Source organism: Anopheles ziemanni, chromosome X, assembly GCF_943734765.1.
Source record: "Anopheles ziemanni chromosome X, idAnoZiCoDA_A2_x.2, whole genome shotgun sequence".
Taxonomy (NCBI): Eukaryota; Metazoa; Arthropoda; class Insecta; order Diptera; family Culicidae; genus Anopheles; species Anopheles ziemanni.
The window spans coordinates 11,502,622-11,574,710 of record NC_080707.1 but is presented as its reverse complement, the minus strand read 5'-3'; the positions used below and the strand labels follow the sequence as shown (position 1 = coordinate 11,574,710).

Genomic DNA, 72,089 nt, shown 5'->3' with positions numbered 1-72,089 from the left:
TCTACGATGTCTTGTAAACATGCATCCACCTTGCGTAAACATACACGCTTACCACCGCCCTCGCGCAAACACCCCCCGTGTTCTGTCTTCCGCTTCCGCTCCCGGGCTGGATCGTGAACGTGGATTCAACCGGTCGTAAGTGCGTTGCGAATGTTGATGGTGCGTTCCACATCATCTCCCCCCTTGGTCCCCACCAAAAACCCACGGATGATGTACTCGTTTCCCTCCGGCTTTGGTGACGACAATGGAGACGATCGTGTTATTATGCCGATCGTGTTTGCCCGTATCCGATGCATTTTCGGTCGAATCTGTGATTGAAACGCTTCGCCAGCACGTCTTGTTTCTTGCCCGACACGTCCACCAGTCCGATGTTCAGTTATTTACAGGGTGCGAAAGTGGGCGAAAAGCGAAATGCAAAAATGGCTAAACTTCAACGTTGGGTTTTGATTTATTTTTGATGAACATTTATTTGATCATTAGAATTGTTTTATTCGTTAACATTTGAAGCAAGGAAGGAAACACACCAAGGAAGCGATTAATTATTAAGAAATCGATCAAAGAAGACTTGTTTACATCTTTTAGCCATAAGAATATTAACATTCAAAACAATGTTAAACATTGATTATCAAACACAAATGATCCTTTTCGCTCGGAATTACATTTTTTGAAGATTAATAACTTTGAAACAACCGAGAAAGCTCGGGATAAGGCCTACTTGTAGGGAATGCCCTAAGAATCAAAATGGCAGCTAGAGCATGTTAGCTCTAACAATACGGCAACGTCCGTCAAATGATAATAAATAAAGAATAAGAATTTTGAAACCTTGCCCAGCAAACGAGAGAAGGTAATAATAGTGAAAAAAGATGATTTATTTATTATTGAGTAATTCTAACTTGCCTATAAAAGTGTAATTTTAGTAAAAAACGATTATGATTGAATGACAAACGCCCGTTGAGGGAAAAGTAAACCGTAAACTGATATAAGTCCGAGAAATTTTGGCTCGAATCGTTCGAAAAACGTTATGTTTTTATGACTAATAACTTTGAAACAACCGAAAAAGCCAGGAGTAAGACTTAATTATAGGGAGGAAATGTCCTAAGAAGTAAATAATAAATAAAAAATAATAATTTTTGAACCTTGCCCAGCAACTTAAAAAACGAGAGAAGATAATAATAGTTAAAAAAGATGATTTTTTAACTGCTTGAGCAATTCTAACATGCCTAATGTGTAGTTTTAGTAAAAAATAATTATAATAGAATGACAAACGCTCGTTGGGAGGGAAAAGTAAACTGTTAACCAATGTAAGTCCGAGAAACTTTGGCTCGAATCGTTCGAAAAACGTTATGTTTTTAAGATTAGTAATTTTGAAACAACCGAGAAAGTCCGGAATAAGGCCAAATTGTAGGGAGAAAATGTCTCAAGAACGAATTAATAAATATAAAATTATAATTTTGAAACCTTTCCGAGCGAAACAACAAACAAGAGAAGATAATAATATTGAAAAAGATGGTTTATTTGTTCTTGAGCAATTCTAACATGCCTATACACGTCTAATTTTAGTAAAAAATAATTATGATTGAATGACAAACGCTCTTTGGGGGGAAAAGTAAAGGAAGTCTGATTTGAGACCGAGAAACTCTGGCTTCGAAAATCGTTATGCTTTGCGCCGTGCGTCACACTTCTTTATGATGTCTCATGGAGAAATAAATTAAAATTAAGTTCACGCCTCACCTCGTCCGTCCGAATTTTCGATAATGATCTCATTTAGTGCCGCTCAATTGCCTGCCAGCATAGGGTTCGGCGCGTTCGAACACTCGCCGGAGGTTTGCGCGGTGATGGAGATGGGGAGAAAAGAAAGAAAAAAATAAACCACTCCACCCCATATCCACCGTGACGGGAATTATTTTTCATCACCCCATCAGCGACGCGATCGGCGGGGGGATGGAAAACTCCAATCGAAAAAGTGCATTTAAGTGCGTTCGCGCCGGGCTTTTGATGTTGCACCGAGTCCCTGGTTCAGGAGCTCGGATCGATCTAGCACCGATACACCCTCCCTCCGCACTTTGCCATTTTCTCGTCCACTCGAGAGTGCAAACGGTCGCCGACCCTCGCGCGTACATTCGGATGCACCAGGGTGGATGCATCGGCACTGCATTTGGCTGCACCAGGGTTCTGTTTATCTTCCGATCGCCGATCGCCGATGGGCAAGGGAGTGGAGAACCCCATGGGGTGGCACGGGGGGGAGGAGCATTTTCTTCGGTGGCGGTGATGGAAGTGATCGTTTAAAAACCGGCCCTCAAAATGCCAATCGAACATCAAACGCACGACGGTGCGATGTTATTGCAATACTTTTGGCTTTGTCTCTCCGCGATCTCTGGCTTTTTTTTTCGGGCGTCCGTTGGCGAAAGGGAAGTCATTTTTTTGGCCATGTTTTTTTTAATAACTCGAACCGTTCGAATAAACAGAAATCATCTCAAGATTTTTTTTATCGTCTGAGCACATGCCATCCTTTAGCGGTTGAGCTTTTCATCAACATCTCATTTTTCAAGCACATGAGACTTGAGTTACTAGAACAGAGTTTTTGTTGATTTCGTTCATTAGTAAATTAAAATGTCCACATTTTTAATTTGTTGTTTGATTGGTTCATGTTTTGTGTTAATTTTGTCCATAAAAACATCAAAACTGTCCACATCATTAACTTTTTATCTGATTGGTACGTTTCTTTTCTTCAGGAGCTTTTTTTGAGATTATTTGCATGCCTCCAAGATTTTCAAAATGTGAATATTTGACTCCATCGATAACGAAAATTGCAAGACAATTCGCGCTGTGCATTTTGTATTTAACTTATATTGATTTCTCCATAAAAACTTAATCGTCAGTATTTATCTGATTGGTAAGCTTTTTAAATTTAGAAACATTCTTTTGAGATCATATCCATGAATCAAAAATCTCAAAACATATAGTCAAACGTGAATAGAAGACTTAAAAAATACTCAAAAAGCATTTTAAGTTGAACTTGTGTTGATTTCGTCCATAAACAAATTAAAATCTGTCCACATGCTTAACTTGTTGTTTGATTGGTATGGTATTTTTTTCATTTAGGAGTATTTTTTCGAACACATTTACATGAATCCAAGATCCTCAAAATATCAAATTCAAGAAAATTCGCGTAGTGCGTTTGGTGTTGTGTTCAAAACAACTTATATTCATTTCCTCCATAAATACAATTTAACCATTCACATTTTTATCTTTTTCTCTTATTGGTACGTTTTTTTCATTTAGGAGCATTCTTTTGAGACTATTTTCATGTATCTTCCATCTGTAACACAATTCCGACTTTTTTTGTTAAACTTGTGTTGATTTCATCCATAAATAAATTAAACTGATTTTTCCATTTTGGAACACACGAGATTAGAGAAAATGTTTTGGAAAGTTCAACTTTATAAATGCGGTAAATTACAAAATATTCCGAATCGTAAAATTGCTATGTTTTACAAACCACGATGTTATTGCCTACTTTGTCTTATCTTCCTCGTATGAACCCATCAAAAAAGGGGTCGCAATTGATCGTTGAATCATCAATCGTAATGCACACAAAGGCTGGTGAAATTCCACCTAATCTTTCAATTTGTCCTTCGGTGCGTTGCAATTTACGTCTTGCGAGTCTACTTGAGCTTCTTCGAGACTTTCTCACACCATGTGAGGATCATCCAACGATTGAGGGTGGATCTGTCGGTAATGACAGCCGGAATGGGGCAGCAACGGAAGGGGGCGAAGCAAAGTAGGTTCCAAAGATTCCACCAAAACCCATCAATCCGCACGAAATCTCGGGCCCATCTTCGACCGAACGCCGAACGTCGTCGCTGGTGACGCCGGTCGTTAGAGGGGCTAATTAAGGCAAATCATGCTTGCTCCGCAAATGCGCCCCGGTGTCAAAGGTGTCGGAGAGGGTGGCCCACCCCTCCCCGATCGAGGCTGCCTGGAGCCATTTTTGGGAAGTTAATTGGCGGCCGACGCGCGCGCCTCCTCGCGGCTTTCGGCGCGGACTTTTGTTCGGTTTTCTTTTCTTCTGCCTTCTACCGTGCCTGTTAATTCAATCTTTCTTTCGACCCTTCCACTGGGTGGCCAATTACCACGCGACAACCTGTGGATGGATGTGTGGGTGGCGAGAAAAAAAGCATAAATTAAGCGTTCCCATGCAACCCAATGGTGAATTCAGGGCGGGATTCTGCAACATTGTCGTGTGAAAATGGAATGCGTCGGGGTGCGATTTCTTGGGAGACGTGTTTCAAAAAAGAGGACCGATCCTTAAATGCTTGCCCGATCAGTAGCAATCCCTCATGATGAAAGTATCCTAATTCTTAATCAAATAACATACCGTATCAGCATGAAATATGATAAATTTCGTTTTATAATTACTAAACAAAACGAGAATAATATAATATACAAAGTAAAGGCACAAATTCAATCCCAAAAGCTACAGTCATAACTGTGAAATAGTTCTGGCAAGTTTAAAAACATGTATAAGAAAGTAGCATGGTGTATTTAACCATAACATATCGACTTTGAAAACCTTTTTTGAAAGAAATCAGAGTAGAAAAAATTATCCCGTAAATTGTGTAGCATTCAGTTCAATTTTGCATTACCGAAGCGATTGAAACTGTTGAAGAGTGAAACTAAACAAGTATCGAAAAATAGGCTTTAACTGGAATCGACTAACCATCATTAAAAAGCCAAGGATGCGCAATGAATACTAAACAAACAAACATAAATAAAGTATAAGCTCTTAAAAGCTTTTTGTTGCCATGTTAAGCAGATACGTTGTTTTAACACACAATGTTTCCTAGTACTAGAGTTAATGTAAAAGAGTTGGTTTGAAAAGCATTAGATCGATCCATAATATTTTCTTTAAACTTCTAGCACTAGATTTAATTGGAAGAAATGTTGGTTTTTTGTAGAATTTAATCAATCTATAATATTCTTCTATTATTGATTTTCATCGCAAGACATTTATTAACAAAATTAGAATCTTACTACCTTAATGGACTTCAAAGTTGTTTTTCTTTAGAATTAATTCAAACTAAAATATGTTTTTAATCTTCTATTTTTGTTGCTGCGTTAAAAGTTGCTTGCTTATTTTTATAGAAATTGTCATTACCTACATAGTACTTTCTGTAATTTAAAATGAGTATTTCTCTGTTCCTTATTTTAAATTTATTAAATAATCTTCATGGAATTTATAAATGAATAAATTCATCCAAAGGCATTAAAAATCGGTTGGACAACATCAATAAAAATGAAATTTTCTAATTGAAATTCCTTTGTCGATTTCAAAGACGCCCCGAGGCGCGTGAATGCAGCTCCGAATTCGCAATTGCTTCGATCGCCACCGATTGTTCGAATCGATGTAGACTTAACGTTTGCAATTGATCGATTGACAAGTAAATTACCGGGTTTACAGAGCATTTGAATTTCATGTCTCGTGGTGTGTTGCGTTTGCATGCAGATAGCAGCAAAAGGGGAAGGAGGGGGGGGGGGGGGGGTGTTGGCCCACCCGAGCTGTACACGCACATTCAAATTAACCTTTTTCCACCAGGCGGAAGCGTGACGCACCCAACCCGCAAAAGCCTACCTCGTCCTCAGGCAAACGAAGCAAACGGAAGGATTCTGCCGGTTTGCTACAAGGAGGAGGGAAAAGGAGCAGCATGGAGGGACGGAGGAAGTGCCTTCGTTTCCCCGGTGGCGATTTTGGGGAAAATCACTTTTTAATCGCTCCCAGAACTCCTGCCCCCCGCCCCGAATTGAGTTCCGACCTCTTCCGTCCGGCCAAGTGACCGCTTGAGCCGTTTGCCCTTAAAAGGGTTTGGCCACCGAAGGCAAAAAAAAAACCCCCGGCGACTTCTTCTGCGGTGACCAAAGACATTCACCCCGAACCATTAGCGTCGTGGCCCCCCCCCTGATGGCGAGCTCATCATTCGGAGCAAAAGTCAAACCACAAATCACAACCCCAAAAACGGTGGCGAAACGACGGTGGCCCGGTACGCAAATCGGTGCTGGCTAGGCTCCATCCATGTATGACGTTGGTCACTTCCCCGCAAACACCGTTTGCTGCTCCACTCGATCACTCGATTTCCCTCCGCTTTCCCGGAATGCAAGATGTGAATCGGTTTGGTTGCGTTGTTTTGATATTGTTGTTTGATGATTTGCTTGATGATTTCGCCCCTTGTTGTGTGTAATTAACCTTGGGTGTTTGTGTGTGGAAGGGGGATGGAGGGGGGGGGGGGGGAGGGATCAATTTGGTGGCGAACAAATGATAAATCGGTTTGAAGTCGAGCACACATTGACAACCGGCTTATTTGTGAGCTTTTCAACACTCGATCGCGATCACGAACTGATTGGGGGTTTTTTTTTCAATTTTCCACCACTAAGTTTCCTCGCTAAGAACACTTAAGGAAGGTAGGTAGGTCCAGCAACTTCCGGTCAAAGCTCCACCAAATAGCTCGCAAGCTCACGCGGCCGGAAAACGACACTCTGTGCACTCGAATGAACGAACAATTTCCGTTTGTTTTCATCTCAATGTTCCTGCTTCCTGTTTCCACTTCTTGTAGACCAGCAGCACGCAAGAAAAACGCACCACCCACATGAAGTTGATTTGCGTACGACTTTACCCCACTTGTTTTTCCCTCCCTCCGCGGAAGGAACCGGCGCTACCGGAAGCGCCGACCGAATGCAACCGAACTCCCGGCAATAACAAACACACGCTGGGAAAATAGGGTGGAAAGAGGGGGGGGGGAGGCAATGGTGGGGGTGTGAAGGCAAGGAAAGGACGCGTGCGAGGCGATGGAACCCGGTGTGGGGCGAGAATCACTCTGGCTCTCCCGGGTAAGATGTGAACTCTAACGCGGATGATAATCAACTGAATTTTCGCCGACCGACCAGCTGCCCGTCAACCCGACGACCATTCACACAGCTCCGGGTTGATGTTATTTCACGTCGTGTGTTTTTTTTTTCTTCTTTCTTTCTTCTCACCCCCCCCTCGCGTTGCTTGTTGTTCCTTCTCTCCGCTTCCCGATACGGGGTGGTTGTTGGAGGGATGCGTTAGTGTTGGAAGAGGGTACCTTTTTCGGTAAGGCTCGCGCTGGGCCCCAAACCGAGCAAACGTTAAAACCGCGCCTGATTGTAGGCAAGTAAGGTGCCATCGCAAGTTGGAGAGAGTGAGAGCAAGCGAGAGGGAAGAAGCGAGCGAGCGCCAACTACGGCCCAAGAGAAAGAGATAGTGTGTGCGAGAGGGAGAGAGAGAGTGAAACGAGAAGGTAAGAGCATACTCTGGTCCAACTCTGACCGAGAATATGTGCCAAAAGGGATATAGGGGATAGTAGGGCACGATTCATCGGTGGGGCAAAATGGCACCGGTATGATTATCGATTAAAAATCGATGAAGTATTAGAATATGTTTACTAACGTGTCTCATACATCCTAAATAAATTTCATGACCTTAAAAAATACCAAGAAATCAAACAGAATAAGTCAAATTAAGCCTTGAATCATGTATGATTTTCCTATGATAGCTTAAGCTAGGGGTCTGACTTTGCAGGCCCGCCAACTGATTTTATCCGGCCGCTAAGACAATTTTTGTGCTTCATACAAAAATCCCATATCCATTAAAAAGTCTAATATTTTATCATTTACCACTTTTATATAACTTCACTATTTAGAGTTTATTTCATTAAAAAGAGTACTACTTTGAAAACATTAAACCATCATTTAAGGTATCCGGATGACGCTTTCCGTTTCCTTTTAAGCTTCTCGTCCTGTTACAAGTGTTGGCATGAAATATTGCAATCAAGCAGACATTCATCTATTACCTCAATATGTTAGCAAATTAATGCTGAAAAGAATTGGATTACTCATGTTTGCATTCTGGTTGGAGCAGACAAACATTAAAACATCGCCATCAACGTCGTATTAAACGCCGGCTTCTTTGAGGCAGAATGCGCCGCTGTAAAGGTTAGGAAACATTCTCAAATTATCCAAAAAAATTCAATATGGAACTCGTCCAATCGAATCCACTCAAGGTTGCACGTGTTTTGGGTCCGCAAATTAATTAAAAGGAAACCCCCTGATTGGTTTCTAAAATTTCATGTTGACGTGATGACAAATTTTTGAACCAAAACCAATTTTGTTTTGGAGTTGCAAGTACAATGATCTACATTTCTTGACAAAGTCTACCTTCCTGTAGAAATAACCAATCGTCCCGAATTATCCAATCTCATAAAATAACTACGGTTAAATAGTAAATAAAGGAGTGTGTGCCGCCATTTTGTCACACAATTTGAAATGACGTGTAGAAACAAATTAAAATCTACCATATCTTTTTGTTTTTAGTAGCAGAGAGGGTAGAGAATTGATAAGAGGCAATAAGAGGTATTTTTCTTGCACAGTGCCGTGGGAAATTATAACTTTTGTGCGCTACAGAGGGGCATCTTGCTTCACCTTACCCTATTCCAGCACGCGTTCCCAGCAGCGCCGGCACGGTTTTGGCTTCGTGGCGAAAGAGTATAACTCTGTGCAGGCTGAAACAGGAAGGAAGGCTCGGATATGTGTCTGGCTACGAATTTATGGCTGAGTGACGGAGCCAGAGCGTACCGGGAGCGAGCGAGCGAGAGCGAAGGTCGAGCAGAACGAGTGGGGAATACAGACATTTTGGGGGAAAGCAAAAACAAACGCGTAATCTGCAGAAGATTCCTCGGTGCCGGAAAGAGAAACGGCAACTGAGAGCAGGAGAGCAATGAAAGGAGAAAGGGAAGGAAGATGTGTAAGGGCGAGTTACAGCGCGAAGGTATGCTCTAAATAGTGGAACAGATCTAGACAACGAGAGCCCTTTGGGGACCATGGTGGCGTGGATAGAAATGAATGAATGTTGAAGTGGTAGGGAGATGGAGGACTAGGTGTAAGGATAGCGTAGTTCGTAGTGTACAATGGTGCACTACACGCACAGTCCTCGCCATCGGGGGATGATGGAGATACCGAAAAGCCAGAATCTTCGTAACCATTTGGAAGAGAAGCGTGCCCCAATCAAGTGAACAAGGACGGGACGGCCACGAGGGACCGGCAAGGGAGGGACGTGAGCGTACGTGTGTGTCTGAACGTGTGCATATGTCCGCTGATCCCGCCAGCATGCAGCAGAATGTCGTATCGTTCGCAGCTCATTACATTAACGAATCCTTGCTCTGTCGGAATGTTTATGGCTTTCGAATCAAGCCGCAAGGATCAACCGAACTTTTGGGTTTCGCTGGTGCCTTCATGCCTGTTGTGCCGCGTGAAGGTCCTTGGACATTTCTCCCCACCCTGACGGATGGACTTTGTAGTGGTTGCGCTGGAGTTATCAGGCAATAGATCCTCCGTTCCGAGCCGCCAGACGTAACAATGGAGTCGCAATCTCGACTCCAGGGGTTCCTTGTGGCGAACGGGGATTAGGCGTTAGGCGGACAGGGTGCCTTAAGTGGGTTCAGGAGCGATTTTCTTAAGCGTCGGCGACACGCGAGGGATCCGACTGGAAACTGCGGCGAGTGAAAAGATTTCAACTTCCCCCCCGCGGGTGAACATCCTTTCACCTTCACTAGAACTTGCCCTGTCTGCAGCGTCAGAGCCGCAGAACCTCCCGACCGAGGTGTTGTAGGAGTCGGCGTGAGTAATGGCGTCATCCAAATCGAAACAGAGGACCCTCAGTTTTGTTAGTTTGTGGCCTCCCCGAGGGAGCGGAGTTGGGATTTCACAAAAGGCTTAACTTCCCGCACTCGGTGTTCTAGCTTATTGATAAATTAATGCCGGTCCATTCCGCCGGGCCCCTTCCCCTTTTCCTGCCACGAACGAACATTGTTAGGCTATAGGCAGCAGCGCTATTTCCAGCTCTCGGGCTTCAAAAACCATCGCCAAAAACAGTTCTGCTGGCTTTGGAACGTATTTTGACGTGAATTACCGTTCCCATTCTTCCTTTTGTGGACAATACCCCCCGCCCGGGGCTCCCGGTCCACCGGTTTGATAGCTCGGAGCCCCGGGTGTTAGCCCGTGGCTTAGAGCCGTTGGCTGACGGTTGACGCGAAAGTTCTAACAGATCGCTTCACGCTTCCCAGCGTTCAAACTAGAACATCGAATATATCACTGCCGACCATGGACGCCCTGCGAGGATCGATGACCTCACCTGTCGTGGTGGGTGCGTAGGAAACGGTCGGAAAGGAGACCCTATCTGTGTGGGTGCATTCGTTAGATAACAGGCTAGCTCATCCAGGGTGGCGACATCCAGGGAATGTTGTTCCAGCGAAGGATGCAATTTAATAACCACCATCCGGAGCTGGCTTCGCTGGTCACATCCCTGTGTGTGGACAGCTATAACAAAACATGGATGCCCGGAGGGTGGGTCTGGTCAAGGCAGAGGGACAAAACAATCAGCCGGAAACTAGGCTAAACTTTATCGGGGTACGATTATTGAAAATAATCCACGCTTCGACGAAGGCTCCACGGCTCGTTGTTTATTTTTTACCCCGGTTTTGCTCGCTTGTCAACCTAACCAACGAGGTGGATGGAGGTTGTTCGGAGTTGTTTCATATGTCTGTGGGTCGGCGTGTGTGTGTGCCGGGCGTTTGTTCGCCTTTTTGAGGTCACCCATTGCAGCGATGTGTTGTCGTGTGCCCGTGATTAAGTTTGGTGACAACTATCCGTCCAACGGTGGTGACTACGCCGACTCCGGGTGGAATGGGTACAGTAGATGGCGGAGGATAGCAAACGATGGCGAATAACAATATCAGCAATAATCGTGGTGCTAGAACGAAATGGTGAAGGTGAAAGGTACACCACGCAGGAACAACAACATGGCGGTGAGGTTTGATTATTGTCGGATATAGCCGGTTATAGCCCAGCGGGTGGTAGGTACCTCCGTCGGGGCTGTACCTTGTGGGTAGATTTCAAGATATGTAATCTCTTCAGTTCCTACCATACCTATACCAAAGGTACAGTCGGAACTATCGGAACGACAACACCCCCGTATTAAAACTAAACATGATAAACATGCCCTACCCGCTCTCATTACAAGCTCTTCTGACCCTGATCCCCTCTTTCCTCCAATCGATGCTCTCCTATACAACCCCCAGCCCCTCCTCTATCCCTCTTATCCCTCATCAGGCCTCTCTCGACAAACACTGAGGCATGTTCGCGGCCGAAATGAATCGAAGCGAATGAAGCGTAACGACCCGGAACGACATCCCCGGCAACTCTATCGGCTGGTGACACACTTCCGGCTCCCCACTACCATCACCACTCCATTGGCAAACTCCCACGCCCTGGTCAACCCACTCCCTCCCCAATCCCCACTCTCCCGCTCCAGTGTATGTGCGTTTGTTTATGTTTTGTTGCGTACGCGCACTAAAACTGCTATCTCATACTTTCAATTATTCCAGTGCTGTCATTCCCAACCCCTCCACTCGCATCGCTTCTCTATATCTCCCACTCCAAGGAGCATATCGCAAGGACTTCAGGATAAGATGAGAACAACCATGAATGTCTTCATCTAGCCGTATTCATTAATCCGCTTTCCGAACCTGCTGATCTTAGAATTCTCTGCCCACGCCAGGCCTCGAGGGATGGGGTTAGGTTCTTTCTCGATCGATCGGAAGGCGCCTACAAATTCGCCCTCGGAGCGGATGGAATTGATAAAAATAAAATGATTTGCCAGAATCGAACCGAGAAGTGGGATCACCGCTCACCCTCTTACTACAACAGGACTTACTTCCGCCATCAGAATCGCCAGGCTCAATCGCCCTCCTCGATGGAGCCGGAAGTGGCTGGCTTGCGTGATTTCATCAACATACCAGCCCGCGGCCATTTTTCTTCCCTTTTCCGCCCCTTTTGTCTTTTTTTCCCAGCCACCCTCCCAGCCGTTCCGATGATAATGGCCGATAGATGTAGGTCAGCGGAAAACACATAAAAGAAGTCATCCGTTCCCAATCTCCTACCCTATTTCTTGTTGTGCCGCTCGCTGTTGCCTTCGTTCAGTGGTATCTAAGTAAGGATTTCCTTGTCGAGGATCGTAAAAATGCGGGTTCAAAGTTGGGTCCGAAGGGACACGACCCCAAGGAATGCTCTTCCTCGAGCGCGTCAGATAGGTGATCGTCGTCCGATGGGGGGAAAACGATAGGTTTACAGCCGGCACCCTTTGGCTGGGCTTCACCTCTAGGGCCACCAGGTTCGCTGAGTGGCGAGGGGGCGGCTTCGACGTTCCTGTTCCTACGCGACGATTCGTTTTACAACGTTTGCCCACATCGGATAATTATTGGCCCGAATCGAAGTTTAATCGTTTTCGGTGATATTGTCTACTGCTTCTGCATCTTCTTCTGGTTCCACTGCCTCATGCTCCTTTTACCTACTTTCCCGACCACATCCCCACTCATTACCCCTTTTTTGCGAGCGGGGAGGGGGGACGAACTTTAAAAGGAAAATAAAATGTCCAATTTCGTGGCTCACGAGTTGTCGGACGTTCTTATCGTCCAGCGAACGCCTCCTTCCCTCGTCGTTCGGAAGGCGGCGTTTTATAGCCGAGTCGGTTGCCTCGGTCGCTACCAATTAGTCGCTTTTTTCCCCCCCGCAGTACCAGCCTCAACGAGAAGTTTGAGCCCTGGGCCTTTCCACCACACTATCCCGTAAGTACCCGGTTCCGTCATTAAAGCCCAAACATTAAAACTAAACCGGCGGCGGAAGCCTTTTTCGCTGCCGTCAATTCGGGCGTAGCGGCTGAGAGGGAGAGGATCAATCAGCGCACGGGTCCGATATCGGATGCCATCTCACAAAATACTCTCCGAAACTTCTGTGCTTACGCAAGCTCCGTAACGCAGCGGGTAACGAGGTTGGATCGTACGCTGAACGACGCTGGTTCAAATCTCTGGCATGCGCTTTCTCGTTAAAGCGGCTCATTAAAAAAGAAATCCCAATCGGAAGGAAAAAGATGAACGAGAAAGAGGGATGTTCTGGTACTTAATGGTGAGTATTAAGAGAAGAACTTATCGCGCTTTTCTCATTGGCAGCAGCAACATTATCGCAAAAAAGTAAAGGAAGCCCTTCAATATCGCCTATCAATAAAAAGTTGAAAGTAACGAAAAACAAAAAAAAACAAAGAGTAAAAAAAAGGAGTGAAAACATATTAACGAAGGAGGAGAAGACTGCCAAATCGTCAACAGTCGAAGGAACGTATAAAAAATGACGCTCCATTTAAGGTGACAAGCGATATATTTGTATCGATTGTAAAAGTCTCTTCTTCATCACACTTACGGCAAAAATGGTTCCCCCTTCTTCCGCCGTTCTTTTCCCCCCACACTCAAACACAGCATCCCTTTAACCTCCCAAAGTGATTATGAACACCTTAAAAAATATACACCCAAAAAAAGAGACTGCCGAAATTGTCTCCAAAAACGACGCATACTCGTGTGTGTAGTGTCGTTTTGTGAGTGTTTTTTTTTGTTTGGGTCCTTCTCAACTCACCCGCTCCAACACTTACCTCGTCGGACATCTCCGCCTGGTGTCGCCCGGGAAACGCAGCGGCCATTTGGCGCCATTAGGGGAACCTCGCGACGTCGGGTGTAAAATGTACACATGAAGCTTTAATTTAATTTATTGAAATTACCCCTCGAACACTCACTTACAAGTGATTTAAGGCTCGTCGGACGGTGAACTTGTTCCGTTTGGGGTCGGTACTCCATTTTGTTTTTCCCTTTTTTTTTTGCGTGGTTGTTGTTTTCTTTTGCTGGTTGTCCCGGTGTTCGGCGTTTTTTTCTCTCCTTGCCATCATTTACTGCGAGAACCCGCCACCCCGAATTCCATCTTCCAGGTGCCGGTAAATTGTTTATGATTATTGTTATTGTTATTACAAATATTCCAGTGGCGTTCCTTTCCGCCATTCCATTTGTCCAGGCTGTTTCCCTGGATGCGTTATTCGATTTCGCTTCTTTCGTTCGATTTGACTTGTTTGCTGCTTCCTCAAAACGTTTACTTAGCGGAGAGCTTTTTGTATGCAATTTGTTGCCAACCATATTTTCACTTTGAGTGTTTTTATTCCTGGAGTTCCTGAATGTGAACTTCCACCCTGTCTACACTCCACGTGGTGTTTTAGTAAGGTTATGTTTGGTTGATCGACTCATCATCGTGTGCAGGAAACGCTTTCCTAGACTTTCCCTTTTTTCCCAGGCGTCAACTAACCCAACACACGGAAAAAAAGCGATTTCATAGAATGGTTGTTAAAAAAAAGGTGTTAAAAACGGTGATAGACAAAACGTGACGCTGCAGAAAAAATAGGTTGTCACCAGGACGGCAGGAAAATGTTGATTAAATAACGTTTCGCCTGGTGGGCATTTTTACGGTTTTGATAAAATAAAATGCTTTCGCGGAAAGGATTGCATGTCAACGCCTTGATGGGTACGAAAAAAGGAACATTAAGCGTTTTCTACGCCGTTGCTAGCTAGCAACGGGGCATCCTTTGCTTCGTGCAGAGTATCCACCCTCCTGCCCAACTCTACCATGTCTGTTTACAGAGGTGTCTGAAAGTATTTGTCACTTTGACGGAAAGAAACAACATCCACCAACTACACCAGAAACATGGCATGAGAACGTTACATGACAGTTTTTCGATGTCCTTACAGCGAAATTGTATAAAAAAAAGGATCCATAGCAAAGAAAACACTTTGTTTGGCAGGTTCATTTTTCAACCTCCATACCAGATTCAGTTTGGAGTTGACGTGCGAAAGCGAATTGTTTAGTTTTTGTCACCGAAATTGCCATCGTTTTCATTTTTTCCCTTGGTTATGATATTTATTTGGTTTATTTTTTAAATTTTCAATTAGTTTTACCTTTTTTACATTCGTATCATGAAAGGATAAAGGATTTCAACTATTAATAGTATTCTTATTACATTGTTTCTTCACTTTTGAAATCTATTCAAATATTCAAATCTTCCCATAGGATTCTTTTCCGATTTTTTTTAGTGACGCAGCAATTATTTTGACGAATTCCTGCACTAAGCGAGCAAAGCTCACCTATGTCCATCCGAAGTTCAGTATCCAGAATAGACGAGCAAGCCCCATCATCATCATCATCATCGTCATAATCCATCCCAAGCAGCCTGGCAGTGACTGACAGTCTCGCGTGCGTGGGTTCTCACACGTCTCTCATTCCACTCGTCATCCCAAGCGCGCGATTAATCCAAGGAGCGGTGCTCCGCGCCGGATGCAATATTCACGGCCTCCCGAGCGATGAGATGTGACCTTCCGAGCGAGGTCGTAACCTCGTCGCTTAAGCGGCGGATTGTGTTGCCTCGTTTTGGCTGAGTTACGCATCGAAAGTGATTAATCGTTTCGACCGCCAGCGGATGAGTACGTTATGCGCTATTATAGGTTTTCGGTTTTGTATCTGTGCATAATCCTTTTGTGGAAGCTTCCACAAATTTCCATATCTGGGTAAGCATGTGGTTTTAATGTCTCTTCTAGGATTTTATTGCCCTCCACAATGACTTTCTCCTTTTAACCATTTCAAATGGGAATGTTTCACAAAGATGTAGCTCAATTAGGTCACATGAACGCATTCCAGCTACAAAGTTTCGATAATCTTTAGAATTGATGTCAAGTTAGTGCCCTTTACGGTTTACCCCACAATAAAGGCAAATAAAAAAAACGCTTCACCAATGGTTTGCGCAACAAATTTGCAATCACAACCGAAAGCGGGCTGCCGGTTGTCACCGTTTGTCCGGTAGCCCGCGGTGTGGTCAACGACATTTTAATTAGCTGCAATTCCACTCATCGCCTGCAATGAACGCGAAATGGGTTGGGTGGCTTTGGGGATGCTTCCTTCAGGAAGAAAACGAAACGAAACGAAATGAACATTGCAACGATACGAAAAAACCGCCGCAACCGATGGTATTAAATCATTTGCAAGCGATGGCCTCGGATCCGGTGGCCACATTAAAGAAGCACGAACGTAAAATGCCCTAACGGGCTCAAGCAACCCCCCGGAGGTGGCCTTCCTGAGGATTGGCAAACGGAAATGGTACCGTGGCGAAGCGGGAAAACGCGTGCGCCCAATTTAACGGGAATTGCGAACGGAGGGAGTAGAGAAGGACAACAGAGCAAGCCGAAAACGGAGTCACACACACATTTGCGGTCCGAAAATTGAGTTAATAAAAATAAATAATTCTCCTACATAAATGACACCGCGAGGCGCGAGGTGGATTTAATTGCGGGGAAAAACAAAACTAAAAAGCGATTAAAGCGATGGAAAGGCGGGAGGATAATGAGTGGCAACATTGGCAATAGAAGTGAAATAAAACTGACCTTAAAACGAAACTCAAACGAACCATCTCTACCATGGGCAGACGCGGTGGCTGCTGGAGAGGGCAGGGGCCGAACAAACACAACACGAATCATTTATTCACGTTGCTACACTGGAGATCTGAAAATTTCGACAGGTACGTCAAATGGGTCGGTGAGCTTTTGAACTCTGGCGACCCTCGAATGTCCGGCGAATGGAAGGGCGAGATGAAAGATCGGATAGTGATACAGCGGCGATGATCACCGACAAACGTTTGCAATTTCGCTAGCAAAACGAGCGCCGGTGAGTGGCAATTTGTTTGTTTTTCTTTCTTTCGCCGGAGATCCTTATCAGAGTGTGCTTTGCTGGTAGGGGCTGGCCGACGGCTGGGCAGCCCTTAGTCATTTCACCTTTCTAACACTGGATCGATTACAGCAATGGTCCCCCCCACCGTGCGTTTGCGTGCCGTTCGGGAATCGTGAAGAAGATTTGATCTCGGAACTGTGGCGATCGAGCTACTCATCGAACAAATCGGTACGAACGAGCTGTCAGATCGGCATCAATCACGATCGGAAAAGCAGCACACTTCCACGGCAAGCGGGTCGCCTCGGGATTGTTCCGTTGAATTTCTAAACGAAACGCACCTCGCAGAGGTTTACATTCGTTCGAAAACAGGAATGCTACCAATGCATCAGAGCTTGGGAAACGATTCCAGGTGGGCTAATGGCGAACTGGTTGATGATTGCATAATGAGTACGTCCGTACATAATGCGCATAATTTGCGTTTGGTGCGAGCGATTCATAGCTCAGTCATAAATAATTCACCCCAATCGGGGGAAACCTTCCATCAGCCGGGGCTTCTGTGCCGGTACATTAATCGTTTATCCTGCATTCTGTCAACAAGCAGCTGCAATTAAGGCAACTTTCCATCCCCACACCGATTGTGGATAACGATAAGGTGTATGGCCGACTTGACGGAAGCTAAATTTTATTTGTTGGAGCTCCGCTTCCGATGTTTATGAAAGACAATTGTTCAGCACAGTGGTTAAATTTTGTGGTAATTGTTATAATCACACTTTGTTGATTTTAAGACCGATTTGAATAAGAAAAGATTACTTAGCTAATGGTCTTCGACAGATTATAAATAAAGTAGCTTTATTGTTTAAGTAGTTTAGTTTAGAAATAATCTACGACGGCATCTTCTCGTTCAGCTCATTTTGTAAATCGTTCTTATCGGGCAAATGTAACTAACTTTAAAGCTAAAGAAGAAAAACCCCTTAGTTTCTCCAAACCCTATGGATATGATTATTCATGCTATCGTAAAGAATTGAGCAAAAAGTGTACATTTTTGCCTTGTCGCAATTCTTCGGTTCTTGGACGAAGGCGTCAAACAAATAAAAACATAGGGATTTTTTTTCTTTTTTTTTGTAATGGATAGGTAAAAGACGGAAGTAAGAGTCATTACGCTAAACGCAAGGTACAGGTATAAGGTGTTTGATAATTCTATAAAAGTTCACAATATCTGGAAAATAACAAATCCAGGAAATTTATAAACTTACACGGTTAAATAAGTCACTTAATAGGTCAATTATCAAACCGTTTAAGTAAATAATTTGCCTGGATTTGTTATTTTCTAAAAAAGTATTGTCTCAATTTCATTTTCAACTCTACTTGGCGCCTAAAAAGCGACTTCGTTGAGATAGAAAAGTTAAGATAGATAGAGCATAAATTAAATCAGTTAATGATTTTTGCAAAAATATAAGCTCGGAAATTGTGAATGAAGGAGAACGAACACTGTTGGCTAGTTTGGAAGGGAAGAGTCGTTCCAGCAAGGAAGACCTAAGCTGGACAGCTTCCGAACGATCGATTCTATTTCTACGAATAGGAGACCAAACACCTGACACAAATTCAATAACAGGTATAGAAAGAAGTGTCTAAGGCAAGAGTAATGTCATTGATATGTAAAATTAACTAAAAGAGGTCCAAGAAAGCTGTCTTGGCGAACCCCAGCCTGCTTTATGAGCGTGTCTGAGAAACTGTCCCAGATTTTAACATGGCTTGGAGTTTACAATTAGACAAATACGACTCAAGCCACGCAACAAGGTCTCAATACACTCCTAACTTCGGCAGTTTTTTCAGCAGGATCGAAAGGTTGACGGTATCGAATGCAGCTTTGAAGTAAATGTAGATTGCATCAACTTGTAATCCGTTGTCGAAGAATTCAAAGCAGAAGTGCTAGAACTGAGCATCCTCTCAACTATCCATCCTGCATCCTCTGCGACTCGAGAAGTTCACTAAATATCAATAAAGAGTTAAAAATATATCTAAAACGGTTCCTTTAAATTTTCAGTATCTGTTTTCTGTTTTGATTTTGTTTGTGAAAAATATGATTTATTTCGAATCGTTCATCCGAGTTTAATTGTAATAGGTTCACGAATCATTGGAGATTCGATTTTAAAGACATAGCTGAATCAACCAGATATCCTTGAACTTCCAGGCATGTACACGAATCTTAAAAGATTTATGCATTCAAAGATTCAGATTGAATGCAAAGAGTGAGTCAGATTCGTAAATCGGAGTCGCAATTGCTCACCTCTAGATATCTGTGACTTGAATAGGAAGCTGCCAAGGCGCAAGCTTTCGCTTCAAGCTTTCACTACTAGCGCCCTCTATGAGCATGGCATCCATCCTGCACGGTGACGTCATAGTGAAGATGAGGTGTTGAATTGTGACAGCTCTTCCGTGCGGGTGCGTACGCACGCAGCCGCATTGCTGGGAAACGTCAAACGTTTTCGGCAGTCAACCAGCGTACACACACGACGGCAGTGGTTCTTATGGGTGGCAGTGGAAGTGTTTAGTGAAAAATGCTGGAAAATCGGTGCAATTAGTGATGGCCGGCAGGGCCTAGGCGACCCAGAGGGCAGTATGATGTAGCTCGCTCGCGCGGCCTACGCCGTGACGGCGAAGTTTAGAAGGCAAAACCATAATAACAGCGCAGTGTGAGAGCAGCGAAGAACGGCAGGAAACGTAAACAATCGGGGTGTTTTCGTTGAAAATAGCAGACGAGACAAAACTCAATCAACAAAAGAACTTCTCTCACCTAAGAACGGGTATCGAATCGATCGTCAATCAAATCAGGCGCAAGTGACGAGAACCGACGGGCGTCGCCGTCGAAATGGGTTTGGCCGGTGTCAGCAGTCCCCTGAGAGGCTTCGCGAGGGCGGTGGTGGTGGTGTAGGAAGGCCTCTGTTGGAAGCTGCAGGCCAGCGTGAGGGGACAAGCATGAGTAGCGGGTCACAGACAGGGGAACAGGAACCGTCTCCAGCACCGTCGCCGGTCAGTCGTACCCGGTCGGGGTCGGAGGAAAGGCAAGATGCGACCGACCGTCCGGCCGATACCGGTCGCAATGGGTCGGAAAATGCCGACTCGGAAGGTGAACACGGGCTGGCCATCGGGGGAGCGGACGCCGCCAGTGTCGAGCGCAGTGCGGACGGAACGCCCGTGTCCGAGACCGACTCGGAGGATGAGGACGACGATGAGGAGGAAGACGAAGAACCGCCAGAGCTCAGGGCGGCCACCGAGCAGCAGGACTTCCCTCCCACGCCCTACGAGGAATGTTTGGATATGAAAATGTTTGAAATACAAACCGAGCCAAGCGGGACGACGGACAAGGCAGGCGAACCGAGCGGGCAGGAACAATCCCCGGCCGCCACAGCCGACGTTCCGGATGACGAAGGAACCAGTTTTGGCGATATCCAAGGTATTAGGCAATGTTTCTACCTCAGTACGAACTGGATCCGTGGTTTGCGAGCTGCCTCAATTTATGCCTCAAAAAGCTTGCGATCATGCGTTCAGGAAACACAATTTGTTATTATAGTCATTCACAAAGATGTATCGTTACGTTTAGTCTACTAGATGAGACATTCAACTTCAACAGATAAAGAAACAGAAAATATAGCCTAAATAGACCCAAAAATTACACTACATTCACTATTCTTCTTCTTGGCGTAACGACCTCTTGGTCATGCCTGCCCCCGTTAAGGGCTTACGAGACTTGTTTCCCTGTTGTACGTGGATAGTCAGTCCTCTCGTACAGGGGAGGGTCCGGTCTCGGTTGGGATTCGAACCCACGCCGTCGAGGTGGTGAGCCCCGGCGCTCATGGGCCGATTTTCTAACAGGCGCTACCGCTCGGCTGTCGCGGACCCCCTATTCGCGGACATTCACTATTACATTTTATAATTCAACATTTATAAAATTACCATTAAAATTAAACCATAAATTTGTAACAAGCAAACACATTTGAATGGTACTTTAATGCTATTCAATCGAAAAGATGTTTATGCCCCTTGCTTCATGCGAAATTGTCAGTAACATCCCAAGAACATTTATTAATTATTTTTTGCTATCAAAATTGGCAACTAATTTATTTTAAACTTTTTAATTAAATAACTTCAGTCGTTTTACACCCGAAGTAGTCCTTATTTGTGAAATTTGTGGAAACGAAACACGTACACTACTATCATATTTGGAAAAGTGCAGGCCATCACGTATTAAATCCCTCAAGCTATTCTGAAAATTTTCCTCTTGTATGATAAACAGTTTAAATTGATCTCTCTATTATACGTCAGTATAGCAACCTTTTTATTTAAACCAACAATAAGGAGACGAAAAGCACGGAGACGTGGAATTCTCCCGGGTCCCGAACAGAGTCTTCGTTTGCTATGATTCATCTCTACATTCAATCCAACCTTGGTTTGTGAAGTATATCATTTCTCTTAACAAAATGTATGTCGTGCGTGTATAAATAATGTACTGCAAGTTGATTATTTGTTGAGAAAATTTGGTAGCAAATGACAAGAACATGATAAGCATGGATTGTAACGGCACAACCGGATTCCGGAAGTGAATAGAGTTGTACTGTGCTGTATAGTATGAGTTTCAATTTTTAAAACCACTCTTCCTTTCCTTTTCTTTTAGAAATCGTCCCGTGCAATCTGGAGGAAAAGGAGACGACCGAAACGCTCCCAGCAGAAAAAGACAAGCTGCACGTCTCCGAATCCCCAAGCGATGTGGGGGAACGCCAACTGTCCTCACCGTCCAACGAAGATCCGGACAGTGCCACTTGTTTTGGTGTGCGACGGAAAAGTGAACTTCCGCCGGATGGTGGTGGTACCGCGAGCCGCGTCGAACAACCGGTCGTGAATGGCACGAAGAAGAAGGTACGCCCGAATCGCCTGTCGCCGACGACCCCGGCTTCGCGATCGTCCGGTTATAGGGGACGCAAAAATCACTTCTGGCTCGGTCCGGAAGCGGTGGACACGAAACAGCTAGCCGGCCCGGGTGAGCTCTGCTTCGGGGCGAATGCGGAAAGCCCGACTAAGCTGCACCGGCCGCTTGAGCGCTCGTGGCCACCGAAGACGACCGGGGGGCATCAGCAGCAGCCCAGGGATCCGATCGGGTTGGATGTGCCGGGTGCGATGGAATCGTCGTCAAGGCATCGGCAGCGGCAAAGGCAGCGGCAGGGTGCGGGCGAGTTTTCGTTCGACATCATCGATACGGATGAGCAGGAGCAGGTGGAAGGAGCGGTTGGGGGAATGTACGATTATGAATCTCAAGTCCCGAATCTCGTACCGGGGGAGGTGGCCAACGATGAGCAGGTGGAAGGTAGCTCTGACCAAAGACAACCCGGACGGTTGGATAGCAATGGTAATGACGCGCCGGAGTCGGGAAATGATGGAACGATGCCTTCCGCAGGTAGCGCAACACCCGCCATATCGAAAATGCCCTTGCGGAAGGCGGTAAAAAATGTCATTTCTTCGGAGGGTGGTGGCCTGGAGCTGCCGGGGCTCGAAGCGATCGGTGGCGATGCGTCGCTTGATCTCGATCCGGCCGGGGATCTTCCGGCACCTTCGGTGCGCCCGCACCGCCCCTTGACAAGGACACTCTCGAACGGGCGTTCGTCGGACTACGGTTGCACTGCCCGGCCCCTGATCGTCGACTACAACTCAACCCTGCAGTTGCTGGCCGGTGCTGGAGAACCTGATCCCAACTCGAATCTCACTCCCTCTGCCACTACCGGTGGTTCTTTCCGCGAGCAATCGCCAGCTGGCGCGAGTCGGCCCCAGCCACGTCCACTAACACGCGTCGGTGGTCCGCGTATGGCGGCACTGGATTTGCTCGTATGTCCACCCACCCCGACGCATCACGCACGAAGGCTGCGGGCGGCGGCGGCGGCAGCGTCGGCCAGTGGAGCGACGGCCACGACGTTGTTGGACGAATTTGGCCCGCCGGAACTCCGCACCAACCGGATGCCGGATCAAATGCTTGCCGCCTCGCTAGTGATTGCCCATCCGCCAGCGTCCGAGGACGGGCCGGACGAATCCGGGGCGTCACGGTCGGCCGACTCGGTGGTCCGGCATGTCCCCAGCATTCGGTTGCCGTCGATTCCGGAGCGGGCGCGCGCCATCCTTGCCGAACAGGACGTCGAACCGTTGCCGCCGGCTTGGGAAGCTCGAATGGATAGCCACGGGCGGATCTTCTACATCGACCACGCGACCCGCACCACCTCCTGGCAGCGGCCCGGGCCGGGCCACGCGTCCACATCCGCCACCGCCCTGCCGCACGGATCCGATCCGCACCGGCAGCAGCTCGATCGCCGCTACCAGTCCATCCGGCGCACGATCTACGAACACATGCAGCGCCACGATGGCAATGGCGTGCCCTCGAACCGTGCTTCCACGTCGTCAGGAATCTCGGTTCCCGACGGGGCCGTTCTTTCAGCACGCCCTCGCACCAGCTCCACCAGTGGCCGATCCAACTCCATCGGAACGGCCTCTGGTTCTTCCTCCTCGGGCGCGTTCCACCCGGCTCTGCTTATGATCTGCCGGTCCGACTTCTACTCGATGCTGCACACGAACGGCGAGGCCATCGCCATCTACAACCGGAACGCCGCCCTCAAGCACATGGTGTCGCGGGTGCGGCGTGATCCGGGCTGCTTCGGGCGCTACCAGCACAACCGCGACCTGGTGGCGCTCGTCAACTGCTTCGCGGCCACCGGCGCCGACCTGCCCACCGGCTGGGAAACGAAGCTCGACCAAAGCGGCAAGCAGTTCTTCATCGACCACGTCAACCGGAAGACGTCGTTCATGGACCCGCGCCTACCGACGGAGGGTCCGCGCGGGCGCCACCATCAGGCCGCGGGTGGAGGGGCGGGCCCAGGGCCCACGATTCTCCTGACCTCCGGCCCCCCGCCAGCCCCCGCCGTCCTCGTGGCGGGAGCGTTCGTCGACGATCGACCCGTGCCGCCACCGCGTCCACCCACCACCATCTCCCGGTTGGCCAACATCGGTTCGCCGGAAATTCCGGTCGCCTACAACGACAAGGTACAACAATACCCTGACTCCGTTTAGTTGTCCTTGGAAAATTGAGAGAGGGATAGTTTAAAACAAGCGCAACTGCAAATTCCTTTTATTTTACTTCCACTTTTAAGAACTTTTTAGAGGAAAACAGATAGCTGTGTAAACAAGCTCTTCAGTTTTGATTGGTTTAGAGGTTAAGCTGCTTGAGTTTAGACGGTTTTTGTAGTTTGGGACCAAACGAGAGTTTTCATAGTTTAAAAAACAAACTGCGAACACTTCTATTTTACTTTCAATTTTAAGACCTTTATGGAAAAACATATACGGAACACTTCATATGCAAATCCAGATGTAAACAATCAGCTGTACAGATCTTTCAACCATAATTTTAGATGTTTGAGAAGTTTGTCTTTAGAAGGTAGTCTTACAGTTTGGTGCAAATAGGAGGTTTTATTTTAATTTAATCCTGTATTGAATAGTTTTAAAAATACTGCTTTCTTTTACAAGTGACAAAGGTTCGATTGTTGAAGATTATTTTAGTTTGGGACAAAAGTTTATTTTAGAAAATGTTATTAACAAAAGTTTGATTTTAGAAGATAGTCTTACAGTTCATTGGAAATAGGAGGTTTTATATTAATTTCATTCAGTATTAAATAATTTTACAAATGCTGCTTTCCAATTATGGTTTAGGAGTGCACAAAGGATTGATTTTAGAAGAATTCTATTCAGCATTGTCAATTGGACAGCTCGGATTAATGTTTAGAGACTCTATCATCTATCGCCCAAAAGCATTCCCGTATTTGATCTAAAACATATTTTTACTGTCCCCTCCCCTCCGCAGGTCGTAGCGTTTCTGCGCCAGCCCAACATACTGGAGATCCTACGAGAACGGCACGGTTCGGCGGCCTGTTCACGCAATCTGCGCGAGAAAATCAACGCCATCCGGGTCGAGGGCACGACCGCCCTCGATCGCTATAGCCACGATCTCGAGCTGACGATACTGCTGAGGTAAGTGTGGCACGACCACTTCAGCTTCCGCTCGCGGGTGTGTGGGGTCCGGAAGCTCTTGTAATAGAACACCTATCGGTACACTGCATCCTCGCCAGCATTTGCAGGGAGAGCACAGTCCGTTCGGACGCATCTACGATGCCAAATGCATCCGTTGCTTGTTTCGTCGGTTTCTGTGGAGGATGTAAACTCTTCGGTGCTATGCGATCCGTGTTTATGACATATAGTGCATAAATAGAAGAGCCCTTGTGGTGTTCCTCTACGGTTGTTCATTGCTTCGTTGATCCTGTGACAGTTTCCGTCGAATGTTCTCTTCTTCGTTTGCGTTATGCTTCTGAGTAGCTACGTAGCCTTGTCCCATTTTCTTCTGAGGCAAAACTTGTAGGCGTTTGTCAGTGCTGGCGTTGCATAGCAAGCGTTAAACTCTTCGGCAATATGTTGTTTGTTTGGAGCTAAAAATAAGCGTCGTACTATACGGATTGGAACGAACAAAAACAACGTCAGTTCAGATCCGTATGAAATTCTTGGAATGATTTTGACCCTCCATCAAAACTAGTTCGATAATATGTCACTTTAATTAAGACCTAACAGGATGAGGCTTAGTCCTTCGGGGTATTGTAAGAGAACTTCAGATGTACGATAGGGAGCGCACCAAAGTGTGGGTCTAATGCTTTATAAACCTCTTTAGTCTTTCACACACGAGACTATTGTCAGTTTTGGACAACGTCATGCCACGGAGGTAACAGGTCCCCTTCAAGAGTGATACCCCGATTACAGCGTTCTTTCAATTTTTCGATACCATTGTTGTAGTAGTATTTTCTAATTTATGAATGTTTGCCATTGCTTGCTCGTTGTTGTTTTTGGTGAAATGTGAGCTCGAGCAGCACCCATTTTGCACAGAGCTTTCTCATATCCTCAAACTCATGAACGATCTTTCCTAACACGTTCCTTAGATATCTTTAGGATGTCAACTATCTCGATTATACTTTACATAACCGTTGCTTTTAATAATTTTGTGGATTTTTTTACATGTTTTCGTCTGTAACTACCTCCTTTGGGCGTCCAATTTGTTCACCGTCCTCAGTGCTTATTTCACCTCGTTTAAATTAAGCATACGAATGCTTGATGGTTGATTTTAGTGGAGCGGTGTTCAAAACCTCTTCATCAAGCCAATTTTGGCTTCGACTGTAATTTTCCCCTTCAAAAAGCAATACTTAATCACCACGGAAAATTCCTTTGTTTTCATGATTACTCAAAACGCAAAAGTGAGTGCTGTCAAATTTTGATAGAACTCGTTTGAACGTTAGTACAAATTAAAAATGATGAGCGATCTAAAAACATCCATCAATTGCAGCAACTATTCGTTTCCCTCATCCACCATGGATCTAGGAATCGCCGAGAGCCGGGAAATTCTATTAATTGTTCCTAGAAGTAAGTCCACAACAAAACATAGCATAAACAAATCACACCGTTTGCGCTGCGGTTTGAAGGCAGGGTGAAAGAAGGGGAGAACAGTTTTTTTTATCACCAGTCGACCATTTTTCGTCGTCATGTGTGCTGGCTGGCTCTAGGCATGGTGCACCAACAACAAACATCAAATTGCACGCCACGAGATGATCGAATACGTCACTCATCCGCGCGCTCGAACGTGCAGGAAAACGATGTACAACAAACACGAGAAAACGGTGGCGACACGGCTTCCAAAAAGCCATCAAAAGTTAAGATTTATAATGTGCGACGCAAATTGAGGACGGCCAATCGGAACATAGCACCCTCGCCTACACGACGATGTGAGCGTCTTCTATGCAAACGACCCATCTCACCGAAGCCAATAGTGAGGACGGTTGGTATCAATTTTGAACACTTTTGAAACTCAACTCACACTCCCCTAACCCGCACCGTTGCACCGAAGTTGTGCATCGGAAATGCAGTTTTTTTTGTTCCCGTTCTCTACACCGACGCATGGGGTGTCGCTTTAAAATTGGACGAACTGAGGCCAGAGGACCGCTCCAAATTCGTTCACCTAGTTCCATCGTGTAGGAAAAATAGATAATCATACCATGCAGTAAAAATAAGCGAACGAATGTGCAGTGCTTATAATTTTCTTGTACAGCATGCAAACGTTGACGCAACTAATTTGTTCGCAGCCTATTTTTGTTCACTCGTTTTTTTGTTATGTTCAAAATTTTCGTTGTATTCATTAGTGTTTGTCGAGTTGAGTGTTTATTTGTTTTTACTGGAGGCTTATGAACAAACTGCCAACGAATGCTTGCTTTTTTAGAATGAAAGACTAATGTTTTTGAAATTATTTAAGCACTGTTTAGTTACTGCTCATTAGGTGCTCTCTTTTAAACAGTTTTCTCCATTTGAAAAAGGAAAAGTTGTAGAGATCCATGAGAAATGAATTTCCTCCTTTGATGCCTTTCTTTGTTTTTTCTTAATTTAAAGGAAATCGATTCCTTTATACTTCCTGAAAACAGCTTCGAGAAACTTTAATTTAAGTTTGTTTACCACTTTCATACTTTTTTTTAGATTCTACATGATTTCTATTACATTTTGTTATTTATTCCATTATTTTTACATTTCCTTGGTGTTCATTTGTAATAATAAGCGGTCGGAAAAACGAAAGCGTCTGTTTACTAGAAAGGTTACATATTCTAAATCATTCTCAAAACGAAATCGAAAAAGCATACTTGACTGTTTTCAAATGTTTCGTGTTGCTGGTAGTAAGAATTGAAATATCGTTAAAGTGAGTGTTGAGGAAAACACAGGTCAGCAATTAATGGTTTATACAGTTCAAAGGAAAGTGCCTTCACAGAGATTGACAAAACATAGAGTACGTTCTGTCGAGGTGGTAAAGGCACAATTGTCTGGGAGAGGATTGAACCCTTTGTAACTAAGACGACTAATCGATCGTCACGAGCGGAAGACGATGACGCATTCGAACTACTCCGCTCTAACGTGTGCCCCCGTCGAGCATCTTCGCGAACCGAGGCTATCGAACTTTTTTTATGTCAGACTTTTGCGTAGATCGCTCCCATGTTTTTACACCTTTCGCCACTTCTGGCGATCATAGCCGACGGCAGCTGCCTCCCGTGTCCGAACATAATTTATAGCTTTCCATACGCGCATAACCATGAGTGCGATATGCAAGAGTGCATCCCGCAAAGACAATTGTGCCCGATTCGGAACCGATGGAGATGTGATTCACTGTAACGCTGGCTATTTCTGGACCTACCGCACCAACACGTGTGTTGATAATGTTTTGCTCCGGGCGCAGACGAGGTGCTGCAACATATGCTGCCTTTCGGCAAGCGGGAGAAGGGGCAAGGGCTGGCGTGCAAGTGAGAATGTTGCCTGATGCGGTGAGCAGCACATCTTGATGTACAACTGAGTCGTATTAGAATAATATTCGACGAGATCTGGGTTTTGTTTCCATGTTTTCATAAATTGTCCACTATTTTTTTCAATGTTTCTTTTAATATTGTTTATCACTAAGCATTTACTTTTGTTTGCATCTTTGGTTATTGAAAAGCGATCAGTTTCAAGGAGGTCCGTTTTCGTTTTCCTTTTTTCGGATTTTTTAAACATATTTCCGTATTTCCTCCTCTTGTATTACTATATTTTCCGCTAACACTATATTTAAATGTGTTTTACGTCGTTAATTTCCCTGCGGCTTACTGGATCCGTTGAGATTTGTAAAAGTGAAATATTTCAAAATCTGCATGCGAGTGAACTCGCAAGATGACCTGCGAACGTTTACATGATCTCATCGCTCACTTCCGTCTGTGAGTTGCCAGCTCCTTCTAGCAACGCATTCGGCGCACATTGGAAACGCACTGTGGACAAATTATTTGCCACCACTAAGATGCTTGTTTTACCGATTTGTGTTGACCAAAAGCAGATGGATTTAGAACTGGGTTTTGTTAGATATTTTGGATTCAATTATCGCAGATTTTTTTTTTTTTAATTCGCTACCTTCGATTGGAGTGATGAAACTTGCTTGAAATGGATGTTTCAGACCATTTCATTGCTCATTTCATGAATCTCGCTAAATTTTTGCTTCGATTTTGAGATTCATGTATCTTTGAATGAGAGTAACCATGAATCCCAAAGATTCATAAATATATTCATGAAGCCCGAAAAAAAAATTAAGTGTTTGTTGCTTAATGTAAAAATTAAAATTTATAAAATATTCACCAAAAATAATCAATTTTCCATGATTCATGAAAGATCTTTAGAGGAAAAAAAATTATATTCATAAAAAAGTTCTTTGGAGGAAAGAGGATTCTAATCCCAAAACATTGATGACACATTTGAAACATTTATGAATCTTGATGAAGCTTTGAAAAAATTCGTGAAACTTGATTAATCTTTAGTCATCCAAATCTAAGCTTCATGAATGTTTCCAAAAATTAAACAATGCTATGGGATTCGAAACCTCTAAGATTAATAAATCAATCCGAATAAATCTTGGTTGAAAGATTTATATAAATGAACCTTCCCGAAAGATTCACAAGGCCTATTTATGAAAAAATTAGCACTAAAGGAAATTTTAAAGAATTCAAAATAAAAACCAATTTTTAAGCATCCTATAGTTGCAGCCCAGTGTGCAGTGGATGACCGTCGTCTCACTCGGAAAGATTGTTCACCCTGGGTCATTCTTACTGTCGCATCTCACTCTCGGGCACTATAAAGTGAGCCGTCGATCGCTCACCGGCTACCAGTTTAGTTTGTTTGCTTGCCGGACCGGGTGGATTTGAAATCAGTTGAGTCTTTCAGCATATTCCCTCAGATTAAGACGTGTGTGCCAGACGCTCCTGGTGCGGTTGTCCATCGCCGTTCGTTGGTGCTTAGCTTTCAGGTTCGTTCATTTGGACGTGGACACGGACTTTGGACTCAGTCTTTCAGAACATCCCATCAGGGAAAGTCGTGTGTGCCAGTCGTCGTCGCGCGTCGTTCGTTCTCTCGAGGCTCGTTTAACCCTTTGTTGGGAACAGAACTTTCTAAAATCCAGGTTTTAAAATTTCTCCCACCATGATGCTTTTGATTTGCATGTTTGTGGTGTCGGTGGTGATGCTCATTTTTGACATTGTTCGCCGCTTCCGTCAGTCACGTAGGAAGGTTGATCAAGTGCTTAAATATTACCGAGATATGGTTTAACTTCGATATGGTGTACCAAGTGCCTAACGTCGTGTTTGCGCCGTTTGAACCGTTTGAAACAAAACGTGCGTTGCGGTCAACAAGTGTGCATTGGAAGCGTTTTCCATGCGTTGCTCACCGCTCGTCTCTCACGGTGCGTTCGGTATGAAGTGAGATCAGCTGTTCTTCGAATCGACGTGAACTTTGAGCCAGTCCGTAGGCAAACGCGAAGCATTGCGGTCGTCCAAGTTGTGTTTTACGAACTGTTTCACTTAACCGGTGTTGGGGGAAAAATACGAGTAAACGTGACGAGTTTTCGGCAAACCATTATCAAGAAGACAAGACGAATTTGTGGCGGGTTTAGCTTTGTGCACTAGTGTACCGAACATTTGGTAAAACCATGCCTCTGTACCGGGGAATCGAGGAGTTATACACCTTCAGGTCGTATTCGTTCACATTATCCCTCATGGTAAAGTACGATCTGCTAGGGTTTATGTTCTTTGTCTTATATTTGTGGTACAAATATGTGAGTACAAGATATTTCGATTTCTATCGCTCTATTAAATGCTGTCCTAACACATCCTATCGTAGATAACAGAATAGAGTCCTTTTGGTGATCCAAAGACATATTATTTCCCATAAAATCCACTGAAACCAATTTATATTTGTGGCATGAGTCATTGTAGTGACACTAATTCCTGTAGTTCAAATGCCAATTTGCTGCAAACTTCGGCAATTTCCTTCTTCATGCAACTTTACTACTGGCGTAGACTGGACCCCCTGCCTCCGCCTTAGGGCTGAAGAGTCACTTCGACTTTATTATCGTTTCTTGCCATCGCGAACAGTAGTCGGATATCCGATCGCAGATGTGAACTTCGCGAGCCACACGATCTGCAGAAAGAACTAGCCCATCCCTCTCTTTGTTGCTCTCGTTCGGTGCTTCGCCTCACGAGGGGCGATCGTATGCATCCGCGCACAGTGGGACAGTTGGTGTGGCATTTGACGGGCATTTGTTGCACCATCGAGTTTCTTCGGTTTTTTCAAGTCAATATGGCTCAATTTCATTTTATTAAGTTGGCCAGAACATTAAACATTTTGCAAATCAATTTAATCAACCGATTTTTTTTCATTGAACCTATTAACACTTAGATGTCCGCACGATTCACGGTGCCTTTCTGCATTCGAATATGCGTACGTGCAGCAACGAGCCTGGAGAGGTTTGTTTATTATCCATTTGAAGTTTGCGGGTGTCAGGTGACAGCGTTGATAGCACTCCAAAATCATGCGATCGTGTATGAAAACCGATTAGGTTTCGGAGCTCGGTTAGTATAACTTTCGGTATATTTAGAGCAAAGCTCGGCATACAATTACTTAAAAGGGCCAGATGATTAAAAGTAAAGCGGGCCGGATACGTTAAACGATGATTTAATGTTTTCAAAGTAGTACGGTAAAGGAAACATAGTAGAAAGCTTAACATTAAAAGCTTTTATAAACATTTTCACATTAGAGTATCACAATGATGTAACTCAACACAGTTAGTTTTTAATTGAATTTAATATTTATCACCTGGAATTTGTTTCCCATAACAAACCTCGTTGCAATATTTTTTTCAAAAAAGTTCCAAACGGGGAGTGTTAATAAGCAAATAAAATATAAGAAAATTAGGTTTTTAGATAAGTGTTGTCAAATTTGATAGTTGTTTTTGTGACGTTAAATAGTTCTTATTTGGTTACCTTTCCTATTAAAACTAGAAAACCAAATTTGATAAAATTAGGAAACGGGGAGTAATTTTATATTTAAAGCCGCAAACCATTCAATTTTCCGTACTGATAAGCGTGAACAATCTTCTGCCGTTCTCGAGTATCGGTTATGAAAACACCACTGGTGCTGTTTGTCCTGCGCCAAGCGGAATGTGCATCACTCGAGCCTTCGGATCACACGATTTTACCTCTCTCTCTCTCTCTTTCTCATCGCGCTCTCCCACCGTGCGGTATAAAGTGAACGGATGGGTCCGCGCAAACTATCAGTTCGGCGACGTCTTTCCGTGCGTGTGCAGCAGCAGCAGCAGTAGCAGCAGTGTCTAGCGCCAGGCTGCCCCGTGCTGCGCAGAAGAAGAAGAGATTCTCCGGTTTTCCGGACGAAAATAAAAAAAAAAAACAACGGCCCCGCGAATTAGTGTTCCGGTTTGTGCATCCGTTCGTTTTTTTATCGCCCTGAAGGACCATTGTTCAGTGATCCTTGTTGGGCAGAACTTTCGCAAGGATGGGTTTAATGCTGGAGATCGTGTTGGTGATGTTGGTGATTTATATGCTAGCGTACATTGTGCACGGTGTGTGGCGCATTTTGCAACTCCGAGAGGAATTGATTCAGCGTTATGACGGTTGAGGTTAAGAACAAAATGCGGTTCGACAAACGTGCGGAGCAATTCTTTCGTGACTACAATCAATAAACTAGTGTTTTTAGCAGTTCGTGCGCAACCATCAAACGTTCTAAAGCATATTTGCGTTCAATCAACCGCGTTCTTGCAACATTGCACTGAGAAGAACTACCATTTTGAATAAAAATGTCTAACATTCATGGGATATACGAGCTTGAGGGTTACACATTCGCACTCTCGGTGATGGTGTGGGCTATCGTAGTCATGTGCTCCACTGTACTAACCACCATAGTCCACATAATGCGACAAGCTGTGAGTATGCACATCACCCCGTGCACGTTCTGGTATTACCTTAGGAAGCTAACTTCGAGGTTTTGATTACCTCCAACTAACTCAACGCTTTTGTGTTTTTTTTGTTGTTGTTGTATTTCTACCACTCGATGTCGACTGGAAGAGAATGGTCAACGATCCCAAATGCACAGACATACGCCACCATAAACTGTTCGGCAGACAGTCGGGCATATTGTCGTGGAGAAGAAATTCTTCAAAATAGACAAGCAGCTGCATAAGACTGCTGACGTCCCCCCCCCCCAGGGCGCTGGAAGAGATCGGGTCCGTCCCCGTATTGCACACGTTTGCCGCAGGATGGACACGGTGTTTTTTACGATCGGATATTAAAACCTTTGCGATTCGTTCTTTGGCACAGCAGCCCGACGTCTTGTGCGCTCGGTAGCTCTTTGTTATTGTTTGGTTGCGACTTCTAACAGCATCATCCGGCGCCGCCACATTAACAGCCATTGCACCGATTTCCCTTCTTTTTCTTTATTTTTTGCTTACGTTATCCTGCCAGTAAGCGGCTTTAAAATAATGCCCGCGAGAAGCACCCATTAAGTGCCACCGAAAGGGTTGATTCACTCGCTGCATCGGATCGTGATCGCAGGCTGGCAGCGGGCGGAAGCGAGGTGAACACACGAGGGGTTCATAATTATGGGTCGCCCGGCGGGCCCTCGTTCCGTTACTCATCAGCTGATGTCACGCATCGAGCATATATTTTCGAACGAATGATTCGATCCTTTTGTCGATCCGCTCCCAGACCCCCGGGCAGGATGGGATCATTGAATGGGCTTTGGCTTAGCGATACTATGCGAACTTCAACCCATTCATCCAACGGGTTTTCGTTTCGTTTTCTTGCCATATCGAACAGGAACTTTCACTATCAAACACTGCTTTACATGTTTCAAATGATGATTTTTTTTACGTTTTGCAAAGAAGCGAATTGATTTATTTTGTCATTGAATGAGAGAAACTTCAGTCTTTACGTTCTAATTGTCCAATATTTTCGAACAAGATTATTTGTGATAAAGGAAACATTTTGAGAGGCCAACAATTGTTCATCGATATATTATCGATTTATTTTTATATTGTTTGACCCCCTTTTTTCTTTTCCACTCTTATAGTAATTGAAGAATATTGGTCATATTTTTTGTTATATTTTGGTGTGTTTATATCAGTTTCAATTCAACACTAGTTTGCTGATCTTTTTGCATTGTAAATGTTGACATTTTGATGTGGATCCGATGTCAGTTGCTGGTTATTACTGGTTAATCAAAGTCTTGAGAAGAGACACGGTGTTTGTTGATTTTGTTCGCCTCTTTTTGAAGTTTCTCGCAAAAAGTTCAGAAAATGTATGTCTTATTTACCATGTTTTTGAGACTCTGCGGTATTTTATCAGTGTTGTTGAAACACTGGTTTGCATTTTAATTGCTTAAAAACGGGTCATAGTCTGATGTTAACTGCTGGTTAGTTGTGATTAAGAAATATGAGAAAACCGCGAATGTTTTTTGGTTCGGATTGGTTTGCCTCTCTTTTCAAGTTTCCTCTAAATTGTAGTATCATCATTCCGTTATTTAGCATGTTTTTATACTACTTTGCTGTTTTTATGACACTATTATTTTATCACTGAATTGATAACCGTCTTGCATGGTAAAGGGTTCATATTTATTCTCTGCGCTTAATATCTTCGCTACTCTCTCTCTTTTTTACCGCAATTTAACGTTTAACTAATTTGTAACTTGCTGACTGTTATAAATCAGGTTGAACTAAGCATTATCAAAGGAAATTTGAACTCACACGCGAAAGCGAAACCCTTCTCGGTCGCAAATGCTCCGAAGGAATGTTGGGGTGAAAAAGGATGCACACTTGTAAAATCTGCGTCGGAGTTCGCTATCCTGTGACGCCGCAGCGGATGTCAGCGAACCTCCAGGGGAACTTGTTGCTAACCGTACCGGCACTTGTGGCGCAATACGAGCCCGGGGCGGAAGGCACGACGCAAAAACAAGGCACCCTCTTTTTCATTCACATCCCTTTATGCGCCGTGTTTTCCCAGTTTCGTGGTTTTCTTTTCCGGCGTCATTTCGAGAAGAGTTCTAATTCCGTTTCTTTCCCGTGTTTCCCTTTTCGTGCGTGCCGGGGCAAAGTACGTACGGAAGGGTGCGTCATCAGGTCCGCGCGTGTGACATAATAGCGCGTTAACCATATCTACTTGTCCGCTTCGATTCTGGAGCGACATGGAAAGAAGTCGTCGCCGGGTTTGTGCTGCCGGCGATGTATATTGCCTATGCACTATGCACTCCGGGAGCGGCTGGCGGACACAAAAATATGTACAAATTAAAATAAAATAGGGAAGCCAGCGGTGCATGGAATCTAGGTCAATTGGGCATCGTTCGTTTTCTTCTCTTTTTCTCTCATTCTCCGCAACTTCACTGTTTTTTTTCCCCCCAATGCTCTCGTTTGGGTTCGGCTTTGGCTAGATTTCGAGGGTTCTCGTCACCCTTCTTGTGATGCTGTGTGTGTGTGTCTGTTTGTGTGAAAGGGATTTTTTGTCCCTTTTCTTTGCCTTGTCCTGTTTCTTGATCAATGATCGTGGGGCGATTTTAATCATACGACACACCCCTTCTTTTTTTCCTTCACGCTTGCTTCGGTGTTGTTGTTTTTTTTCTCTCACACACCGAAATGCGGAAGATCCAAAGAAGACGTTTGCGAAAAAGGGTGTTTGCTTGGAACGCCCGCCGTGTTGTTGCCGGGACGCGAGTTGTTTTATTTTTGGATATCTCCAGCGTCCTTCCTTAATGTGTGTGGTCCGGTGCCTGCCAGTGTGTCGTCATCTTGCGGGCCGAAAAGGCGAATGTAAACAAAAATGCGCTCTGACCCCAACGGGAAGTGGTCGTTATTAAAAACGGCGTCTTCCCAAGAGCCTGAATCGTGTTACAGCTCTTTTTATTCCTATTTCAACCCGAAGGTCTGCCCAAACCAAACGTGCCTCGTCCCGGTTTTCGTGGTCCAGTAGTTTAATTTATAGAGCGAAGTTGTCCATTTCCCTCCCCAAAGTATGTCATATTCGCGCAAGAAATGCGGAAGAACACGCGCGCCGGTTCAGTACTGACTCACTTATGAGCTCACCCCTTCGGAGCGGAGATGGAGTTTGCGATGCTTATCGTGGCAGCCACCTGCCACCGTCTCTCGAGGAGATTCAACCTCAACGCCGAAGAAGGGGGAGAATGCGATCGTTAGCAAGTTCAACTCCGGGGAAAGGAAAACAACTGAATCGGAGTGTGGGGTGTGCCAGGAGGCAGAGGTTGGGCTGGTGGAGGTATGCTGTACCCACCACCGCACCATATCGATGACCTTATGGGTGGTGCGCTACCTGCAAGGCCCTCTTGATAAGGGACATTCGTAATCACCAAACATTGCTACACTGGTTGTAATACATGTAGAACTAGGGCATGGCATAAGAGGATTACACAAATTTGTTGACTTCTCTCTTGTAACAACTAAATACTTGTTATTTACAAAAGATGGCTTTTAAACTTTAGTCCTTCTTTGCGTTGTTACAATGTTCTACGTCAATTTCCAAAATAACTGCACACATTTTAAATATCCCTCTATCCAGCTTTAGATGCTAAAGAAGTTAGGAGACGTTACGGATGTAAACAAAAACCGAGTTAGTGTTTCAACATGTTCCACTTTTAATTTGTATAAGATATTGTGTTTGTCAAACCCTTACGTGGTGCAGTGTAGTTCCGTGCGAGGCACTCTGGTTATGCTGTACGCTACCAGAAGCCATCTGATTTGGAGGTCAAGTTTCGTGGAACCGTCGCAACATTGCATTGATAATGCGCGGTGTGTACTCCACCGTCCAAACGCTTGTCGAACGTTGGCGGTATGGAAGAGGGCGCGCGATAAGACAAGACCGGCGTTGAGATTAAACAATTTGCCGGCGAGTTCGAAGGCTACAGGCCGAAACATCAGCGCAAGTCGTAGGCAAGGGCACGGTCTGTAACCCGAGCGGGCACATTTGGCCTTTTGGGTGACGCCGGTGTCAAATACGGGAGGGCTCCAGCTATCGGGGAATGGGAATCTCCGATAAGCGGGTGGCGGCTGTAAGGTCACGCATCAAGGTTCCAAGAATCGGCTTCGGCGTGGTTGAGCCCGAGAGTTTCGCTACCCCTCGGGACATACAGAGGCGTCATTCGAGGGATGGTAGTTTAATGGTTATGCTTCGTTTTATCGCGATAGAAAAGAACCCATGGCTGTGGAGTTGTGAGGTATGGTGATCGAAGTGGTAGAGTTTTCTCGCGAAGGTTATTTCGGTGCTATTATTAGCCGGTGATGCCATCCAGCTTTTTGGGCAGGAGTCAGCTGTAGTTCTGAAGCCCATCTGAAGCGTGATTGGACGTTGAAGGTTGAATGAATTCCGATGATCACATGGAAACCTCATGAATTGAAATCCAATGCGCGAATTAACGTGGTTGACATCGGCTGGGAGGGGACTGACTATCGATGTACACATAGGGTAAAAAGTCTCTTAAGTCCTTAACAGGGCAGCAATGACCAGCAAGGTCGTTACGCCAAGCAGTGGACATCGGTTGGTAAATTAACAAAACTACGCTGTTGGAAGGATCGAATGACCAAGCAGACGTACAGTACATACCGTTAAATACCTACAAGTCAATGCCTCCCTAGGCAACAGGCAGCTTAAAGAATTTGCTTCCTCCATCGCTCATTCTATCGGAAATCGTAAAGAGAAAGACGACTTCACCGTTTAATAGTCGATAATATGCATATCAGAAAGGAATGGAAGCTTCCTGTTCGTCTTGTTCCTCTTCTGAACCTGACTTCCACCATAACCTCAATTAAAATAATGCGCCGGCTTCCTTGCATTGGCGATCGCGTGATCTTAGTGGGCGTACGGGCATCGGGAACCTTGACGGGTGTCGATCGCCTTCACCTTTACCATCGTTAGATCGCATTTTGTCGCCTGCTGCCGTGAATCCTATGTCCATATGTCCCGTTTCATGGCTGCTCTGTGCGGTGCACTTGTGTGACCGGTTATGAGTCTATTGCGGAACACTTGACTGGATGTCTGATAGGACTAGGCTAGTTTCGAGAGGAGTCTGAGAATGTATATGTCTATAAATTTCTCACAAGGGCTGCAGGCTGCAGCATCCTTGTGCCTAAGTAGCGTCCTTTTCCGTCGTCTTCGGTGTTGGGTAGTTGACTTGATCGTTCGGCCCACCACACGTCATTGATGGCCGCTTACATCATTCCTCCGGCTCTCGGTTCCCCCTTCCTTATTGGCGTGCTTTGCATATGCCGTTCGGAAAACGAAACATGGCGACGACTTGGCTTGGCGATTTGGTTTTGGTACCGTTTGTTTATAAAGCTGTTCAAAACTCATGTTGTTCCATGTGTGCCATTCCTTCCGTGCCAGCCACGGATCCGCACTTATGCCTCACTTGCGAGCTCTACGATCAGCAGCTCTTCATTTCTGATTGTAGGTGTTTGCAAACAGTGAATGGGAGTGCATGCGTGGAATCACCTAAATTTATACGAGACTTGCTCGATCGCACGAAACAGCGTGTCGAGGTGGCGGGTGCATCTGGTGACGTCCGGTGGTGGAAGGGAAAGCAAACTGGAACCGAACGGCTGTGGTGCGAGTGGAACGGTCCGAGGTGTTAACGGCAAACGCATAAAACTGTTTACCATTTCGATTGACCATTATTAGCGGCGGTGGCGGCGCGCCCCATGACAAACTATATAGCCCGTCCGTCACCGGCAGGGTGTTTATAATTAGCAACGGATTAGCGCTGATTGCAAACCATTCGAGACGGCCCCTTAAAAGCGCCGAATGCAGGGTTTGACATTTGTTTGCGAATTAATTTCAATAACAGCTAGAGTAGATGAGAGGTTGATGGTTTCGGAAGATTTTTGTCATATTTAGTTTTATTTTTACCTTACAATCTTCAGAACTGTCTCTGGCTGGTTGAGAAAAGTTCAAGGAAATTGTACATTGATAAAAATGACAAACAAGAGATGTTTAATCTCAATTGTAAATTTAATTAAAAAATGTGTTGGGACTGCGAAACTTGTATGAAAAGATACATTTAATTCTTCACATGGTTGTATTCGCTTTTTAACATTTCATTCGAAAAAAATCATCACCAGTGCCCACTGTGCGTTGCGTCCACTTCTAGGAACCAACTTGTACGCGGGGCACGCTGCTCGAGTGTGCCGCGTTGATTTATTTTATACGATGTTAATCGCAAAACACCATCGAGACAAGGAAGAGCTCGCCAGGTTGGCAATAATCGCACTGAAATTCGATCGAATCGGGAATCAGCAGAGATGAAGCGAAGTGGCGCGTGAGGGACCATGAGAAATAAAAGCGAGGCGCGTTTTATTCCGCACATCATGTGCGAAAGAAAATTAATCGATCATAGTGCACAGATCACCCCGACGGTTTGGCCGGCAGATGACTGACTCATGCCTTTAAACCTTGCTGCAGCTGTAAACCATTGTTGCCGTGTGCGGAACAATTATAAAAATACGGCGAACCTGAGAGTGTAGGCTAGGTTGTTTGAGCTTTAAATGTTTGTGCCTAAAATTATTTGTGTACCGAACAAATATTGAACAGTTTTCTGAATCAATGTCAGCACCTGTAAATACTTGTGGGATACTTTGGTGTATGCAAGCAAAAAATACTGACACTTTGCTGCACTTGAGTAATAAACATTTTCGTGAGCCTTTCGCCCATAGTGGCTTTGCTACTGTGTGTCACCTGCTGCAGCACGTACTCAAGGACGCACAAAAGCGAACGGAGATCGCCACTGCGGTCCACTTCGGTAGCATCGACCGGCGTTTTGTGTTTGTTTTGGTTCATTCAGCTGCTCTGACGGCGATTCGCTGCATATATCGCGAGCGGGCAGTCACCTGGATGATGGTGTTGAATGTGGAACTGTGTGGCATTAAATGTTGTGCGTTTGTTGGAAGAAATTGTGTTTACGATTCACTTGTTGTTTTTCGATTTACTGTCAAACCGAAAGGTTCTTCATATTACGAGATGAGAAAAGGGAAATTAGGTCAACATTGAGCTTCAATTCAACTAAACAAATCACAACTTGTCATTCCATTTGTATCACAGTTAATTGAAAATGACATACCACAATTTTTTAACACCCTTAGCATGCTGCATTGCGCCAAACAAGAAGTGACCTTCCCAGATTTGAGCGAAACATTTTGTTCCTCTCGTTGCTTGCTTGGACAACAAATTCCACAAGTTATTCCCCGGTTGCTTCGGTTCGTGAACCGTACTGTTTGCAAAACTATCCGCCGAGTGGGTCGATGGCAAAGCAAGCAGTCCCGGGTTTTCGGGACACTTGTTGAACCTACCGGCAAACCGGCTTCTAGTGCCGGTGAAGTGTCAAGTGTCCAGTGCGGTAAACAATAGGGGGACACGGGGCCCAAGTGAACCGAAATCACTGTAAGCTTGGTGCTTTATTTTGTACGTTTAGAATATGTTTGACTTATATGCGTATTCAGATGTTCATGTAAATAGAACTTGCTTTCTCATTGAAATACATTTTTATATGTTTTCATTGGTAGGAATCGTTCGTAAAAAACTAACTGCTTATTTATTGTTCTTGTGGAGATTTATAATAGACAGTTTTTTCCACTCGCAGCAGCTGCAGCGACATATGACTATTCACATCTGTCAAGCCTCGATCAGGAAATGACAAAATAAGGACGATTAGGATTAGAAAAGCGAGACGATCGCTTTGCAATAGTGCTACATAATTGTTTTGCTCTAAAACAACTCTCTAAGTACATAAAATAAGCTCAAAACTTGTAAATCAAACCAAAATTTTATTTATTTACATGGAATATTGGTTGATAAAAACTGTAATTCTTTAATTATTTCTGATATTCCTTTCGATGGGCATAGTTTTAATTATAAATATATTGTTAAGGAACACTTTTCGTTCGTAACGTCAGCTGTCAATTCGTCATCAAAAAGGGGAACTTAAGCGATTGCAGGGTTGATAACCTCGGAGGTCGGACTGTCGATACCGGGTCGAATGTATAAATAGAACATGTTCGAGCAGTTGCGGTAAAATGATAGTACAATAATGACTTAAATGTTGGTTCGCTTCCCAACGATTTACTTTTGAGTACTTTAGGTTTTTTTGAGTAGTTGGGACGAGTTCTAATATATATGATACTTTTGAGCGCACTGGCCCCCGATTCCCCTACCCTGGACAGATTTATAGCAGCATAATTCCTGATGGTGCTCAACACGAAGCACACTTGCGTACCGTTCTCAACCAAGGGAATCGCCAAAACAAACGCACGCATTCCATTCCCGGATACGTGCTGTCATCCGTTCTGGAGATCGAACATTAGCCTCTCTGTCATCGGATTTGTCCGTTGCCAGCGTCCGTGGTAGTTTGTACGTAGTCACTAACGGCCCAGTAAGATAGTTTAACTCTTCCTTTTCGCTTTTTTGCATCAAAATGTTAACATCCCCAAAAGTGACTAATCTACTAATCGAACCGCCAGCATCCTCCCGTTCCGGCCTACTCTCCTCGTAACCGCTTCGTTGTTCTTCGTGTTTGGCAGTGCGTGCTGTCGTAGAAAAAACCCTATTCCGTCCCCCGAGTTTTGCAGTAGGTTTGTGATTATCTTTGTTCACCCGCGCGGATTTTTCCACTAAACTGTGTTTTACTTAAAACCCCCTAGGGCGTCCTCCATCCGTTCATGAACCGCCAGGAGTTCGATCCCGATCCGCCGGCTGCTCGCCAGCCTCCACCACAGGGTCCTCTACCACAGGGTCCCCCACAGCCGTAGAAAGTTCGCGCAGTTGACAGGAGCGCATTTCTGCGCCATTTCTGGGAGGGGTGGGAAATTTCGGGGAAAAGTGGGAAAAGTGTTACAAAAAAAAACTGTCTGAGGGGGAAAGCTTCTCCCAATCTGCACTAACTGTTTGTGCGTGTGAGTGTTTGTGAATGTGTATGCGCGGCATGTGGGTTTGTAAGTGTCGCGGGAAACTAACCGACGTCCAGTGGTGCTATAGCGATGCGTAAATCGGGCGGAGAGCGCCCAAGGGGGGCACCTGCGGTGGTGGTGGCCAGAAAAGGGCCGTCCGTTACCGCAGGACGCCGCCCACCGCCGGTCACCGATGGCGCCGTTCGGCCAACCCAGCGACGTACGCACCTGGCGGCCGCCTTGCCCAGGTCCGATCAGGACCGACGGCAGCGTTCCGCCTGGCGCAAGAACGTCTCGACGTGCTGCTCCACCATGGCGCCGCTGGTAAGGGTGCTGGGGGCGGCGGTGCGTGGCTTTTCCATCCTGTTCTCGATGTAAGTATGTCCCGCTACAAAAGGGACGCCTTCGTTCTCCTTCCTATCAAGAAACCTTTAGCAGAATTTCATACCAACAACTTCGTCCTCCAAAGTGTTGACTCTCATACATTCCTCTTATCACCTCATAAACTTTGATGCTGCTACAGGGGCTTCTCCGGTTTTACATCACTTTAATAAACATCTGAATCGTCTTCATCAAACCTGACGATTTGCGTATCTATCGTGTCCATCGTGAACCAAGTAGGTTTTGCTCGGTATCTTTTTATTGGTTTGTTAAGTTAACTTATCGAATTTTGCTTCGCGTACGCTTTTCTTGTACTAATCGATTGACATAAGGATTGGGATGTCAAACAGCAACTTCTCAATGAGCAAAGGAAGTGTGACGTACCCGATAAATGAGTTGGTTCAATAAGGCTCCATCGACGAGTTATGCACCTGCCAATTGAAAGACCTATTCATCCATGTTCTGAACATTTGTTGGCGGTTGTATATACTTTAGAAGCCAGCTTTGAGTTTGCCAAATTAACTCGGGTTGCATTACTTCGAACATCACTACCGAGAAGTATTGAAAATTTCAATGTCCAAACTAACTTAACTCAGAAAAACTTATGAACATCAAATTGAAAAGGGAAATAAATAAAAAGTCGAACTTAGCTCGATAAGCTGTCAAAGGTTCGTTGGGTTCCCTATGGTACCAATCTCGCATGAACGACAGTCGTTATCCAGTTGAATCCAAGTGACCTTTTTTGTGATTACTTAAGTGACACATTTGGAAAACATATGAAACCAACTGAACAAAACTAATCAATAAAATGAATGTAATCGGTGGAAAAGAGAAATTACGTTACTCACTTGTGCTAGTTATTGTGAATTTTGGTAGCCGTTTTATCGGTTGATTTAATCGACCGACTTTTTTGACGTTAGTGAACCAAGTAAACTAAAAATGAACACTTACTGGTCGATTCCTCGCGAAAGGCAAAACGTATCCGATAGGTTCCAATATTTAGACAAATCTGACGGCTCTGGAAAGGTCATTGTGTTAGATATCACAACATATGATATGATATGGGGCAACAAAGTAACGCTGTCGAAACAATATGGCAATCGGTCAATGAGTATAATTTTGTTTTACGCCGGAGGAAGCGTAAAGTAGTTTGTTAAGCCAGTGAGAGTGTTGAATAGATCATTTCATACGGTTTTTATATGGATATAGCAAACTTTAAACCTTTAAACTTTTAAAAACCTTCGTTAATCTTGATTGAGCACCGTTTAGCCCATCGAGTCATCGAGTTCAAGCTAGAAATCTAGTCAATTAACTCCGATAATTTATCTGTGAACTGTATCAGCAATTTATCAGCTGTAGAGATCGGTTTGTTTTACTTTTTATACATGCAGATTACGTATCCAAAAAATAAAATAAACTGGTTTTTCATCTGACAATCCCTGATTTTAATGTTAAAACATACTCGATTGAAGTTTTTCGATTTTTAAGTTCACAGTTGCGCTCAATACTGTGTAAAAGTGTGTAAACTAGTCACTCTTGATATTCAGTGTTTTAATTTATTAAAACACATTCTTTATGTTTTAATATCCGGAGCGGACATGAAAAATGATGTTGTTAAATTTACTGCAAAAATTCGTCACGTAGTTTTCAGCACACAGTGAACCCTTTCATAGCCCAAACGGGACCGTTTACTTATCGTTTACCCTTAAGAGACATGTTCACCTTTAGTCCACGGGCACGTGTCAGGAGAGCAGTTGCAGTTCGTTTCCTTTAAAGATACCCCGTCCCTTCTCCCTCCGAGTTGCATCTGTCGCAACATCTTCCGCATATTCCTACACCGTGCGGGTCCAGGTGGAGCTCGTCCGGTTCAGTAGGAGGGCGAAGATACGAAGCCATCATCTCATAATAGGTCCCTCGTGGGTCCTTCCAGTACCTGCAGTGCCAACTCCTGTCGATGTTACCCCGGGGGGCAGGAGGTCAGAAAACGGTAACATCAGGAGGAGTAAATTCAAAGTAGGAGCAATTAATTTAGCGCGCAACATGGTGCGAACAACCCGTAAGTTTAATGATGGTTCGCTTTTCGAGAAACCCGACGAAAAAGGTGTCATTTGTAGTTTCGAAGTTTTTAAACCAAAAACTGTGTTTTGTTTGTAAAGTTTACCTTTTACCAACGACATTGCAGTAGCTTTCGTTTGCCTTTTGAAAGGACACTTTTTTCTGTTTGAAATAAGATTTTAGAATTGAGAAGTTGCTTATTTTTATCTTTTTAGATTAAGTTAAAATCAAGTTATGATTATCATACTCCTCACGGAGTATGTTCATGCTACTAAAATCGAACGAAATGAGTTTTTGATAAATACAAAACCTGAATGTTTCAAACAAAACTGTACCTTTAAATGATGAATGATTTAATTGTAATCTTTTCTCCTCTTACCAATTTGTTTGTGTATTCATGTTGGCTTGTATTTTCTTTAATAACTTCATAATGAAGTTTTGCAATAAGAATTTGAAATTCAATTAAAAAAAAAGGTGTTTCAATAAATTTCTGATGGAAGGTGATTTAAACTTATTGACAATCGTTACTAGAAATCCTTTAAGGCTGTCATTGTTTACTTCAAAGTCGTTTGACTACTGCTTAATGTCTGTAATTTCCTGTCAAAAACATTCTCTTACGCTTGAAACACTACGCTAAGGCATTTTGGGGGAGGAACTCCATTTTTCGGGGATGGGATCGGCGTGGGAAATTGGAAATCGATCGCCGGGAAGTTGGAGTCTTCATGCAGTATTTCGTTCAGGAAGTTCCGGGCGGAGGGGCCGTAAATCATGCTCTCGCTCTCCCAACACCGACGCAAACGCAAAGTGACGAATGTTTCCTGCCTTCCGGGTGTTAATAGTTCCTCCTTCAGTTTCTCTCGCAGCAGCAACCTACGCCTGATTTTCCGTCCGTTGTTTGTGTGTGTGTGTGTGTGGGTGTCTGTATTTTCTTCGCCATGATAATGATCGCCATGAGGTGGTGCTCGGTTTGTTTACCAAGCGGCGTCGTGGGTTCCGCGTTTGGAGAAGAAAAAAAGAAAACCGAACGACGCTTCACGTTGACATTGAATTTTCCGGCATGAGTTTTCACGCTCGGCGTTGGTTTGATGACCGTCAAATGCCGCCCACGCCAACGGAAACAAGCACGACCGGCACAGCCCACGGCACGGCATCGTTTTATGACACGAAAACCGTGCACTTCCGGGATCATCGTTGCTGAAATCTGTACAGCGAAGCCCTCAGGGGCAGCCTTCCCTCAAGCCATTGTTTTCCATCGGATAAGCACCTTTGGCAGAACGTCTTCGACGTGTGAAAAAAGGACACTTTGTCGGGAATGATGTCGTCGACTAATCGTTGACTTTCTTCTTTGCCTTTGCAGCCTGTTCGAGGATGAAGTGATGACCTACGTGCCACCGCGCGCCCGTAGCCCCCCGGACCAGAGTTCGCCGAGCCTCGGCGGTGTTGGAGGTGGTGTTGGTGGTGGCGGTGGCGGTGGCCGACACGTCCAGCGCGCACCGCCGCTCGTGCGTCGCGACTTCGAGGCCAAGCTGCGCACCTTCTACCGGAAGCTCGAGGCAAAAGGCTTCGGTCAGGGCCCGCACAAGCTCAAGTAAGTAAACGTCGAAGCGATCGGGCAGTGATTGTCAAACTTTCGATTATATTGGTCGCCCGAAACGTGGACGCGCCCTGTCGTGCCGTGGAAGGGAAGGTCACCTCCGGGGCCGGGGCCGCTTTGTTTTGCACCGGACTCCGTCGGCCGTGACCGCGATCATCGCCGCGATTTATATATGCATCGTTTGCCCGTTCCGCCAGACCGACCTGCCTGGCTGGCCGACCGACCGACCGACCGATCGACGATGCATTATTTATCCGGTCGACCGACTAACCAAGATGGGCGCACACCGTGCGAGCCGAAGGCGGAAGCGCGGGACGATCGACCACAGATTCGTTGGAGAAAGAACGCGACTCATGCACATTTTTCTATGCCATCAGTTGTCATAATTTCAGGATAAGTCGTCCAGCAACTACTCCAGTTCCTAAATCTGCTGACTAAGTCTCTCAGAGTTCTCAAGCGCGTTTTGAACTCGCCCTGTCTGAAAGATTAGATCTACACTGACCACATTTACATGTGGCAATGACAGATGGATATGTGCCAATCCATCGGATCTCATACTTTACAATGAGCTGTTCAAAAAGCTCTAGGCAATCAAACATTTGATGGACCCAACTTTATTATTCCAATTCCTGAAGTTAGGAGTCAACGCAGCTCTTCGAGAACGTTGTTTGTCAAATGAGCGAGTTGTTAAATTATTGCTAGTATCTCATCTTCTGGTTGAATTCTGGCGAGGGTCTCATATGCCTTACCACGACGGGTACAAAAAGCTTTGAACAACCAAACATTTCGTGGAATCTACTTTGTTCTTCCAATTCGTGAATTAAAGTTAAATGCACCTTAAGACCGTCAATTTTCAATGGTGTTTGACTAAGGCTAGCATTTTATCTAATTTTGGTATCTGCAACACATCAGAATGTCACACAATAACAAATTCAGTGGGATCCACTTTGTTCCTCCAATTCCTGAAGTAAGGAATCGAAGTACCTCTTCGAAAAGTTTGTTAATTGAGCGAGTTTAACTATAGCTAGTATTTCATCTCATTCTGGCGTGGATAAATGATCTGCGACAGAATCTAGAATCTCACGCGCTTTAGAATGACGTATACAAAGAGCCTTAAACAATAATAAATTTCCAAGGATCTACTTTATTCTTTCAATTCCCGAAGTTAGGGCTTAATGCACCCTTTAGAGAAAGTGGTGTTCCAAGAGTTTTAACTATGGATAGAAGTATGGCCTGTGACAATTTAGAATAACGTTTAAAAAATGCTTTGAACAAATTTCTAATTCCTGAAATGTTCGAGGACGTTTTGCGATAAAGATTGTTTATCATTCGTAATTCATATCAAACCACACCCATAAATGGTGGGGCCTTCTGTCTTCCACAGGGTACAGGTCCGCCGAGCGCATCTGGTGAACGACGCATTCGAGCGCATCATGGCGGCGAGTCGGCGCGACCTTCAGCGCGGCCGCCTAAACGTCGTTTGGGACACCGAGGAGGGTCTCGACTATGGTGGGCCTTCGCGCGAGTTTTTCTACCTTCTGTCGCGCCAGCTGTTCAACCCCTACCGAAACATGTACGAGTACTCGGCGAATGACATCTACACCGTGCAGATCGCCCCGGCCAAGGACAACGAGGACAAATTGCCTTGGTAAGGAGCGCCGGCAGCTTGTCGCAAATTGGAACGTCTAGTTATCGTGTCCTTTCCTTGCTCATTGCAGGTACCGGTTCAGTGGGCGTGTGCTGGGCTTGGCCCTGATCCACCATTGCCTGCTGGATGCGTTCTTTACGCGGCCGTTCTACAAAGCCCTGCTACGTCTGCCGGTGTCGCTCAGCGATCTGGAGTCGCTGGATAGCTCCTTCCACCAGTCGCTGCTGTGGATCCGCGACAACGATATGGGCAACGGCAGCGAGCTCGGGCTGCACTTCATCGTGACCGAGGAGCGCCCGGACGGGACGTCCCTCGACATCGAGCTGAAGCCAAACGGGCGCTCAATCCCGGTGACGGAGCGCAACAAGCGCGACTACCTCGAGCGCATCATCAAGTGGCGGCTGGAGCGCGGCGTCCTCGAGCAGACCGAGTGGCTGCTGCGCGGCTTCTACGAGGTGGTCGACCACCGGCTGGTGTCGATGTTCGATGCGAGCGAGCTGGAGCTGGTCATCTCCGGCACAGTCGAGATCGACGTCGCCGACTGGCGCAACAACACCGAGTACCGTGGCGGCTACCACGACACGCACGTCGTCATCGTCTGGTTCTGGGACGTGATCGAGCGCTTCAGCAACGAGCAGCGGCTGCGTCTGCTCCAGTTCGTCACCGGCACCTCGTCGATTCCGCACGACGGCTTTGCCGGGCTGCGCGGCTCCAACGGCCTGCGCCGATTCTGCATCGAGAAGTGGGGCAAACCGAACGCGCTGCCCCGCGCCCACACCTGCTTCAACCGGCTCGATCTGCCGCTCTACCCGACCCCGGACGTTCTGTACGAGAAGCTGGTGCTCGCCGTCGAGGAGACGAACACGTTCGGCATCGAGTAGGAGCTCGCTAGTTGCTTGACTGTTGCTTGCTTCGGCGTCGGAAAGGCCAGTGCGGACCAAAACTTTAATTTAACGCCACCAGGAACTATAACTTTAAGTTAGACCTTAAGAGACCTCTTCTGTTCCTACAGTAGTCGAAACAGCCCGTCGGTGTTTTGCTTCTAACGCGCGCGCAAGCTCTGGAAAGTTTTACGTTGGCCGGGGGTGAGAGCAAATACATGCATACACGGTGGTAATATTCGGACTTAACAAGGCAAAGTGTCAGCACACATGTACAGTCTTTGGTAGAGATACTGTTTTCGGTAATGATGTTACTTATTTATTCAATTTAAATTTCATATACCAATCGAGCGATCATTAAGATGGCTATTGGAAGTTCCATATGTTCATTATCAAGTTGGATAAATTTTAAAAGAAACGCAAAAATAAGGCAATTGTAAACATTGTCAACCTTGGTGTAGAAGCAAAACGAGCTAAACAAAATAAGTCAGATTGGATAAGCATTCTTTGAAATGCTGAAAATCGCAATGCATCCAATTATTTGAAGACTGTATTTTCCAAATCATGTCTCATTGAGACTCACCTGCACATTTCCGGAAAGTACTATAGTGAACCGTACACATTAACATAAATTTGGTAAACCATTCGAACGAATTATAATTAGCATTTAAATTTAATAAGAACCTCAGAGATAAGGTAACCTGATACAATTTCAACGTTGGTACATTATATGAAACAGGACAAAACAAAATATGTCAGAATTGACTAGAAGTCCTTTCCTAAATTCAATTCTGACATATTTGTCTTGTCCGGTTTGATAATATAATCAATGTTGACAATGTATTGAGTCACAATTTCCTGGAAATGCTGAATCCGATCATTGAAATACTGTATTTTCCAAAGCATGTCCCTCTACGGGTTATTGCGACCTACTCTGGACATTTCCAGGAAGCACTATGGAGAGCCGATATGGCTGCTGGGGATGTTTTTCTTTTTACAACTTGTTGGTTTTTGTTACATCTGTAGTGCTCGGGCTGATAATAGTTTTGCTGGCGGGAATTGTTTTGCTAGTTAGCTGCGTCGCCCGGCGGATGAACAGTGTAGTCGTAGGGGTCCAATCAAACCATCCCGCGCAATCAGTGCGACCCATAGCTGGGAGGAAAATGGGCGATGGAAATGGCACAGCACGTCCGGGTGCAGTGGAAAAGTAGGGCGACCCTAGAGTCCGTACCGAATATCAATCGCTAGCGAGTGCATTCGGAAAAGCGCACCCGGCACTTCGTTAGCGATCCCCCTTTAGGCGACCACTGGCTGATTTCTGGTTTCCACTCGCTCGGGTGTGCGTGTGTGTGTGTGTATGAACTCTCTGCACCGTCCCACGCAGAGCGCACAGCCTCGCGTTGGCGTATAATTTAATTCACGTCAATTAGCATGATGATGTCCTTCCACCTACTTGTTGCCCGCGCCCGGGCGGCACCATCAAACAACTAACGGTGAATTTGCTCACGCCCACGCGACCATCGAACAACGCGCCAATCACCGTGATTAATCGTATGCAAAAACCCGTCACCAAGGTGGATTTGCGTTTGCACTGCCGCTGACCGACCGGTTAATTATCGGAGCGCTTGTGCAAGCGGCGGAAAGTTTTCACCACCACCGATGATGGGCGTGCTCTCTCACACCTCGAGCCTTTAATTAAATCATCTTGCGCGTCACAAAGTGCGGAACAAGCGCTTCCGGAAGCGAACACCGATGGGCAAAGATGCGAAGCTCAGTCGTACATTTTAAAACCTGATTAAACCGGGTCGTGTTTCCGCAAAACGGGTTCGGGATGTAGTTTTATGCGCACGTAAAAGGATAATGCCTTCCGCTTGCTAGAGAGAATAGGAGCTGACGTACATGACAAGGTGAAGTGGACAAGGCATAAGAAGTATTATTCCGGTACTGGAAGGAAATCGATGCAAGAAGCGTATTTTAAAGAAAAACATCGCCCATGTTTTAATCAGCAAACACACAAATCGGTAGTTCGTACGATTAATATATTTATTTAATACTCTTACGTTCGGGCTCAACGGAGCCGTGGGCCATTTGCAATGTGCAGCAAGCAGGGCTTCTTGTCAGCCAAAACACACACACACACACAAACAAACAAGCAGCACGAACGAATGCCTACTAAGGAAAGATTTACGCACCAAACCCAAGCACATTAGTCAACTAGCAAACCAACCATCTAAATGTAATGACAGTCTTTTTTCGTGCTTTGTGTCGACAGATAAAATTATTCTAAAACTACAACCGAACATACACACTCGCACATACACTGCATGTAGCCGCCAGAGATCGTTAGCATTACCATTAGGTATCGTAAACGCACAATCGCTAGCACAGAACAAAAACCAAATCACAAACCGGTTAGGAGCGCGTAATGAATTCCCTTTAGTATTGGTCAACGCGGTAGTAAGGATACATTCCCCGTTCGCATGACGAACACGGATACCTCCTGAAGCAATCAAAAAAGAAGCTGTAGTAGATACTAATACGATGGCTCGCAAACTATTTTGCTGCAGAACTGAACTGGTTGTTGGCGGCCTGTAGACATACACTTAAACGAACACACAGCTTTACGCCTGTCGGCGGGGTTTCGAACGTTACTTTGCAAAACTTTAGTACACTGTTTAACATTCGTTCCGGATCCGGGGAACGGGTGTGAGGCAAATAGAAATCGGAAGCGAGAAACCATGCGGCGACCATTAGCTAGGAAGGATAATGGGGGATCATCAACCAAATTAAAACGCACGATTATTTCCGCCACTCTCAGTGCGGGGAGCCATGTTGGTGTTGGAAAACTAGAGTACCGTAGAGTATGGCCGCAGGGGTGTAGAGAAAGCAAACAAAGTGCGAGACGCTTTTAGGTGGTTGTTTTTATTTAAAAAAAAAAGCCGGAAACAAAAGAAAAGCTAGAGCCAGAAACCAGATTACCGTGGAAGTACCAAAGTAACAATTATCCTTACGTTGCGCACGCAGACAGTTGTGGGGAGCGAGCTTCCGAAGGCAGTTGAACGAAGTTGAGCAAGCAAATGCAGCTGGGAAAAAAGGCACACAAGCACACACACACACGCGTGCGCTGGCACACATTCGGTTAGGAAAGGGATGGTAGATGAGGAAAAACGGGACGATAATTGAAAATATTATTATGGCCCTCGCTAACCGAGCGTAATCGAGCGAAGGGAGATCCTTTTCTCTGCACTTCTCTTTGCTTTCGGATAGGCTTTTGGTACGACCTTAACACTAGAATCCAAGAAGGTGTTATTTGGACCCTAACACAAGTTTCGATTTTAATATCTCAAAACAAAAAAAATAATAAGGCTTTTCTTCCAAAAATCTCCAATCCAAAGCTCTACCGTTCAAATCCGTAAACTGTTACATTTTAGTATATTTGCTGACTATCTTTTAACGTTTTTGGGGTTTCGATGCATTCATTCACCGCCTGGTCGGTGTAAGCCAAAAACGGTCGAAATTGAGTTTTTTCATTTATTCATTTATTTAAAAATCTTTTATGTGAATCAAAGTGTGTGCTAGAAAGTTATCATGTTGAGGAACATTTTTAAAAATAAAATCGTATTTTTTTCTATTAGAAATGACGCCAGAAATTGGCCTCAAACAAGGAAAATAACGATTATTCTCATGATAACGTATCAAGAATAACGCTTCGAAACAATCATCTTTGGAAAATGTTAAAATCCACCTCTTCAAGGTCAATTTGTGACGTCATTTGTTATCTTAAAACTATGAAATTACTTTTTAAAGGTGACCTAATATATAAGCTTTATAGCGCACACCTTTTTTTCTTAATTTACATGATACATTTTGGAAAAAAAGTTGAAAAGGTTTAAAATTCTATTCAAATAGATGTTTTTAGCTTTACACCGAGCTAGCGGAATGCTAGAGTACTGCAACAAAACCTTAAATACGCCAAAAGATAGTCAACAAATATACTAAAAAGTAACTAACTAAGTGACTAAATGTAAGATTTGAAAAATCTTCCACAATAGTGAAGTTATAGCGTTTTAAAAAATAGTAAATAGGGGTCAAAATGACCCCTATAGAAGGCATTCGAGCCAGATTCCAAAGCAATGCATTCTAGTGTTTAACCATGACAATCCAAGGACCCAACAAGGTGGGGTGGTTTCGGTGGCACACACCACGCCGCCTGATAAGCATCTCGGCTTGGCGTATAAACACTGTTGATTTATGTCATTATTAAGACGACCGAACGCACGTTCCGGAAGTGTGTGGGCGAGAAAGAGAAAAAAGAGTGAGAGAGAGGAAGTACGGAAGTCCTTACGGTTGGCAAACAATCGACACTAAAATCGACCGTCTGCCGGCCATGGATTACGAGCGAACCCCGGCTTCAACCGGCAACCGGCATTCGGTTTAGTGTTTCTTTCTCTTGTTTGTTTTTTTTTCATCTCGAAACGGTTCTCCCCATCGTCGTTTTTATGGATGTTGACAATGTGTGCCACTATTGTTTTGCTTTTGCAACCGTGATTGCATGCCATAAAATTGTGTTGGAGGAGTCGCTTGAACCGTTTCGAGCGGAACGGTTTGCATTTTTAATCTTAAACTTACACACAAACCTACGAACGGTAGGCATGATATAGCTTGAGGCAATCGTATTTGTGCTAACGATGTTTAAATCGCATTGAATAAAAAAAGGATCAAACGAAATGAGTAAAGTTCGATGTGTCAAAGGACAAAGGAGAAACCAAAACGATTGACAGGCAATTCAAACATCAGGCAGGACGCTAGCTAAAAGTTCGATAGATGAATGATGAAAGCGAAATCGCGTTCGGTAGTGTATGTGTAATGCCGTGTGCCGCCTTATCCCTGAACGCTCAGTTTTTGTTCGCTCGTGTCTCGCGCTGCCAGCATTTGCTGTGCTGTTACATTTTAAGTTTCATTTAAGTAAAAACGCCGGCAAACCCAAAACCCGTGTAGTACGTTTTTCCCGTCCGTCAGCTGACCCTGTACTGTCGAATTTGGTCGCGCAGGGACGTGCGACAAAAGGGAAGCTGGCATCAGAGAAAGGGAGTGAGATAAGTAACTGCGAAACTGTGGAAAACGAATACACGACGCACATAGGGAAAGGCTAGTGATTGGGAGACGTTTAAGGCCGTTTTTATTTCGTGTTAAGCTAAAAGATACTTTAAATGGTGGTTTTGCGTACCGGTGCGCAGCTAGGGAAGGCAACCAAGCAAACGCAACCATTCCGATGCAATCGTTTCGATCGGACAAAATTGTATTCCAAATTCCAAAACATTCATCGTCGACATTCCCTGCTGCAAAACGTTAGTTATTTCTCGCGGGTTTTCGGTTTCGATTGGTTGCGTTCAATATTTATATATTCATATTAACATACATATATATATACACACACACACACACACACACGTAAATGTAATCGTAAATGTTTTTGAGTTTTAATTTGGATGCTGTACGACTAAAAACAATATGCTGTATTACTCTGCCTGTGCATTGATGATTTCACGCGTCGGTGAAGCCACCGAGAAAGAAGAAATCAAAAACTAGAAACGGAAAGGACTGCGATAAAGATAAAGGAGACTGCGTGTGTTTGAAGGAAGGAAGTGTAATTGATGATGGTATAGGAAAGACACTAGAGTGTTGGATTCGGATCGTTTAGTGCCGACGGGAGGAGAAGGAAGAAGGAACTAGCGTTGTTGTAGGGAGAGAGGGTTGGGGAACTGATTGGTTCCCGTTCAGAAGAGATCCCGTTCGGTTTACCGTGAAGATCGAATCATCGATCCAGGCCCGTCGTGACGTGTGGTGGTAATGCAATAAAGTATGCGATAGTCAAAATGCCATTTGCTTCGAAGTAAAACTCGAAAACCTTTGTTTGCGTGTTTGGCTTTGCTCCGATCGAATATTTCCTTTTACCAGATAGGATGTTTGTTTCGACATAATGTCAATCTTTTTTTCAGGTTCACCATCGAATGCTCCACGAGAGGAAGGATTTTGGACTTACCGCAACTGTTGACGGCGGGTTGATGGAAGCGTTCGCCGGCCGGCAGCAGATACAGCGGCCCGGACAGCTGCACGCCGTGGTTGAGGATGGCCTGCAGCGTGCCGACCGCCAGCACCAGCCACCCCCAGGCCCCCTCCGGGTAGTAGTGGCGGCGCAGGGTGGACGCCTTGGCCGCGGCCTGCCCCGAAATGCACCGATGTTCGTCGCAGGGCGAGCCGCTCGAGCCTGCATGGACGGTGTTGTTGTTGACGTTGTTGCTGTTGTTGTTGTTGTTGTTGTTGCTGCTGCTGCTGTAGGCAGACGTTCCCCGCTGTCCGCTGCCGGGCGCATTGCCGATTGCGCCGAGGGCAATCCTGCGAAAGAAAGTCGAATTGTTGATTTTGTTTCACAGTTAGAAAGCTTATTTATTTTCAAATTACATCATAATCTATCAGTTGTGAAGAGTACTGTTATTTTAAAACACTAATAACTCCTAGGTTATGATTAAAAATAGTTCTGGTATACATTGCCTCATTTAAAGACTGCACAGATTTTTTGGTCCATCATAACATCTAGGATTCTATCTGTGTTTCTTACTGTGTCAGTTTGTTTTGTCAAGATATTTGAAGCTTTATTATTTATTAAAACATTCCAGTTCAATTTATGCTTCTCATATCATATTTCACTAGTTCAACAACTTTTCACACCTTCTGTTTCGGTTTACCGTTCCGTTTCCGTTTGTCATTTCAGTTTCAAATTCTATTTGAGGAGTTTTGTGATTTTAGGTTTTCTGCTCTATTTCAGGGGTCGACATACGTTGTCTTAATGTTTTATCAATTTTCTTATCCGGAAAGTCACATTAACACAATGTAAAATACGTAACCAAGTTTTCTTTCTAACTCGCTTTCTTAGTAGTTTAAATAACTTAGCATTGGGATGTTTTGAACATCGTGAATCATTAAAAGCCTCGGAATGGTAACGAAAAATGTGTCCCTTGAATGTATTTACTGTGGACACAAAGGAACCCTGTGTTTTGCCGCTTGATTATTGACGATTTCAATAGTTTCAACGAATCTTTTAAGGAAAAAGTGTGAACAATTCCTACTGAAATTTAGATGCATAATTTTCGTTGCATATTGATCTAAAATTCCCTTCCAGGCGTTTGGAGATCGTTGCTTTATACGCTGGTAAACATTTACAATACTTTTTACCTCATCCTAAATAGATGCCAGTAATTTAGTATACAATAATGTGTAAGTGTTTCGAGGAAGAAAACCATTAAACATTCAATGATATCAGCCTCAGCAACATTACACATATGTATTGATCCTTTCTTCTGTGCTATTTGGAGCAAAATAGTTTTTTATGACATAAACCATTGAGTGGTTTACATCTAGAAAGGTTTTAGTGTTTCTAATATCAAAAATAAACAAATCATTACTTTGCTTGAGACATTTTTAGAAGCTGGAACCGATTTTCTCTCCCATTTTCTGGATTTTTCTCGATTCCATTCCCGTTATTTTAGCCCTTAAATTCCAACTAGAAATGGCATTTCTCACAATTTTTCTTATTATTTGATGCTCTATTTTGTTAGCCTGTTATCTTTTTCATTTGTTTTGTGATTTAACTCTGCAGCTATTCTATATTATATAAGAGTTTTAATAAAAGAAAAGGCCACAGCATTTGAACAACTTACGACGAATCAAACTTCTCTCGTCATTTGAAGCTCTATTTTGTTAAACTATTTTCTTTACGCAATCGAAAGTAAGCTGCCTGTCTTCTTTTAAATGCACTCAGCGGTTTTATTGGGCTTCAGAGCGAAAGTGCTCGGAAAGGTTTCGTGAGCAATAAAACGGGAACGGAAACAGGGAAACGATGCTTGGAGGAAAGGTTAAGAACTTAAGGGGGCACTTACCGGCAAGGCACGCTCGGTGCTTGGAGCAGGGCGCGCAGGGGTATCACTTCCGGCTTTCGGCTTCCGGCGGAGGGCACCGGCAGACCCTCGCAGGCGGTCGGGAACTCGAAGATGGCGGACGTGGCCGTGGAGGGTTCCGGCGCGTCCAACTGGTCGGCCGGCGGTGGCGGTGGCGGTGGATAGTTGTCGTGTGTCCGCGGGTTGGCCACGGCCGCTGCCACCACCGACGCCACCACCACCGAGCTGTACGTGCGCCCCTTCGCGTCCAGCCGCAGCTGGATGGCGGCCTTCGTCGTGGCGGCGGGCGCTAGCGAGGGCCATGTGTTGCTGGCGAGACAGGACGCCATGGGGGACGGGTCGCGGGTCCGTGCGCTAGCGGTACGGCTCGCACCACCGGTGGCCGCACGGGACGGTTCCCGGCACCATTCGTGACCGGCTGGCGGGATAGAAGAGAAGAGAACGAGATATGAAAATTTGCTTCCCGACCACAATTCGCACCAGGTGTTTGAGAAAAGTCTGAATCTCCTCGTATTGCGATACGTAAAAAGGGTAATAATAAGCATTTTCACATACCGAACCCAAGCCATTTAGGCAAAAAAGAAAAGGGACAAAAAGTTTAGCACTTAAACGTGATACCGAATCAGTTCAGATTGTGGCTTCGTATGGTCTGGCAATGTGTTGCCAGAAGGCATCACCTTCAAAAGCACACTGTATTTGCATTTCGATATCGCAGGGTAGCGCAATTGACATCGTATCCTCACATTATATTAGTTTTGTTACTTAAGTGCAGCACAAAGCGTCTTGTTTTTTGGTAAAATAAAATGGAAATAATGTCCAATTGTAACACATATGCATATTTTCTAATAACTGAGTAGTTTCAGTTTTATCAACGATTTTGCACTTTTGTACTTATAGCCATTGGTTTTATTGTAGTTTTTCATGATGCAGAACAATTTAATCGATTTCAACCTTTTTAAAACCTTCCAAAGATAGCAATACAACTGAATATTTAGTCTAAAAGTTTTATTGACTTTAAAAGTTTATTGTTTCAAATTAATCAAATGTTTGAATAGGTTGTGAATTTACTTTCGAATGAAAGTAGAAGAAGAATATGAAAATGTGAGAATAATCCAAATTATCTGAAATGGGGTTTTGATGCAGAAAAGGTGTTTTGTTTTTAGGTAAAGACATCAAACTGATGCACAAACGTAAATTAAAGAGATCGCAATGAAGGTTTTATTAAAGACGAGGAACATTTTCAGAATATTTTGAGAATAATAGGCATGGATTAGCAAAAGTAACGTCCTGCACATCTCAAAATGCAGTAATTTAGCTTAACATTATTTTTAGTTTATTCTTTTCAAACATTTCTAGATTTTCACTCTTCAATCACTTAAAAAAAAGTATTAAATTTTAAAATCAAAACTAAATTACTCAGCATGAATAATTTCTTTTTGGCAATGAAAACTTTTCAATGAAATATCATTTAGACAAATTATAGTTAAATTTAAATTTGAATCCTGATTTAAAATGTTTAATGTCTAAATCTAAATTGAAATTTTATAAATTGTATTAATATGTCCCACACAACACGAAGTCGTATTAAGTTGAATAAATTGAATCTCATATTAGTATATTTCGAATCGGAATCGCATTATGCATAGACAATGTACGAGCAATGTATATTCTTTGTTGCATACGATGCCGATTAAGAATGTAATACGATTTTCTTTATGCATACGTATAGATATACGAGCAATGTACGGCTGATGTATATCGTAAGTCGTATATGATGCCGACTTAGAAAATATACGACTAAACATATACATTTTGAACAATGTACGGTTAGCGCCTCCACTTTTGTCCGTACAGGCATTATTTTAGCATCATTTACGATTCAATCATATTGCATAGAAGTATGATTATTTCAAGTTGATATTCGATTTACATGCATATGTGTTGTGTGGGGTCTTATCAATTGCAGTAATTTACATCATTTTGCAAACATTTAAACATTGTTTTTATTTAGTTTACCATTGCGCTACGTCCTTCTGACCATTTGCTATAAAATAGGCATGTGCTTTGGACTGTGGTGAAACAGAACATTGTCTGTACGTCTTCCAAATACTGAGGTCTGGCTTACGTCAAAGGACGTCATCTGACCTTTTCCATCCCCGATGAAAGATGCTCTTGTTTTTTTTTTTGAGATGCAAAGGTCTCGGAAAAAGGGCAGCAAACGCAACCCGGTGCATTTTCCATTTCACTTGAACTCCATGCGTAGATGGAAGGTTTCGCTTTTGGTGCTGAATATTCTTGGTATGCAACCTTATGCTTTCCCAAAAAACAGCCCATAATCCTGCACGGAGTACAATTGTACTGTGGAAGAAACCCTACATCGGATTCAGACGTATCTAATAAGCAGAGGCTGGTTGGTGGAAGGAAGGTTAATTTCACCGCAAGATGGCGGTGGTTGGCAAGAATAAAACCAAATAACTTGCTGAACTTCCCCCTCCCTCCCCTCCTACCCTCGTGACGCTCGACCAGCGTTCATCTGATTTTTATCTTTCTCTGCCTCTGGGCAAGTTTCTAAAGCCGATTGGATTGAACAAGTTGCGACTCGAGGTCCAAGCCCAGATACTCTTCAAGGTTATCCTTTTTTTTTTTCAGACTCCGGAAATGAAAGTGCTGGGTAGACCACTTCGGATTGTTTTTAATTTGATTCGTAGTGCATTACTAAACGTGATATGAAAATATAAGTTTGGTTATGCTTTAGTTACAAATACGGCGTACGGTGGGCAAAGTAAAAGACAATAAGTAATTGGCAAAGCGCCGATAAAGTTGCAATTTTGTTGTCGATTATGGTTTGGTTTTTCCCATCATTTTCTCTATAGTCAAGGACGAGGAGGTTTTATTTTCTTTAAATTTTTTTCTATTTCTGTTTTGACGATTTCTTTGTTTCGTTGTGTTGATTTCTTTGCTTTTGCTAGTTTTCAGAGCTCACTGCTCTCGTATTTTGCGCGTTCGGATTTGTTTTCTCTTGACCTAAGAGAAATGGATATAAAAACCCCGATGTCGCACTCGAAAAAGGGATCAATCGTATCGGAACATATGTCATTCGTCTGCCCCCCCCCCCCCCCCCCCCCCCCCCCCCCTTTCTTGGGAGATCATCGGGACACTAAGGAGGGTTTTCCCTCATGAGCAACATGATAGACTCGCCAAAACGTTCGAAAGTAACACACAAGGGAAAAAATAAAAATAAAAAGGGACTGAATGTTTCGATTAAGAAGAATGGAGAAGAAAACACCCGAAGCAACGAGCGGCAGAATTCTTTCGATAGCGAAATCCACCCGCCAGGGAGTCCGATTCCTTCTGATCAGGTGTCTGGTGGGTTTGCGGGGGAGGAGTTGGAGGTTCGAACTCGAACTGGTAACCTTCGTCCATGGAAAGTATAACCTTCACCAGCGGGTGGCAGCTGGGCACCGTTGTGGTCCTCGTTCTCGCCCCCTCCCCCACGTCCCTCGAGCCCGAAAAAACAACCCCCTCAATTATCTCCGAATGTGTGTCGGCTCTCGGCGGGCTGGAATGTTGGAACCCGCCCGAGAAGATCGACGAGAGCGAGCCGGAGAAAGTGGCAAGCGATAGAGTGAAAGTGTGTTGAAGTGGGTGGGAGAGGAAGGGGAAGGGGGGGGGGGAGGGGTCTAGAATTTATCGAATTTTTGTTGAACGCCACAGCACGCCAGGGGAGTTGTGCCAATCGTGTCAGTAATCGGCTCTCGAGGTAGGACATTCCGATAACCGGTGAGGAGGGGAAAAGGCTCCAAGGAGGAGGGAAAGGATGAGAGCGAGGTGTTTTACGACGGAGCCATCTTCAAACACCCACCCCACACACCCACCCGCCCAGCTCAGTTCGGTTCTGGAAACGGAAAGCGAAAAGGAAAGCGAACTTCTGCCGGCAAACGACGCTTGACGTAGGTTGAATTTGCCGGCTCGCCAACTTTGCGACCACCCACCATCACAGCCACTTCCCACACACACACACGCACACGTTTCATGGCCCTTCTATCAATGGTCCTCGTTCCGGAGTTTAGCAAAGGGCGCTAACGAAGAAACGCCTTTCCCACGCTCGGTGGAACGCGCGGATTCTTGGAACGTGAAACAAACACAAAACCAGCAGGCAACAGACAAAGAAGTAAACACACACACACACACACACCAACACAGATACAAAAACATCAAAACAAAAATGTAATGTGCTCGGAATGCACGAGCATTTCGGGGTGGCCCGCAAACATTTCTGATCCTTGCCTCCCCCCCCCCCCCCCCCGCCCCCCCAGCGAACACAGGAGAAGAAGGTGCCAAATTGGTTCACTTTTTAATTCGATTCAACTTGGAGCAAGGTACAGGGTTTTGATCCATTGAATGGAATGTTTTAATAGGTAGAGAGAACATTTTGAACGCAAAGGGGATATTTTCAACCGGTTTAGAGAACTTTGCAATCATTTAGGGGATTGTTTCAGATAGCTAGGGGAATCGTGCAAAATCACCTGGGAGCTTTGCAACCGGTTGGGGGATGCTAACTTCACAAAACTCATCGTTTTTATGCCAAGGAACCATATCATTCTTTGGATAATTAAATATTAGAAAATCGTATAAATTGTTTTCAACTAAAATACAACAATATTCTCCGATTTTTCAGCTTTTTCTCGACTTGTTACGAACGGTTCGGTCAATCGATCCGCTGAGGTAAACACAGTAAATGACAAGCCAATGTGTGATATTCGATGTGAGCTTCTCCACTCCCCTAGCTGTCTGAAACATTCCCTTATATGATTGCAAAGTTCTCTCAACCGGTTGAAAATATCCCCTATGCTTTTAAAGTGTTCTCTCTACCTATTGAAACATTCCATTATATGGATCGAAACCCTGTATTGATGCATGAAGATGAAGGTAGGAAGGAACGCGCATTGCGCCATCGGTACACCTCCGAAACGGGGAATGGCTTCTGAATGAAATTCCTACCGTGTGTTAGCGAAGGGTAATATTTTCGTTGGAATCAACTGCTAATGATTTCGTTTTGCATTCTATTTATTATGCAACTTTCAGTAAATCGTTTCGATACGTTTAATTTTGTACCGCTTTATCCTTAATTGTTTGTAAGGTTATGTGAGGCAATATGCGTCTAGCGGAAATCTTTTATTTCTCGAAAGCGCAAGAAAAATATCTAAAAGCTTCACAAATTGATTCCCTACTCTCTCTTTTACTACCATAAAATAACAAAATGACGTTGAAAATTGTTATTAAACGAAACATTTTAAGAACACGTTCTACCACGCGTTATTTAAAAGTGTGAGGCAAAATGACCCAAATAGTGGAGTGGAACATGTGAGAACAAGTGAAAGTGATTAATAGTTGCTTATTTAGAGATTTTTACTATTTCTACACAAGGTCTATCATTACAATCTTTAACAAAGCTCTTTTAAAATAACAGTATAAAATAGAACGACGGAACAGTAAAACTAGAAAAGTAATCGACGGCAAATCGGAAGCTAACATTCAAAACGCACATCGAAAGTTTGCTAAACAAATAAGAAAACATAATTAAAACTCTATACTGTTTCTTAAGCTAAAAATCTAAATTAAACTTCAACCGGCTCATTATCATAGGATATAGTCATCGGTATGGTCTAACTGTGCACATTCACACCAACTAAAATGAGAAAAATTTAAAATAAATTCCTTAAAACTACACCTACTTTTTTCATTCATATGCTAATTAAAATGATCGCAAGGAAAAATGAACAGCAGGATACTATTCTTTAATAGAACAGAAATGTGTTTCATTTCTGTTTTTTTCTGAAAAATAATTAATAAAATCATTAAGGCCAAAAATACAAATAAGCTGAGTGTCCCTTAATGATAGCCTCACTCCAAAAATCATTCAAATCAACAAAGCAACCCACTTCGTAGCTACGTCACCAGTTGGGAAAAGTAATTTGTAAGTTCTCTCTCTCTTTAATTTGTAATTTAATTGGAACATGGGAAAACAACTCACGGAACGAGCAAAAAGGTCAAATTGATGCGTATCTTCTTAATGGCAAGTCGAATCGTGAGATTGGTGTCCTAATAAGTAGATACATTTTTCAACCAAAGGTAGCCGCAGGATACAAAACCAGTTTGGGGTGGAATATGTTAGCAAAAATACTGTGTTGAAATTTTGTCCAGATATTTGTTTTCCTTAATACTAAACAAAACCTACATTATGGCAACTCAAAAAAATAGCCAAACCAGCTTGAAAACCTCAACCACAATTCGAAAAGAATATTCGAACCAACTATTTTATTAGAATAATGAATCAAATTCCATTCATTATTTATTAAGTAACGAATTGAGGTTCTTGTTGCTATAATACTTTATTTTAAATGTTAATTAGTGGGTAAACTATTGATAGGATGCCTTACATTATTCCTTCTCTGTTGAGTCATATTTAAGAGCCGTGAACTTTACATACGATGAATTAGATACGCTGATGAACATATTCGGTTACTTGATATTTTCTCAAAATTCCTTCAATCAACTAAAAACATGCAGAATCATTTTAACCTAGGCGGGACAAACATACAGTTTAAGACTATACTTTTCACTTTATATGTTAATGTATTGCGTAGGTTGTATAACATTCTATAACGAACGGAAAATAAGTTTTAATTCTGCTCTTCGCATGTTTCATTGCCTACTGTGCTAATTTTGTTATTTCGTTTGGATTTATATTTAGTTTTGTTTTTCGTTATTTCCTCATTATTTTACTATAACTGGATGTAGTTATTGAATGTTTACTGAGCGCCTTAACTTTAAGGGTTTCGAAATATAAAAAAAAACTCTCTCTAGTTAGGTGGAATTAGATTACGTATCATAATAGCATTTGATTTGACATCTCCCTTTTGGTTACGAAACCGATGGAAAAGAACGATCAACGAACGATTTGGGGGTACTATATTTTCGATATTGTTTGTGCAGACCGAATGTGTTTGCGATGTCCTTCCCTTGTCAAAGAAGAGCGATTCCCAGAAGGTGCGAAAACCCGACCCGGGTCTCCCGAGCAAGCAGGGTTAATAAAACCTTCGTAAATTCCTCATCGTCCGGTGGATGATGTCCAAAGGGATCGAGGTCCATCCCTTCTCCGTCTACCCCCAAGAGAAAGTGTGAAGAAAAATTAAAAAGATTAAAGAAGATCAAGCAAGGAAGGCTTGAAATATAGCTGGTAATAAACAAAGGAAATGAACTGTTCGATGTTATATTTGTCTCAACCAAACCAAAGTGTAATATTAACAAACACTGTGGCAACGGCGAGGGAAACCGGTCCTTCGTTTCAGTTCATCTCTCGTTTGATTTTCCATCCTTGCGTATCCTTTCTCTATTTCCCCCAATTGGGTTTTCATCCACGCACTCAAATAGCGCCAAATTCTCGATAACTAACGGCCGGCAATGATTTGGGTCATCCGTCTTCGGAACGACTGCTGGCCGCACGCCCTCTCCTCGGGTGGACAGTTTCCCACCCACCCCTTCTATCCCTCCTCTTCCTGAAACAAGTGACAGAAAACGATTACGGGGATTATGACGGCAGAAGCCGGACGCTCCAGACTAGAAAAACCGTTCGTTGGCCATCTGCCGCACGCTCGCCACCCTGCTGGTGGGAAGGAGAAGGGTTTTCTTGGGTCCCTAAGACTAAAAACACAAACGCACACACACACACGCACGCACAGTCGATCCGTTTGAACGCGGGCTGCGTTGGATCGCTGCGCCGGAGAAAAAGGATCCGGTCATTATGAGCATTTGGCTGCAGGCATCTGTTTCGATTCGGATTTTATCCAGGGCCCCGCTACCCCGGCTACCTCTCACCACCATTTTCTCCACTGATTTTTCGGGGGTCCAAACCGAAGCGCCCGGTCAGGGCACCCTCCGCGAGGCACAATGGGGAACTTGTATCGGCACAAGTGGTCATATCGATATTAGTACCACAATTAGTAATAATCAAATATCTTAATAAAATTAAATAGCTAATATTTTTTTAAAAAGATTTTACATGCAAAATGCAGAAGCGGATTAATCCATTCTGAGGCTTCAAGGGGTGAAATAATCGGGACCCTCCACATATTTCCATTGCTCTAAATGTTTCCATATCTATGGCCAAAATCGGACTTATTTCTTAAAACAGCTTACAATCCTTTGCACATGTTTTCAGAATAAAGTCTTCATGGTTTTCAACAGGAATAAATTCTACACATCTTTCCGATGTTATTATCCTTAACTTCATTACATATCTTATAGTAAATGTTTATTCAAGCAAAGAATCTAAAATAAACCAATAAACTCATCAGCAATAGAATGTGATAGGTAACTTACAATTCCTTTTGCACAATTTGCACGTTTTAGTAAATCAGATGTTAAAACTTCATTATCTGAATATAATCAATTTGAGGGAAGTTAAAAAACTACCTTTCCTTCTGTCAATTGTGGCTTTCAAATCCTACACCAACCAAACCTATTAAAAACTGCTCATTTTTAAACTTTTCTGTGATAAACATCATGCTCTTCTTTTTCAATAAATACAAACTGTTTACTGTTGAAAGATGATTTTTTTTTCAAAGTGCAAAGTTCTCTCAAATTTTTAAACCTTTTTATCAATTTGAACAGCGATGAGGAAAATAATTCAGAAGATAGATACTTTTGCTGGTGGCTGGTGAATTTGAACCACTTAAAGTAAAACGGAAAGATAAGATGGAAAGAAGACAAATGAAAACACATTTTGCCAAAGTTTTAAAGGTGCAAATTGACAATGGTTAAGTAATATCAAAGTTTATCAAAAATAACTATTAAAAAAGTATGTATATGTAGATCCGCCACTGGTTATTTGATTGAATTGATCAATTTAAATTGTAAACATGAAAAAATACATGATTCATCGACATTTTCCAGCGTCCACAATTGTCCGTTGAGGTAAAATCTGTGGAATATCTCTAAAATCTGTAAGAATGTCGGGAAAGTTAAGCTTCTTATCTTTTCGCTGTGTCCGCCCGATGAATGGCATCTTGTAAGTTATTGTATTGTGACGATTTTCTTGCATGTGTTATACCTTAAGATCCTGTGAACACAAGTACCGTTGGTTTTTTTCAGTTTATTTAAACGACTACCTAGCCTCGAGATTCTTGTAATTCCCAAAACTGATGATAGTGTTTGGGTATCATTTTCTGCGAGTGTTTGGGTACCATTTCCTTTGCATATCTATATGCTTTCACTTCAGTGTGAATCAAGTGAGCAATGTTTTAAGACATGACGTTTTTAGAGCAGGTTTTATTTCATTCGTTTGGCTTACAACAATTATTTTATGCATGTGGTATGACCCAAGGATCATATTGAAGTGACTATTTTTATTTTCAAGTATTTCTAATTTGCTAACTTGAATATGTTTTATTGGCAATTGCTTTGAAAAATCAACGTAGAAAAAAAGCATCAGCAGTAGCAAACCCAAAGCAGCCAGGAAAACATAAACAGAGTCAAATTATTTCACAGGCAGAAGGAGCTGAAAACCATTCAAATGATTTTATTTTGTGTAAAATGTGAGTTTTGTTAAATTTCAGAGGTTCGATAAAACAAAATTTAGATCGTTATTAGGAATATGTGTTGGACATTTTTTTTGCCAAAAGATAATATTGTATCCTATACTGTCCATGACATCAAACACGATTCAATCGCATTGCATAGATATACGATTGTTTCAAGTTGGTTTTTCGATATACCTACAACATGTGTTGTGGATATAATTTTTTCACTCTCATTTTTACTCAACGTACGTTTGACCGACTTGTGACCGCCCTTTTTCCCATCGTGCGGGGCTGTGTTCGATTTCATTTGCCCCTTTTCGGGGTAGGAAAAAGGGTTTGGGGGCCAAAAAGGGAAGGGTTTGGGATCGTTCGCGTTTTGTATTGTGTTCTTCTTTTGTTTTGTTTTGAGTCGACACTGTTCGACTGTTTCAAACGTTCCTTTTATTTCGTCCTGTTCTGGAACGTAGAGGCCCCTCCGCTGTCAGGAATACCTGTGTGTGTGTGTGTGTGTGTGTGTTTGTTTTTTAGCTTGTAGTAGTTGGTCTACCATGCGAATTCCCCAACCAGCCGACTTTTATAATGCCGAGCTTTCGAGTTAATTCGGCCAATCTTTTCGGAACGACCGAAGCTCATTTACTTGATAAGATTTTTCTCCCCCTTCTGTGCATGTGTTTGTGTGTGTGCGTGCGTGGTTTTATTTGTCTGCCTCTTTTCACAGTCCACAGACTCACCCCCAAAAGTGAACCCTTAACCGGTGTGTGCCACGCCTGTTCGAACCTCTCGATTTTAAATGGAACCAACGGAACGCCAATCAGTGGCATGTCGTACCTTGGGGCTTTGGTGGTGGTGGTGTCTGGCACCGTGGGGTTGGAATGGAGGGAGGAGGGGTTTGCCTTCCAATTTTGGTCCTTTTATCCCAGCTGCAGCACCTCGGCGAACGTTGGTGGTGCCATACTCAACCCCAAACGCCAAGCGACTCCTTCGGTAAACACGTCAGATGTCGTCTACCGACCGTGACCCACATAGCGGCTACTCCACCAGTGTGTGTGTGTGTGTGTGTGCGTGTGTGTGGTTGGGCGTGTGCCCAAGGATTCGCGAAAGGACACACTTATTGACAGGCGCAGCCTCCACGTTGCATGCAGGAGGGCGAGTGCACCGATGCTCCGGGTTATTTTTTGTTTTGGTTTGGTCCGTTGTTTATTTTCCCGAATTTGCCTCCCTTAACCCCTTGTGTACCCTTCTACCTTTACCGTTTCGAGCAACAACACCGTTTTCCCGAGTGGTTTTCCAATTTTTCTTTGCACAACCTTAAGCCAAGATTGTTCACCAAAGCGTTCACCCATACTGTTGTCGAGTCTGAGGAGGAGATTTAAACTCATGTTGTAACCTTAAAACCATGTCATGTGTTCGTATTCCATCGTGCTTTATTAACACACTCAGAAGAAAAATCATTTCGTTGTTTATGTCATCTGTTAAATATTTTAGCTTTACTTGTATAGAGTTTTGTGAACACTAAAAACTGTTTTAGGTGTTTTTTTAAATCTCGTTTCATAATGAAATCATCAAAAATCTTTAATTGTGTTCCACAAAACAAAGATTGTCTATAACTTTCTGTAAATTTTAGTTAAAACAATATACATTTGAAGAAATTAGTCAAGACAACGCCAGCGCATACATTGTGGACAACGCCATCGCATACATTGTGGACATCGCCAGAGCATACATTGTGAGTCAACATTCGATCATCGCGACGCGGCCCCCGGACCACAACATTATGCTGAGTTGCAGCTTCCCATAGCAACGCGGACCGCCCGCATTATGCTGAGATTGCAGATTCCCGCAGCGACGCGGACCACCTAGAATCAGAAGACCGTGAACCAACGATCCAGATCGCGAACCGATCATCAGTTGGTATCCAGCATCCGAACACGATAGTTGGGTATTAACCCGCACATATGTTGTAGGAAATAAAGTTTAAGTTTTTTTAAAACTCAAACACCCGCAGCAGTGCGTTAACTGGCGCCCGAATAGGGACCGCGCTATGTGAAATTAAGTACAAGTGAAAGTGAAAGTAACCACGCTAGAGTGATAGTTACCACCGAATCCCAAACTTAAAAAGACTTTCCTGATCGCCGAGTGCAGCCGTGTAAAAAGGATCCCGAGTCACCTGTGCAGTTAGCAGCTCACACAGGACAAAAAGGAGCCATCCATTACACCGAGAAGGAAGTCATTCACAGCCGGTTTTCCAGAAACTAAACTACGCCCGCTAGAGGAGCAGTAAAACACAACGCCCGTCAGAGGAGCATCATAAATCATAAAACCATCGCCCGATACAGGATGCGTATGGTACTGTAAGTAACAAAAAAACACAGTAAGTAAAAATTGTGAAACAAACACAACATTGTGAAACAAAAACCAAAAGTGATTAACAAAAACGCGATTAACAAATATTAAGTAAAATTACCTAGTGAAGTGAAAAACGTGTTAAAACAAACAAAAAATCCTGGAGGATCTTATAAATTCATTACAATCTTTTTCCTTCAAAATGTCGAGACCAGACCTTGACCAAATTATTAACCGCATTGCCGCACTCGAAGCGTGCAATGTCGCCCCCGCTCAGATCGATTATTCCGATCCACCGCTTTACTTTACAAAGCCAGATGGAACAAGTGTAAATCCCGAAAGTTTTGAAAAAATCCCTGATTTGGTAAAGGATCTACCAAATTTCACTGGGGATCCCAGCGAACTGAATAGCTGGTTGAGTGACGTAGACAGCTTGGTAAAACTGTACCAAACTAAAAGTACAGACACACTTGAACGCCAAAACAAATACCATATGATCTGCAAATTCATTCGCAGAAAAATCCGCGGTGAAGCGAACGATTCACTCGTTGCTTCAAATGTAGGCATAAATTGGAACCTGATCAAAAAAACATTGGTCACGTATTACGGTGAAAAGAGAGATTTGGAAACATTAGACTTCCAACTTATGAGCGTGCAGCAGAAGAGCCGCTCATTGGAAGTATACTACGACGAAGTAAATAGATTGCTCTCGCTTATAGCAAATCAAATAAACACTGACGAAAGATTCACACACCCCGAAGCCTCAAGAGCTTTAATCGAAATGTACAACAAAAAAGCAATCGATGCTTTCATGAGAGGACTAGATGGAGACGTTTATAAATTCATTAGAAATTATGAACCGACATCCCTTGCAGGAGCGTACAGCTACTGCATTTCATTTCAAAATATTGAGTGTAGAAAAATGCTAACCAAACCAAGGCCATATATCCCACCAACGGCACCAAGGAATATGATTCCCTTACCGCCACCAACGCCCATAAGATATACAAATCCACCTCCGCCACCAAGGCCTTACCATCCCAAACCGTTCACGGGAAATAGAAATTTTAATAATTTCGCCCAAAGGAACAACCAACACTACCAACAAAAACCATTTAACAATTTTCAACGTCAACCGCCACCAGAGCCTATGGAAGTTGACCATTCCATCAGAACACAACAAGTGAACTATGGAAACCGCCCTAACTCAAACAATGTTCGACCCCCAAAACGTCCCAGGGTCAATAATATCCAAACACAGCCAGGACACTCAAATACGGTGAACCACATAACGGATGCCAATCCGCCACAACAATTCGAAAACGGTAACCCCGCGAACAACACAATAGATAACAACACATTACAATCGTTCGAGAGATACCTCCGAACCATTGAAAAACAAGAAGGATGCAACTTCAGTGACACTGTCGAAGTCGCAGAACTTAATTTTTTAGACTAAACTCGGCGTTGCCTTACTTTCTTTTTTATGGTAACGCCTCGGAGCCATTAAAAATGCTCATTGATACCGGTTCTAATAAGAACTATATCCACCCGAAACATGCTAAAATTTCCCATAAAATTGATAAACCATTTTATGTATCTTCTGTAGCAGGAGACATAAAAATCGAAGCTTATTCACAAGCCCGTTTATTCCAACCATTTTCAGATAAAATGTTAAAATTTTATCATCTTGAAAACTTGAAATCATTCGATGCCATAATAGGGCACGATTCACTGAAAGAAATCAAAGCAGTTATTGACACAGCCAATGATGAATTAATCATTGACGGTACAAATGTAATACCCCTACAACAATATGAACTACAGGAAGTAAATAAAATAAACATCCGCGATAGTCATCTCAACCAAAACGAAAAAATACAGCTACATAACCTATTACAGGAATATCAGGATCTTTTCCAACCACCTGATTCTAAATTACCTTTTACCTCACAAGTAAAAGCTACCATAAGGACAAAAAATGAATCGCCAATCTACAGTAAAACTTATCCTTATCCCCAAGCACTTAAAGGTGAAGTTAACAGGCAAATTGAAAAACTACTAAATGATGGAATTATTAGACCTTCAAAATCCCCATACAATGCACCAGTGTGGATTGTTCCAAAAAAACTGGACGCTGCCAATGAAAAAAAATATAGACTTGTCATAGACTACAGAAAATTAAATACTCAAACAATAAGTGATAAATATCCTATTCCGGATCCATCTACTGTTTTAGCCAATTTAGGCTCAAATAAATTTTTCACTACCCTTGATCTTGCATCAGGATTTCATCAAGTACCCATGTCGGAGAACGACATCGAAAAAACTGCATTTTCGATAAACAATGGAAAATATGAATTCGTACGCATGCCCTTTGGATTAAAAAATGCACCTTCCATATTCCAACGCGTCATGGACGACACTTTGAGAGAACATATAGGAAAAATATGTCACGTTTACATCGATGACATTATCATATTTAGTGAAACAGTTGAAGAACATCTGCAAAACTTGAAAATTGTCTTAGACACATTGCGAGCCGCAAATTTCAAAATACAGCCAGACAAATCCGAATTCTTAAAAACAGAAGTAGAATTCCTCGGATTCATTGTCTCAAGTGAAGGACTTAAGCCAAACATAAAAAAAGTTGAAGCCATAAAAAAATTCCCAGAACCACAGAACCTTAAAGAACTGAGAAGATTTTTAGGACTGTCAGGTTATTACCGCAGGTTTATTAAAAACTATGCACACTTAGCAAAACCCATCACAAAACTCCTAAGAGGGGAGGATGGCCATCGCCAAATTTCAAAAAACGAATCAAAAAATGTTCCAATTAAATTTGATCAAAATGCAAAGAACGCATTCCAAACCTTGAAAGACATAATATCTTCTAATGATGTTTTAGTTTTTCCAGATTTCCAGAAGCCATTTGAACTGACAACAGATGCATCAGATAAAGCACTAGGAGCTGTGCTTTCACAAAAATGCCACGACGGAGATAGACCAATAACCTTCATTTCCCGAACTCTTTCCCAAACTGAGGAAAATTATGCAACAAACGAAAAGGAGATGCTTGCCATCGTGTGGGCACTACATACACTGAGAAATTTCATATACGGAGCGAAAATTAATATACATACTGATCATCAACCATTAACATTTGCTTTATCACCGCAGAACAACAACGCAAAGCTGAAAAGATGGAAATCATTCATAGAGGAACATGATTACCAGTTATGCTACAAACCAGGAAGATCGAACGTCGTAGCCGACGCCCTTTCCAGAATACAAATTAACTCACTAACACCAACCCAGCACTCAGCTGATGAAGACGATAATTCATATATCCCTTCAACAGAAGCACCTATTAATGTTTTCCGCAACCAACTAATATTTAAAATCGGAACTAATTCCTCTTCCGAACTAATAAGCCCTTTCCCGAAATTTAAAAGGCATATTTTCATCGAACCAAATTTTACTACTGATTTTATCAAGGATAAATTCAAAAAAGTTATTAATCCAAACGTAATTAATGGAATTTACACAGATGAACAAACAATGGGAATTATCCAAGAAGTTTATAAAAATCTTTACAATCCAAAAACAGTTAAAGCTAGATTTTCTCAAATACAAGTTGAAGATCTTTGCGACGTAGAAAAACAAATCGAAGAGATTAAAAATATCCATAATTTTGCACACAGAAACGCTAAGGAAAATTCATTGCAATTTATAAAAAAATTCTACTTCCCCGGAATGAGAAAAAGTATTCAAAATATTGTTAAAAATTGTGAGATATGCAAAACCGAAAAATATGATAGAAAACCACAAGTATTTATACCAGTAAAAACACCAATACCGACATATCCAGGAGAGATAATTCATATTGATATATTTGCATACAACGCAAACTTTTTATTTATCACGTCAATCGATAAATTTTCAAAGTACGTTAAAATTCGACCGATAAAATCGAAATCAATTGCTGACATAAAGGAAGTATTACTACAACTTTTATATGACTGGGACTTGCCAGCCCAAATTGTTATAGACAACGAATGTACTTTTGTATCGAATGTAATCGAACAATCAATATTAAATCTAGG

The 72,089-nt window shown here is 43.6% G+C and overlaps 1 protein-coding gene across 1 annotated transcript; it reads left to right on the top strand.

The window, feature by feature from the left end:
• The first annotated feature begins 19,623 nt into the window (after positions 1 to 19,623).
• On the top strand, positions 19,624 to 48,213 carry LOC131291057 (E3 ubiquitin-protein ligase HECW2). The gene is made up of 7 exons (XM_058320245.1): positions 19,624 to 20,101; positions 21,320 to 21,770; positions 21,837 to 23,724; positions 24,539 to 24,705; positions 45,339 to 45,569; positions 46,960 to 47,223; positions 47,294 to 48,213. Exons 1-7 carry the CDS (start codon positions 19,624 to 19,626, stop codon positions 48,102 to 48,104), a joined length of 4,290 nt encoding a protein of 1,429 aa, XP_058176228.1. The 3' UTR covers positions 48,105 to 48,213.
• The last annotated feature ends 23,876 nt before the right edge of the window (positions 48,214 to 72,089 follow it).

Excerpts from the sequence above, each read along its gene's own strand:
- LOC131291057 (XM_058320245.1), top strand. The coding sequence starts at position 19,624 with ATGAGTAGCGGGTCACAGACAGGGGAACAGGAACCGTCTCCAGCACCG. Across the intron at positions 23,725-24,538 it reads CGGTCGCCTACAACGACAAG|GTCGTAGCGTTTCTGCGCCA; the intron begins GTACAACAATAC and ends TCCCCTCCGCAG. Across the intron at positions 24,706-45,338 it reads GAGCTGACGATACTGCTGAG|CCTGTTCGAGGATGAAGTGA; the intron begins GTAAGTGTGGCA and ends TTGCCTTTGCAG.